Source organism: Camellia sinensis, chromosome 9 (genome assembly GCF_055761805.1).
Source record: "Camellia sinensis isolate YWXY chromosome 9, ASM5576180v1, whole genome shotgun sequence".
NCBI classification, from domain to species: Eukaryota; Viridiplantae; Streptophyta; class Magnoliopsida; order Ericales; family Theaceae; genus Camellia; species Camellia sinensis.
The window spans coordinates 90,110,717-90,182,805 of NC_138969.1; the positions used below are offsets into that span (position 1 = coordinate 90,110,717).

At 38.5% G+C, this 72,089-nt stretch overlaps 4 protein-coding genes across 5 annotated transcripts; 1 reads left to right on the forward strand and 3 right to left on the reverse strand.

Annotated features, from left to right (window-relative positions):
• The first annotated feature begins 15,309 nt into the window (after window positions 1-15,309).
• Window positions 15,310-30,114, forward strand: LOC114297527 (disease resistance protein At4g27190). Its single transcript, XM_028241959.2, has 2 exons — window positions 15,310-15,551; window positions 26,392-30,114. The coding sequence occupies exon 2, from the start codon at window positions 26,397-26,399 to the stop codon at window positions 29,295-29,297; it is 2,901 nt and encodes a 966-aa protein (XP_028097760.2). The 5' UTR covers window positions 15,310-15,551; window positions 26,392-26,396; the 3' UTR covers window positions 29,298-30,114.
• Window positions 30,115-36,534: 6,420 nt separating this feature from the next.
• On the reverse strand, window positions 36,535-44,451 carry LOC114297529 (glycolate oxidase). 2 transcript variants are annotated; one of them, XM_082887264.1, is made up of 12 exons: window positions 44,156-44,451; window positions 41,751-41,926; window positions 41,427-41,551; window positions 40,440-40,486; window positions 40,190-40,267; window positions 39,749-39,873; window positions 39,527-39,593; window positions 38,940-39,002; window positions 38,783-38,852; window positions 38,560-38,660; window positions 37,355-37,459; window positions 36,535-36,979 (listed from the first exon to the last, which is right to left on the reverse strand). In XM_082887264.1, exons 2-12 carry the CDS (start codon window positions 41,888-41,890, stop codon window positions 36,791-36,793), a joined length of 1,110 nt encoding a protein of 369 aa, XP_082743390.1. In that variant the 5' UTR covers window positions 41,891-41,926; window positions 44,156-44,451; the 3' UTR covers window positions 36,535-36,790. The 2 variants fall into 2 exon arrangements, with proteins under 2 accessions (XP_082743390.1, XP_028097762.2); XM_028241961.2 differs by having other exon boundaries at window positions 44,128-44,423.
• An 11,002-nt stretch (window positions 44,452-55,453) lies between these two features.
• Window positions 55,454-57,887, reverse strand: LOC114270970 (protein ALP1-like). Its single transcript, XM_082887265.1, has 4 exons — window positions 57,828-57,887; window positions 56,632-57,193; window positions 56,328-56,559; window positions 55,454-56,245 (listed from the first exon to the last, which is right to left on the reverse strand). Exons 2-4 carry the CDS (start codon window positions 57,184-57,186, stop codon window positions 55,782-55,784), a joined length of 1,251 nt encoding a protein of 416 aa, XP_082743391.1. The 5' UTR covers window positions 57,187-57,193; window positions 57,828-57,887; the 3' UTR covers window positions 55,454-55,781.
• Window positions 57,888-58,119: 232 nt separating this feature from the next.
• On the reverse strand, window positions 58,120-59,221 carry LOC145798680 (L10-interacting MYB domain-containing protein-like). The gene is made up of 2 exons (XM_082887266.1): window positions 58,878-59,221; window positions 58,120-58,784 (listed from the first exon to the last, which is right to left on the reverse strand). Exons 1-2 carry the CDS (start codon window positions 58,911-58,913, stop codon window positions 58,224-58,226), a joined length of 597 nt encoding a protein of 198 aa, XP_082743392.1. The 5' UTR covers window positions 58,914-59,221; the 3' UTR covers window positions 58,120-58,223.
• Window positions 59,222-72,089: the final 12,868 nt, after the last annotated feature.

Below are 72,089 nucleotides of genomic sequence, written 5' to 3' on the forward strand. Positions count from 1 at the left end.
GTAATCGTTTGGTCAAAAGTATTGCGAAAGTTTAAAGTCCTCCAATACAAGGGACTTGTGTTACTTAGGCCCGTAGCCCGATTTAACAAGGACCGTATCCTTTACACATAGTACTGCGAAAGTTTAGAGTCCTCCAGCACAAGGGACTTTCCGAGGTTAGCAATCAAATAAGGCCATTTATTCATGCTTAGCAAATACCACGTCAAAACAAACAAAACAAGATTTATCAAAAGCAGGTGTAACATAGCTTTATTAGAAATACCACTCACCTAGTTCTTCAGGTGTAGACTCAAGCAAATATCAAGGACCTACAATCACATGGCAAGTCACATTCTCAAAGCAAGCTCTATATACATGCAAATGATCTCGGCACTCTTGCCAGATCCAAGTCAAAGACAAAGCAAAACAAGCTGGGAGTTTAAACACTGCTCCCGTTTCTCGGAAACACACTGGGTACTGCTCAGGACTAAGCCGAGGTCCCGTTATACAAAGTCAGGAAAAACCTGGGTTTTCCTTTGAAGAACATGAAGAACATGACCATTGAAAGATGGATGCAAGCTCACAACTTGTTACAAAAATCTGAGTTTTCATGCCAAGAGTTCAGAACATATGGACCTGGGTACCCATACAAGAAAGGCATGCAAGAACAAACACAAAACATGATTTTCGTTCCAAACTTTTCGATCAAGATGAGACCTTTTTCAAGAACACATAGAAAACCGTTTTCTCTTTCCAAAACCAACTTCAAAATGATGCATGACAAGCAAAACAAATCCGATCATGCAATGCAGCTAGGTATTCAGCAAGAACAACCAAAGGAGATCAAGATTCTAACCTCGAAACTCGGATCTAACGGTTTAAGCCTCAAGGATCAAGCTTGGAAGACAACTCTCACTCAAGAACTCTTCTCCCTCCTCTCTAGAGCTTCTCTCTCTAAAACAAAGATTTGAGACAAGAAATGATTTGTTTCAAGGTCTGCCGGCTGCCTTAACAAACAGCTCGGACACGTGGCATTACCGGGTTGGCTCAGCTCCAAAAAGGTGATTGATGGACAAGACAAGTCTCTGACAAAGCTTATGCAGCAAGCTCTGGTAAGACACATCGGCAACAAGATGACATCGGCTCAAATCAAGAATCCGGCAACTGGATAGAAAAACATCGGCTAGGGAGGACGACACTTGACTAAGCTGTGCCACACCTTGGCCGGGGTGTGCCACATCTCGGCCTAGGCCATACCTGCCTGCGGACAAGGTTCTAGTGAAAAACATCTCGGCAAAGAATGCCCGAGGTGAAGATGGGGTTGAACAAGATCTCAAAACAAGTCTAAGTACAAGGTTCAAAGGCGGACTAAGCTCAAGGTGACCTCGGCTACGCACACACACTAAGCAAAGAACAAAATCATGCAAGCAACTTAAGCAAATCAAGGCAAGATAAGACCTTCAAATTAACATAACAAGCAAGACCATGCAAGAATGTATGCGAGTATGGTAAGAGTAAGGTGAGGGTTGTTACAAAAAGTGTAAGCAAGAATGGCTAAGAAAGCATGTAAAAATGAACTCAAAAGAGGGGAAAAATGGCTCACCCTTGTAGACCAATCTTTGACAACCTCTTGGCACAAGAAATGGTGCTCCTCGGCTCTGGAAAGCAGCTCCAAGTGGCTAGAATGGAGGTGGTGGTGTGGTGCTAGGTGGTGGTGTAGAAATGGTGTAGGAACTTAAGGGTTTTGAAGGTTAGGATGTAGAGAGGGAGAGATGCAACATATGAGGCTCAAAGAAAAAATTTCTAACCCCCCCAAAACCAGCTGGGAGTGCTGGTTATATAGACAAAAAGGGTGGAAAAGAGGGGGAAAAATGGGGGGGAAAGCAATTCAAGTTTCCCCCTAAAAGGTCAAACCCTCGGACATAAGGCCTAGAGGAAAACAAAATTCACTTCTAGGACACACTTGGGGAGGGGGTTATGGCCGGCTAGCTAAAAAGGGCAAAAAATTCATTTCACCAGCTAGGTGGCGGCCTGCTAGATTTTCTGGCCGGCCTGCTACTTTCAGGACAAAAAAAATGGGCTGCTAGAAAGAAAAGTGGCCGGTGGGTGATTGGGAAGTCCAATGGTGGCCGTTCAAGTATCCAAATTGAAGCCCCGGAAGTTATCTTTCCAATGGCGTAAACCTTGCATTAAACTTCCTCCTGTAAAAAAAGTTATGCCCTTTTTGGTGAAGCCGCGCAGATTTCGGTCCAACCGGAGTGATGCCCTACTTTAATCAACTATATCTCCCCCGTCCGGAATTGAATTTAGGAGATTCTTGAGTGAAAAATGAAGCCCCGGAAGTATTATTTCCAATGGTGGTGGCCTCATAGCTTGATTCCAAGTATGCAAATGAATAGGCCCGATTCGGCGAGGGCTGTTCGACTCTTTCTTAACGGTTCATGCCCATTTTCTCCCCCAACTGGATTTCTTCCCTCTTCTCCTCTTTTCTTCGACTTCAAACCCCTAAGTAAGGTGTTTTGAAATATTTTTCAAAGATTCATCTCTCTTTCATTTATTTTCACTTTGTCCTTGCTTGGTTTACCGAAAAGCGCAACATTTGACAAAATGCGAGCCTCGGAACATCGTAAAAACTTTATTTCAAAAACGTTTTGAAAGAGAGGGTTTTAAGGTCTAAAATCTTTTGATCAAGATTGTTTTGGTCCAAAAAGGGGTATGAAGTTGAGCTTTGACTCTCTCTTTGCCGAAGAAACTGAACCTTTCCCCTGCACACATTTCTCCATCATGTAAACCATCAGTCGCGTCCAAGTCTTAAAGACAGTCAAAAATGGGGTGTCTACACAAGGAATAGGTCTATGACGATCCTCATAAGAAAACTATCTCAGGGATATCACATCCGCCAAAAAAGATGCCGATCTCTTACTTAGAGCAAAGAACGGGTCTATGATGATCCTCATAAGAAAACTATCCCAGGGATAGTACATTGGCCAAAAAAGATATCGATCTCTTGTTTAGAGCAAGGAACGAGTCTATGATGATCCTCGTAAGAAAACTATCATATGGATAGTACACCGGCCAAAAAAGATGCCGATCACTTGCTTAGAGTAAACAATGGATCTATGACGATCCTCATGAGAAAACTATCCTAGGGATAGAACATCGGTAAAAAGAGATGCCAATCTCTTGCTTAAAGCAAGGAACGAGTCTATGACGATTCTCATAAGAAAATTATCCCAAGGATAGTACATCGGCAAAAAAAATGTCGATCTCCTGCATAGAGCAAGGAACGGATCTATGACGATCCTAACCAGAAAATTATCCCAAGGATAGTATATTGGCTAGAAGTGATGCTAATTGCTTGCTTCTCGTATTTGCTTATTGTAAGAAATGAATCTATAATGCTCCATGCACACTACTCAAAGGATGATACATCAGCGGCCAATACTGTCTATCTCTTGCTTGGGATAATAACAAGAAAAATAGAAGAACAACTTCAAGAACATTCAAATTTATAACCAACTAAAAAATCCACAGAACATTCAAATTTATAATCAACTAAAAATCCACAAAATAACAACGTAATTCAACCAACACATACCAAAGAAATAAGAACACAACCATTCAACCAAAGTCAGTCTATTTGATTTACAAATCGAATTTTGAAGAATTGTCTACAAATAAAAAATAGAAAAAAATAAACCAACAAAAAATTATGTTTTCATTGTGGATGGGGAATCTTAGCCTCAGCCTCTTCGGCAGCCCTGTTTTGCACTTCAGTATCTCCAGCCCCTTCGGTAGCTTCATTCTGTATCACAGCAACATCAAGGCAAGGATAAGTGATGTTCCTCCTCAGCTCGGCGTCCACTGGGACATTAGCAGCATCAAGTGCAAATGTCTAGCCATCCTCGAACAGCATGTTCTCAAGCTTGGCAAACTACGCTTCATAAACGATAGTGGCTTCATTACATCTCTCATCCTTAGCCGCCTTGACTATATCGGATAAGCTTGCCTTTGAAGCAGCAAGAGCGGTGTCAAGCTATTCCTTCTCCACTTTTAAGGAGCTGATCTACTTAGTTGAAGACTTCAGCATATAGTCCACTTCTTGGAGTTTCTTCTCAGCTTCAGCCATTTTACCATTGGCAGCTGCCAGCCGATGCTCTAACTCATTGATCCTCTCACCCTACCAATCATTTGCAAATTTCATCTTTTTCGAAGCCCTGATTATTTTGTTATGAGGAGCCATAGCCTCATACGTTGAGAACAGACCCTTTAAATCGAAAGCAAGACGTTTAAAAATAAATAAATAAATAAATAAAATAAAAAAGCAAAAAAAGAAAAAGAAAAAACGGAGCAGATATTTACCACTAAGGAAAAGTGTAAGGCCTACGAGAAGATGGCGATATCTGACTATTCGGCTAGCCGAGCAGCATCTACTAGAAGAATGGCACTGCAGATAATCGTAGAAGCCACTTTAGCATTCCCCATAACTATATCAGCATTGGTCAGTTACTGATCCTTCAGGGACGGCATAAGAGTGATAGGCGAAGCAACAACCACCGACTCTAAGGCCGAAGTTGGAGATGATGCAGCGGCAACGGCAACAGTAGAAGGATCAGCTCGGCTCTTCTTTCATACTTATGCAGATTAGTCGGCTGGCCGCTTATCCGATCTTTGGTTAGGAGGCTGAGAAGGGGTGTTTTCAGTAAAAACCACAACATGAGAGGAAGGTGAATCCTCTACCACCACGATCGGCGACTGTTGAAGCCAATCATGGATAATAAAGTCAGAAGTGGTTCGAGAAGCAGAGGCTGCCCCTGCAGCCCTCTCTCGCTTTCTGGCGACAGCTATCTCCAAAAAAAATTTCGCCGATATTGTGTCTGAAACGGTGGCCTCCGAACTGGACGATTCCTCTTGTGGTTCTTTTTCGGGTGCGACCTCCTCAATATCCCCTCGTAAATGAGGGATAATATAGAAGTCAAAACCTCCGTCGGCACCAAGGTTTATCCTATCCATTGTAATCACAGTTCTGTAATAGGGAACGTATGAAAGTAACACGTTGGCAGCCCGACCTTGTCCTTACTACTCTAGAGGCCCTTTATACGACCAAGCCTCTTGAAGAAGAGGGAGGTTCACTTGATCTTCCCACTCGCTAGGGTAAGTAAAGACTTTAGGGGTTGTATGTAAAGATAAACAAACGTTAGAAAACCGAAGGTAAAGCAGGAGACCTCATAAACGAAGTAAAAGACGAAGTACGACCTGGTCAGCCAGTGACCTTGGGGATAGGTCGGATCCAATCAACTCCAAGGGGAAATTCCCAGTTCCCCTCTAGTACTACAAATATGCTATTCACTCCTTTACTAGAATTAGAAAGTATCTGGATGAGTTGATGCTTCGCCGATCTAGGTTTGAAATAAAATTTTGACCTCTCTTTAGAAGTATGAACAAAATTATAGCAATACCTAATTTCTGGAAGTCCTAGATTGGTCCCTAAGATACCATTCAAGGCTACCACTCCCATAACTATCTTAAAAAAGTTGGGTGAAAGCTGGGAAGGAGATGCCCCATAAAAATGAAGCACCTCTCTGAGAAGGAGATGAAGGGGGAATCTAACGCGCCCCTTGACTATGTTTATAAAGGGAAGAGGAATTCGTTCCTCAGATCCCTCTGATACACTATCGTCAGAGGTAGGGAGACGGACAATAACATCCTCAGGAATATTGTCCAGAGTCCTAAACTCTGCAATACTCTTCTAGGATTCAAAGAAGTGTCTCAGTCGATTCATTTCAACAACAATGAAAGGGAAAAATCAAAAAGAAATTTGAAATTACAAGAAAGAGATGAAAGGAAGAACTTACAATGGCTAGAGACTGAAAACTTCAAGCGAAGGATAGGGAAATGTGTATAGGATAGTGGGAATGTGATGCGCTAGAAGGTGAAAAGTAAGGGACAACTTATCAATTAATATGTTAGAAGCAAAATGATGCATTGAAAGTAGAAATGACAAGTGTCATCATTTAATATAAGATTACTCGAAAGACACGTGTTACAAATAAAGGCACCAATCCAGGCCCCAACTGAGGTCGGCTAAGATGTTTTCGGCAAATTGCCACAGAAATTGTTGAAGGGCGGCAGTTGTGAAGGGGTAAAACCATTAACCTAAAGCCCATAGAAGGGATTATCTGGCCCAAAACATTTGGCCTAGCTGAACCATCCAAAGTTAGGGAAAAGTCCAAATCTTTGTTAAATCTATTAGATGAAGAAATAGTATCACGTGACCAAAAATCTGAATAAGATTGCCTTTCAGAAGAAAGTGCGCAGAACGAAGGAGAGCCTTTGGATCTGTTTGTAATCAATGGAGAGGATTATAGTTGTCAGAAATAGGGGAGTAGGCTCAGTACATTCAAACGATACAATCGTCTAATAACCAAGATCCGACGGTCGAAGCACTTGCATGTTGGCCATAAGCATCTGAACTAATCCAAGCCATCCATAGTGAGATAATCCGATGGTAATATATGAAAACCACTCAACCACTTGCCCAACCAGAGTCTAGTAATAAGTGGAGCCTTTGGATCAAGGAAATCATCTAACGGCCAAGATACAAGATGTGAAGCCCCAAAAATCGGGAACATCAGAGAATATATTAACAAATAAATACATGGTTTATCTAAGATTACAAAATAGGAAGCGTCACCAATGAGTCCTTTGGTTAATAACCAAGTAAGATCTCAGGAAGGTCAAAAGAGTCAATATAGCCTCCCTTCAAAGTCCAACCACCTTACATAGCAAAGCTACTCTTTTGACAGATCTTAACAAGATATTAACACAAGGTCTATATAAGTTGACGATAAAAAAAAAGAATATGTAATATAAAAGATATGCATAGATATATAATAATTACAAAATCATGTCTTAAATACAACATAGGATCTATCATTTACAATCTCAAAACACGTTTACAAACTAGTTTCTAATCCTTCTAGGGTAGCCGTACATCCTCAAATGCTTCAGCTTTGTCTTTGATTGGTCTAATAGTCTTTAACAACTAGCATGAAATGCCATGAGCTTTGAATGCCTAGTAAACGCACACACACCCCATTCCTTTTTCCCAATCCAATACACCATCGCAATTATAACAAGCCAGTAATGAAGCATGATAATCATTCAATAATAAAGGATTACATGGTTAGATGTTAGTAATCTAGAAATCCCCCAAAGAGACTTTGTCCTCCCAACCACAAGAATCGGGCGTAGATTATTTAGTATACTCCCTCTTTTGCTGCTTTGTTGCAAAACATACCTCGGATGCCTACCAACGGTTATATACCGCGTAGCGCCAACCGCAGGGCCTCAAAAGAGATGATAATAACGAGCTTACCCAAATCCCTCCTTACACCAAAATATCTAGGGTTCGAATACAATCACTCCATTCAAGGGTTCTGAAAACCACTTGCGTAAGACTTTACTTTCAAGGGGAACACGTCTTGCTAATCAATTCAATTTGAACATAACTTTATCTCATAACAGTACTCATGTGATTGAAACCCCATTAGCCACCTCATTCAGTTTTTTGAGATTAACATTTTAAGTTAGTTAGTACAAGTAAATAACAAAGGAATAAATTTGCATAGATGTAAGCATCATCGAAGGACTAAAATAAAAGGTATACACCCATGACATATGTAATATCATACCAAGACATGATCATTTAAGCATATTCATGAACACAAGAGCATAAAATACGAATGCCAAACAGAATTTCCAGATTCAGTACTACTTAAAGATTCGTTGACCGTTACGAAAATTGGAATTTCTTACAAACCACTTACTCTTTTTCAATGAAACCAATTTTCCCTAAAAGCTAACTTCTTAAGGAAGATTTGGACATAAAACCGAAGTCTAGGAGATTTTTCTACATGTTTATATAATTTTTGAAAGTTGGCTGCAAAACAAGGTTTCTCATGCACAATACGCAAAATAAGAAGATTTGTGAGAAAGACGACAACTAAGGGAAATTTTCCACTTATTTTGTGATGAAAACATACTAAATAACCTATCAATAACTTAGATTTTATAGTGGTGCTGTGCCTTTAAAAAAATGTAAGATATGGGAAGAAAAATGTAGTTTTGCATCTATTAAGAGGAAATATGAATAGAAGGTTTAAAGCCCAATTTGTCAACTTTGAACACATGAACACCATTACAAAACTTCTGAAAATATAGTTTCAAGACTCTAATAACATGTATTTGAACAAGAAAAATAAAAGAGTGAGTTGTGTTGTGGCTTATTAGAGGCTTGATTGAATTGCTAGCAACTTTCTCTTTCCCTCCTATCCTCCACCAAGCTCACTCTCTTGCTCTCCCTTCTCTTTTAGCTGTGTGGTGTGGTGTGTGTGTTGTTGTTGTGTGTAAAATGCTAAGGGAGAGGTGGTTTATACAATAAAATTGGTGCAAAAGGTTTAAAATGCCCATTGGTTAGAATTGGATTGGATATTTTGGATTTAGTTTGAATTCAATGGAATAGTGGATGATTAGAGGCCTTAATTAAGTACCTAAGCATGATCTTGTTAGGGTTTTATCTTAATCAAACCAACCTAGTTACAAGTACAATGTATATATACATTTAGAAATATAAGTTTGTAACCAAAGTCAAAGAATTTCCTTAAATTATGCAAGTTTGTCTCAAAAGTACACTCATTGCATCTATATAGGTATAGGCCGGCCACATGATGGTGATTTGAGGGACTTATTTTATTATTTTTTGTTTACAAATGTTGAAAATTGTAAAATATAGTGTATAAAAATAGATTTTAGGGTACAAGTATGTATATATATAATGGTACTTGGTTGGGGTCAATTTGTGATTTAATAAAAATGTGAGGGCTTTGGGTTTAATTTATGAATTGAAACATTTATTTTAGTGTAGAATTAAATTACATTAGGGTTGGAGAGTCTAATTCGGTTTGGATTTCTTATTTCGAATAAAAAGGCAATCAACCGGCGAACGTGATGAAAACCGAAAAAGTCTTGGGTCTCTATTGAAATAGTTCAAAAGTAAGGGTCGAAATAAAATTACAAAGGTTAGGGGCCTTATAGTTAAATAATTAATATTAGAGTGTAGAAATGATTACTAAGCTATCGGAGCCGATTAGGGTTCGTACAGGTTCATTCGCGATATGCCTTCGATTCTAGGGTTAAATTTACGAATAAACGAAGAAGTAAGAGCTTTATTATAATAACTCAAAATTTCGGAACTTAATAGGGTTTACAAAAGTTAGGGGTCTCACACAAGACCTTGGAACTATAAAAAGCGGAATCAGAGAAGGTAAAATGGGCGAACAAAACTTAAATAAGTCTTCTCCTTCAGTAAAATAGAATATGCTTTAATATTGTTCTGACTTAACCATTGGAGAGTCCTCTCGACCAAATCTGGTCGGGAGTGATCATTGACGGCTTTGTGTCTTTTGCAGAGTATAGGAATGAGTAACTCATCTCGCTTTTCCTATGGAGAATAATTTAGCCTTCCACATATCATAATATATATTATTCTTTTGTAACACGTATCATAATATAAAATATCATTACATTAATCAAAGTTAACTTCATTGTAATTTTATGTTAGACATCATATTTTTAGAAGTGATTTACATACACGTGTCGCATTCAATTTGATATTGATTAATTAAAATAATGGAACTCAATATTTTTTCTTTTTGTTAAGTTTTTAGAAGATAAATTGACAAATGTCAAATGATAAATAGTGTGGAGTATTATTTTAAAAAATAATGATTCATTGAAAATGATTGTATATATTTAAGGCACTTATTGATGTTTCTAGAATAATTTTTAACTAAATTTTTTGAATTTATAGTATAACTAATAATGCACCTTCATGAATTCTGCCAGAAAAGATATGCAAAAATAATTTTGCTGTAATAAAAAATCTGCGGTTATTATGATGTGTCACAGAATTAATCAAAATCTCGTTGCGAAATGAAATTATTTTTGTGTCTGATTCCCTATGAGGACATTGTTTATGATTTGAATTTATAATTTTTTTATATGTCATTGTAACTAACTCTTACGATCTTACTTATATAAGCATAAATCCTACCTTTGAGTCAACCCATTCGTAATAAAATACTTAAATATCGTCATATAAAAATATTATAATAAATCATTGTCACACTCCACTTTTTATTACCCGAATAACATTACCATAAATCCATTTCCATTAAGAACAAGCGAAACTATACATACATTACCTCCATAAACAAATAAAAGTCCTCTCAATCGTATATATATGGAATGCAATAGAAATTACATTTAAATAAAATACCCATAAGCTTACATCTTTACATTAAAAGTAAGGGTTTAACCCTTTTATAACAATGGCATTCCGCCAACAAGTATAGGCCCATTCCGCCAACTTGTAGTTTGGTGCCGTGATGGCCAGTAATCCGTAATTACCGAAGGCCAACTTACAAAACCACACACAGTCAGAGTATAAAATATGGGGCTTACAAGTGCGGAAGCAATATGTACTGAATCTAAATAGTCCACGAGAGCCGTGCATAAGTCCAATGAAATGACATACATCTTGATAAAGTTTTACAACTTAGATACAATAAGAAAATGAGATACAAAATACATCTTGACCAAAAGGCTTCTCAAGCCGACATATACAAATACACATGAGATCTAAGCTAAGAAGCATAATCTTCAAGATGGTACAAATTGCTAATCTAAAACATGCCGGCAAGGCACCCAAAAACACATCGGCATCACGCCTAGGCCTCATTGCCTTCTTGTTCATCACCTACATATATATAGAGAGGGTGAGCTTGGATACTCAGTGAATGATATCAGAAATAAAGGTTTTGCATGATTGACATCCAAGATCTCTTCCAAAACAATGTATAGTATACTTTACAATCAAGGGAAAAATCAAGTTCATTGCCGGTCTTTCAAGTTCCTGGAATGTTAATAACATCTACATATTACAAGGGGCGATGACATATCAAGACAAGAGTGCAGTTGCATTATAGTCCCCTGCAACTAAGGACTTTCAAGACAAGAATGCAGTTGCATTATAGTCCCCTGCAACTAAGGACTTTCAAGACAAGAGTGCAGTTGCATTATAGTCCCCTGCAACTAAGGACTTTCAAGAAATGTCATCAAAACAAGATAGTGTTTGATATTCAAATAGGGATAATCATTCATGCTAAATCAATTACTTTTATCAAAACAAGGCAAAGCTTTATCAAAATGTTATAACATAACTTTATTAAAAATACCACTCACTTAGTTCTTCGAACGTCGGGGTCGAGACAAGCCCAAGTCCTACAAGCGCATGGCAAAGCCTATTGAATGCACTTTCAAACAAGTTTCATATGTATACCAATGATTTCGGAAAACATGCTGGATACCAATCAGGTCGAGGCCGAGGTTCCACACCTCCTCGTCGAGGTGTGTTCCCGAGGGCCACATTCAAGAAAAGAGGTCGGGGAAATCTGGGTTTCCCCTTGCTGATGAACATGAAGAGTATGAGCATGAAAACAATGAAAAAATATGAATGTTCAATGACAACCTGTTATCGCAAAATCTGGGATTTTCATGCTACGAGTTCGAAAACATGGACCTGGGTACCCATACTTGGAGTTCCTGTGGGAACAAACACATAAACATGATGCTCAATGCAATCCATCGGATCAAAACAAGACTTTTCTTCAAAAACACATGAGCACTATTTTCTCTTCCTAAAATCAACTTTAAGTCGATGCATGGCTTACAAATCATTTTCAATCATGCAATGCAATAACACAGACATATAGAACAACAAGAGTGGATTGAGAATCTAACCTTAGAACACGGATCTAACGATTTGATCTCAAGGAATCAAGCTCGAAGATTTACTTTCTCACTCTAAAACTTCTTCTTCCTCCCAGAGCGTCTCTCTCTCTAAAAGGCAAGGTTATGATACCAAATGATAGGTTCCCTTACACGGTTCTGGGGTTAACCCTCTGCGGGGACACGTGGCGGCGACTGGTTGGGTTGTCTCTGAAAAGGTGGCTGACAGACCAGACAGAGCATGGCGAAAGGGTGTTCAACAAGTAAAGCGGTATGGGCTCTCTGACGAGGCAATGACATCGGCTAACAACAAGGCGTATCTAACAAGCTACACGGAATGGCACTCCGGCAAAGGGTGACATCGGCTAACAGAAGGGCTTCGGCAACTAAGGTGACAATGACCTCGGCTAGAAAGGACAACACTTGACTAAGCTGTGCCACATCTTGGCCTAGATGTGCCACACCTCGGTCTAGGTCATACCACTCCAGGACGAGATCACTTGGGCACAAGGGTAACATCTCGGCCAATGCGTCAAAGCAAGGATGGAGGTCAACAAAGGGGTTCCAAGATACTTCTAGGCTGAGGATGACCTCGGCTTGGAATGGTCTAGGCGTAACGTAACCTAGGCTTGGCATAACATCGGCTAATCATAACTTAGGCAAATCACAAGGGAATCAAAACAAGACATGGATCTTACTCACTTAAAGCAGAACGAGTCACAAACATACTCATGCAAGCTTAACAAGCCATAATCATACAAATGCTCATGAACATGATTAAGACGTAAAAATGTGGGTTCCTACAATATAATTAGTGTGACAGTTTACTATTTAAAATATACTTATATATGTACATTTTCTCCAAAAATATCCATTTGAATACTACAAGGTGTGTTTGTTTTCATTTCCATTGTCCAGTTTAGTTCCAAAAATATTTCTTCACAATACAACATTGGTTATTTAAACCTCCACGTTAATATAAAATAATATCGTCTTCACATATGTTTTGAAAGCACGTTCACAGATACAAGTCATAACCCAATCCCACAATTCACCCACTGCACACACTTATGCAACAACACATTTACTATTTTCCCTGGCCATAGGCCCAAGGGTAAGGAACACCCATAACAGAAATACCGAGAAAGATATATTTCTAAATGTAATTAGCTGAACATAACACATACTTCCATTTTCACCGGCTTACAGCATGGATGGAAAATGATACAACCTACATAACACGTAATGCCTTATCGTCCTCACCTCGGAGGGGAACGATCCCAAGGTCACACTTTATCTGGCGCAAATCGAAAGGAAGAGGAACCTATCATAAGGCGCTACGCTTCACCAGCTCACTACAGAGAGAAACGGACCTCCTTTCACACTTTACCAAGCACAAACTTGAAAGGACGAGAAACCTCTGTCAACACGCCACGCTTTATCAGCCTGACCTGGAGAGAAACGAACCCCCAAACAAAACACAATAGTAGCACAATATGCTAAATTACATAATACTGTACAAGTGTAATACATACACATTATCTACTCAATAATAACAATGCCATCCTCTACCGATAACTAACGACAAAACCTCTAAACAGATAAATAGATACACAACTCATACAATATAAATCCATAACTAATTCTACATTTTCAAATCAACCATTTCTCATTTTATTTCATAAAAGAGTTACACATGCCATTTTATTTCTAAAATCAAATCCATTATTTTAAAACATTAACTACGTTCACCTTGGCCAAACCTTCATTTTTTCCCCCCTTAAACCAATCCAATTCATAAAATACAACTACAATACAAACTTAATAAAAAACCACTACTAAACCCACTTCAGTTTCACTCCATAAACCTAAATCACTATTCTAATTCTTAAACACATAACTTGATTATTACACATCTTCACCCCTTTAGAATTAATTAAGCCTATAATGATAAATTAGGGTTTTTCCCCACTCTCAACATGAACATACTCAGCTACCTCTTAATTAACCGAAACACTTGCAACTCATCCAATTCCAACTCCCAAGACCCAAACCCCAAACCCCTATCATGATTTTTGTAAAATTTCTTAACAAACTTGTTTTTAAATGCTATAAAATCTACCGCATGTATATCTATAACGAGGTATTAAAAAGGAGCAAGGAAATCCCTAGCTCTTGAAGCAAAAAGAAGATAACCCAAAAATCATCGACAACGAAACAACGATCTGCTCAGATTAAATAGAAGCCCTCGCTGAGCTCTACGTTTCACTCTAAAGCATTAAGGTGGTGAACTCAATGGATTATGGTATATAGGAGGGTTTTAAGCAAGAACTAGAGAGAGAGAGAAATGAAATTAGGTTTAGAAATGTTTTAGTGAGAGAGAGGAGATGGAAAAGTAAACAAAAACCCTTATCCCCAATTTGATATACGCACAGATCACTAGAGAAACCAAAACACCGCTCGAGCATTAGACACGAATAAGTGATACTGCTAGAGTGACCAAAACACTTCCAAAAGTTTTGCAAACTGCAGAAGACCGTTAGAGCGACCAAAACACTTCCAAAAGTTTTGCAAACTGCAGAAGACCGCTTGAGCGCAGGAAAGACCGCTTGAGCGAACCTGAAGAATACAGACATGATTTTCCTTGGAAAGAGAACTACCAACATGTTCACAACACAACCAACAACTCCAAACTCAACAACAAGAAGACAAGAAGGAGTATAGACAACAATAACAACAACGAATATCGGATCCCAGATCCAAGAACATGAAAGGGTCGGGTCTAACCCAAGTCGTTATAATCATCATAATCAAATACTACTTGAAGCATAATTAAAGACCGATGCACCATTTTTGATATAACAAAAAACATAAAAAATTAGTAAAGACTTGTTATGATTAATAACCAAAATAATATACCATGAGTTATAACCAAGTCATAATTTGCATATTATAAAATTTTCCCTTGTTTTTATTTTATTTTTTCAGAAAAAAATATTTTGATACAAGTAGAATTCATGATTTTTGGTAAATTTGATTAACACAAATAAAGATTTGATTTCTAGTCGAGAATACAATTTTTTATTTTTTTATTTTTATAACTTTGAAAGAAATTATTTTTATGAGCCTTTTACATAGGATCACACACACAATGACAAAAAATTTCATTAGCCATTAGTAAATTTATTTGTAATTAACTTTCAATTGTTAAAAGTTTCTATACATGAAGTATAATGACTCAAAATCAGTCTTCCAATTAAAAAATAAATTCCCATGTATCACACAGTCACCTACTAGTTATAACTAAGAAAAAAAAATATAATTTTATATTTTTTGAGTTATAACTAAATATATATATATATATATATATAACCAAATACCACATGAGACATAATAAAAAAATTTATAAATATAACTAAAATAATATCATAATGAAAGAAAAAAATTGGCATAAGCAGAGTACATGTGATACACCCTTTCAAGATAGTAGAATTTCCCCTTATAGTATATAGATATTTGAAAAAAGGGTTGTTGATATGTTACAATTAAAGACAAAAGAAGTCAGATTAGTTTTAAAATTGATGATGCACGTTGACGTGTAGTTGTAGTTTGACGTGTAGTTGTAGAGCATCAAATTTCATCTTCCAATTTTCTCAACTCATCTCTGTTTCAGTCAACCTTCCTCAGAATTGCAGATCCATTTGTCATTCCAAGATTATTAGGTAATTAAGCTTTATAATTCTGTGCCAAATATCTATTTTTCATCTTTCATTCACATGTTTGCTAGTGTCTATATGTGTTTCTATGTATGTGTGAGAGTCAACCATAATTTAAACTCTGTTTGGTTTCCATTAAAACATGCTGAAAGATCCTAAAATAATACATGCTATAAGGCTTTGATGCTTTCTATGGTTCTTGTTTCTTAAAACTGCTGAGTTTAATTCAATGAAACCAAAAACTTGTCTTAGAAAGAATCAACTAATGATAGAGGATTATCGATTCAAACTTCAAATTTTTCTACAATTTTCTTTCTGCACATATTGACTTTGCTAAAGCATAGATAAGAAACCCAAAGATAGATTTCTCTTACCCACTACTTTTGGTAATTGCTAATCTCTTTTACAGTTTACAATGAGCTCTCATGTTAATACTAACTTGTAGTGTTGTTATGGTGTATCATTTTTGTTATATGTTGCTTTCAATAGTGTGAATCATGGTTTTGAAAGTTTGATTACGGGGTGAATTTTTACTTTGTCTTGATTACAAATGACCACAATAATTGACAAATGTTGTCATCATGACTTGTCTTTAAACTATATTGATTTGATATCAACATACTAAGATGGGATGTTCAATCTCATATATGATTTGTGAATTCTGAGGACATTTCATTGTTTCTCTATAAATCATTCAAAAGAATGCCATAAGTTATAACTTTATTTGACTAAATCATTGGTAATGCTTGTTGAACTGTAACGAGCAAGTGTTTAGATGCTTGCGGAGACTTGAATCCAACCGATGCTGAGAGAATGTACTCTGTAGGGTACGGATATTGGACAAGTTAAATTGCTAATTCGATAAAATGGGATTGCCCGGGAACACATGAACATATATTTTTTATTAACAAAACCTTGAAGTTATAAATAGATTCAAAAGTGAAAATTTTCTTTTTTAAAAATCACCAACTCCAAAATGTATTATGAAATGTTCACTTTATCTTAGACTTCCTAATATTAATGTACCCCTTAGAAAACTTGTTAATTTCTGGCTTAATCCTTCACGACTCCATTAATTAGGTTAATATACTAATAGCTATATAGAGAATTCTTTGAAGCTAAGGATGAGATCTTTGGGGCCTATGTTGGTTACTTCTCAATTGCTTTGTGATTTTGTTGACTTGCCTTCACTGTGTAAGCTCAACTCAATATTGATAACATCTAAACACAACTTTTAAAATTTTTGCCTGGAAGTCAAAATGCTCTGTTAAGCCTTCCAATTGAAAAGAAATATTTTAATCACCTCATTGCAAATCAGAATTTCCTTATCTAGAATGTCTTGAATTTGTTTTGCTGTTATTGAGACCATTACTTTTCATCTTCATTAGAAAATAGTCATTACGTCCCTTGGTAGTTAAAGAGATTTGCAGCATTGAATAGAGGACAAATGTTGAATTATTCCCTTTTTTTTTTTCTTGGGTCTAAGGGTGATAGGATACACAACTGGGGTTGAGCGATTTGATTTTAGTCTCTAGTATCACACTAAAGGACTTCACTAAAGAAGCTAGTTGGCACCTTTGATGCTGAATTCTAATAGTTGCTCCAGTAGATAAGTATTACGTGCACTTTAAAGAGAAAGTTACAAAACCAAATTTCTTTTCCATTCACAGATCATAGACGCCTAATGTTAACAACTTACTACATCCGTGTTCTTTGGCCTTCATCACCAAAAAATCCCCCTTTTGCGTCCGTCAAGTCAAGAAAATGAGTTAAGGCGACATAAAAAAAGAGCATTGAAGGCAGAGAGATTTTGTTAGTACTAAGAGAATAGTCTCAAACAGGTCCAATCAGGTAAAGAAGTCAAAATAGGAAAGATAGGTTTAGGGTAACCGCTCAAGTGAAGGAACTTGAGCTGTGAATACAAGCTCACAGAATTTCAGCTTTGACAGACAGATCCTATGACGATGGACTGACTGCTTAAGCGCAGGATACTAATTCACAACATCTCTGCTCAGAAAGATAGATTCTATAAGGTGCAAAACATCATTGATGACTGCTCCATAATTGCTCGAGTGGTGTCACGCAGTTTGTTGAATTTAGGCCGTAGAACAACTTAAAGAATAAAAGCTGATTTGGTAATCTCATGCACAGAACCACATGAAGGAGTGACTATGTTATATATGTGCTAGTTACAATTTGTAATATCAGAATAAGTTCCTATCAATCTGTTATACAAAGTAATTTAAAATTCAAAGTATACAATGGAAGGATAAAGCATCACATTATGCAATATGTCCCCCTTAAGCTGAAGGTTTTCTAGGAATAAGCTTCAGCTTGTCACACAAAAAGGAAAACCGCATAGAGCAGAGGCCTTTGGTCATAATATCTGCTATTTGATCCTTTGAACATATAAACAGCACTTGTAAATCCTTGCAAGCAACTTGGGTCATAATGATCGTAGAAATGTGTTGCTATATGATTAATTGGATTCCTAAATGTTTAAATAAAATTATTCTAGAAGTACCTTCAATTCTTATAATGTAATCTATATAAGTCAATCCTAACATACTGTATTTTAGAGCTTGTGGCATACCATGTTCAATGTACCAGAATGAGCATAGAATCAAACTTCTTTATAAGTATTTTTAGTTAGATTGAATAAGATCTTGAGTTCGGTATTTGCAACAATTCACAATCTAACATATCAAATTGCTAGAGAATAATAAAGAAGTTCCATAGTTATTGAAAAACAACAGAGATTTTCAACCATTTCAAATCTCTCTTATATCATAGTACTTAATGCTAGTCAATTATCTTGATAATACATCGAGGGAGAAAAAAAAAGAAACATAAATGCCAAGGACATCAAATGAATGATGAAGTTTGAAACAATAATTTGAGAGAGTGATAGAGGATTGAGAGAGAGAGAGAAAGAGCCACTGAATTATTCAGTTATTGTATATATTACAAGGAGATTTACACTCTCTTTTATAGAGAGGAAAAGCTACATAGGGTGCCACCAATTAGCACCGAAAGAAGAAAGCAAATGGGAACATTCATTATGACTAACACTAATAATAAACTATCATATTCTAATAGCACTGATATACACTAACCTGTATACAATAATAAACTAACACTATACAATAATAAACTAACACTAACATGATACAATAATAAACTAACATCCCCCCGCAAACTCAAGGAGGGAAAGCATCAACCAAGTTGAGTTTGGAAACAAGATCATGAAAGCGGCCAGGAGGATGAGCTTTAGTGAAGATATCAGCGGGTTGATCGACTGAGGCAATAGGAAGAAGATGAACAGTTCCACAGGTGACATGCTGGTGAATAAAATGACAATCAATCTCAATATGTTTGGTGCGATCATGAAAAACATCATTGTGAGCAATCTGAATGGCACTCTGATTGTCACAGTAGAGAGGGGTAGGAGCAGATGAAGAAACACCCATATCAGCAAGGAGCCAGCGAAGCCAGAGAAGTTCCTGAGTAGTATCAGCAAGAGCTCGGTATTCAGCTTCGGTGCTAGAGCGGGCAGTGAGGGATTGTTTTTTGCTACGCCAAGCAAGAAGAGAATCCCCTAAGAAGAAACAGAATCCCGTGGTGGAGCGTCGATCCGTAGGATCCCCAGCCCAATCAGCATCGGAAAAGGCACGTAGGTCAAGAGAGGAAGAAGCCGAGAAGTGAAGACCATGGAACATAGTGCCTTTGAGGTAGCGAAGGATACGGAGTAGAGCAGTATAGTGGGGAGTGCGAGGAGCCGACATGTACTGACTGACAATGTGAACAGCATAGGCAATGTCAGGACGAGTGACTGTGAGATAGACAAGACTGCCGACGAGCTGGCGATAAAGAGTAGCATCAGAGAGAAGAGTCCCATCGAGAGGAGTGAGACGAATCTGAGGATCAACCGGAGTAGAGGCAGTTTTGCAATCAGTAAGACCAGCTCGAGCCAGAAGATCGGATGCATATTTGGCCTGGGACAAATAGGAACCAGTAGAATCATGAGAGACTTCAAGGCCTAAGAAGTAGTTAAAAGTACCAAGGTCCTTCATCTCAAACTGTTGGTGGAGAAATTGTTTGAGGTGGAGAATACCAGCTTTATCATCACCAGTGATAATCATATCATCCACATACAGAAGAAGAAGAGTAGTACCATGAGAAGTAGTCCGTATAAAAAGAGCAGAGTCATAGGAGCTAGAGGTGAATCCGAAGTCATGAATGGTAGAACTGAACTTAGCAAACCAAGCACGAGGCGCTTGCTTGAGACCATAAAGAGCACGCTGTAGTTTGCAAACCTGATGAGGTTGAAAAGTGGACCCAGGTGGAGGTTGCATGTAGACCTCTTCAAGAAGATGACCATTGAGAAAAGCATTTTTGACATCCATCTGAAAGAGCCCCCAGTGGCGAGCAGTAGCAACAGCAAGTAAACTGCGAACAGAGGTAAGCCGAGCAACAGGAGAGAATGTCTCCTCATAATCAATGCCATATTCTTGGTTGAAACCCTTGGCAACAAGACGAGCTTTGTAGCGTTCAATAGAGCCATCAGAATGTGTTTTGATTTTGTAAACCCATTTGCAGCCAATCGCAGTCTTGCCAGGAGGAAGATCAACAAGATCCCAAGTATGAGCTTTGTCCAAGGCATGGAGTTCATCAGTCATAGCTTGCTGCCAAAGAGGATTAGTACAAGCCTCACGATAGGAGGTAGGTTCATAAGTAGAGAAGGCAGCAGATCCAACAATATAATCACGAAGATGGATAGGAGGTTGAGTTACCCGGCGTGGTCGACCCGTAGGAGGATCGGTGGGAGGAAGAGTCGGTGGAGAAGGAGGTGTGGCAACAAGAGGTAGACCTTCAGGTAGAGCAGGCTGGACAGGATCAGGGGTGAGCAAGGGCGTCTCGATGGAGGAGGAACCTGTATCAAAATCAGCAGAGAAAAGATCGATGGAAGGATTAGTAAACAGTGCAGTAGTGGAAAGTTCGGGTAAGTGAAAGGAGGATAGCGAGGAAAACATTTGGTGTTCCCAGAAAACGACATGGCGGGAGATACGAAGACATTTAGAGAGAGGATCCCAACAGCGAAAGCCTTTATGTTCAATGCCATACCCAAGAAAGCAACAAAGACGAGAGCGAGGTTCAAGCTTGGTGTGTTCATGGGATTGAAGTAGAACAAAACAAGCAGAGCCAAAAACCCGGAGATTGGCGTAAGGAGGGGGAGTGCCATGCAGACGTTCAAAGGGAGTTTTATTATGGATGACAGGGGTAGGAGCACAGTTGATAGTGTAAACAGCAGTGAGGGCAGCTTCTCCCCAAAAGTTTTCAGGACAGGAAGAAGAGAGAAGGAGAGCGCGAGTAGTGTCAAGAATATGCCTATGTTTCTGTTCAGCGCGGCCATTTTGCTGGGACGTGCCAGCACAGGAACGATGAGGCAGTGTACCATGATGCTGAAGAAAGGAAAGGAAATCTGAATCCCGATATTCCATAGCATTGTCAGAGCGAAAAATTTTGATGGTTTTGGAGAATTGGGTGTGAACCATTTGTGCAAATCGATAATAAATGTGTTTAAGTTCAGACCTATTTTTCATGAGAAAAAGCCAAGTAAACCGGGAAAAATCATCAATAAAAACAACAAAATAGCGGGATCCCCCCATAGTAGTAGTAGGGGAGGGCCCCCAAATATCCGAATGTATAAGATCAAAAGGGGCAAGAGAAACAGAAGTACTCTTATTAAATGATAAAGCAGGTTGTTTGGCAAGTTGACAGGGTATACAATCGAAATTATCGGGAATTACATGACCCAACTGTCCACTAGAAACCAAAGACCTTAAACGAGTAACAGAAATATGCCCTAAGCGACAATGCCAAAGATGAAAGGGAGATAATAAGGAAGTAGATGCAGGAGCAGCAATCTGAGGAGAGGCAGGAACATGAAGGTGAATGAGTTCATAGAGACGTCCACGCTTACGGCCGATCCCAATAGTCTGCCCCGTCTGAGGGTCCTGTACCAAACAATCAGTAGCAGAAAAGGTGACAGTTAGACCAAGTTCACATAATTGACCAATGGAAATAAGGTTTAAGGTAAGAGCAGGGATATGATAAACGTGAGGTAGAGATAAAGAAGAGGTGGAAACAGTACCAACATGACGAACAGACATGAGGGAACCATCAGCAGTATGTATTGAGGGAATATGAGGAGATGAAGATACGGAAGAAAAGATAGTAGAACTGGAGGTCATATGATTACAACAGGCAGAGTCAAAATACCAAGAGGAGTTACCTGGGATTACAGACAAAGCAGTAGGAGGAGGTGTACCAGATGAGGAGAGAAGTTGTTTGAGCATGGCCTCTACATCCGTTGGAGAAAAGTGAGGGGTAGATGGAGCAGGTGACTCAGAGAACCCTGCAGAGGGGGCCGTGTCAGTGTGATGAGACTGATTCCCGGAAGCAGCAGCAGCAGTGTGATAAGACTGATTCCCGGAAGCAGAAGTAGCAGTGTGATGAGACTGGTTGCCGGAACGATGAAAACTTCCCCGGGAAGAGCCACCGCGAGAGGAGTGGCTATTGGAGGATGAGCGGGATGGATTGCGAAAACAATCCTATTGCAGATGATCAGGACCAAGTTTGTTGCAGTAGCGGCAGGATCTGACAGGGCAATTGACCAGGAGATGGGTTGAAGGAAGGCCCCGATTCTGACAATAGAGGCAAGCAGTTGTCCGCTGGGTAAATGATGGCCGGGACGGAGGAGTGGCAAGAACAGAGTCCACATGATGAGTTTGAAGAGTACCTAGACGAGTCTCCTCTGATAGCAACTCAGAAATGGCTTGTTCAAGAGTGGGCAAGGGATGGCGATGAAGTAGAGAGGCACGTACGGGCTCAAAAGAGGGGGTAAGAGCCATGAGAAATTGCACCAACCTTTGCTGGTTGCGATGGTTAGTAAATAAAACTGCATCTTCGGGGTCATGCCAGGTTGGTTCTGAAAGAGCAAGCTGATCCCAAACAGAGTATATTTGAGAAAGGAAGTCATTAATGGACTGAGTGGATTCTTGGCGCATGCGGTGAAGTTGGTTCTGAAGTTGATATTGATGGGCAAGACCAGTAGTCTGGTATCGTTCTTTCAAAAAATCCCAGATGTCTTTCGCAGGAGTAGTTACAGAGTCAAGCTGAAAGCGGCCAAATTGAAGACTGATAGAGGTAACAGAGGTATTACGAAACCAGGTAATGATTTGGTAATTCTTACTGTCCCATTCCTCAAGTCGGTCTTCATATGTAGCAGTATGAACAGGAGTTTCAGTAGTGGCACTGTCTTTGACTGGTTTAGTCACATCCCCGGTGACAATTCGCCAAAGCTTCTTGCCTTTAAGAAAGGAAGACATGGCTTGGGCCCGCAGAACATAGTTTGAACCATTCAGAATAACGGAAATGGGATGGGAGGTATCAAGACGATCCATAATACTAGTTAAGTAGGATTAAAGCAACAGGAAGAGACCTGTAGGAGCAAAATTTGGTAAAACAGAGTGTACCAGTGAGTCCGGAAGGTCGAAAATAGCCAGAAAAGGCTGCTGGACAGAGATGATGTCAGTGATGATGTCAGCGGCGCACGTTAGCAGAGTGCAGGGAGGAGCACGTTAGCAGGAAGGCGGCGGCGCACGGTAGCGAACAGGCGCAGGCGCGGCGCACAATAGCCGTTTTGGCGCACACGGGTGCAATGTAGTGAAGCGGCGCACGAAAGGCGCACAATAGCAGGCGCGGCGTACGGGAGTGGCAGGGCTGACGTCAGCCGCGGTTGTGTGGGCGCGTGGAGGCGCGTGGCGGAGGTGAGTAGCAACAGATGGCGCGTGCGGGCGCGTGTGAGAGTGGTGGCGGAGCTGGTGACGCGCAGAAGGTAAAGGCGGCGCGTGTGGGCGCGTGGAGAGTGTTCTGAGAACGGGCTAGGTGCCGTTGGAATCGTGAGAAAATTCCCAGCGATTTGATGTATGCCACTGTGTACGGGACTAAACACCAAAATCGAAAATTGCCAGAAATGTAACACTGGGCTCTGATACCATGAAACAATAATTTGAGAGAGTGATAGAGGATTGAGAGAGAGAGAAAGAGCCACTGAATTATTCAGTTATTGTATATATTACAAGGAGATTTACACTCTCTTTTATAGAGAGGAAAAGCTACATAGGGTGCCACCAATTAGCACCGAAAGAAGAAAGCAAATGGGAACATTCATTATGACTAACACTAATAATAAACTATCATATTCTAATAGCACTGATATACACTAACCTGTATACAATAATAAACTAACACTATACAATAATAAACTAACACTAACATGATACAATAATAAACTAACAAAGTTCAATTAGTCTGCCTTCTATGACCTTCAAGCACTACAACAATAGAAGTTTAGGCTTCATGGACCTTCATGCAAAATGTAAATAACTTAAAAAAACTATGTGATAAATGTCGAGCTTTATGAAAGCTAAGGCAATCCCTGAAGTGGTGTGTTGTATTGTACATAATACATACATATATGATGGCGTGTTCATATTTTATTCATTGTTATATTAACTGAATTGTTTACGTATTTGAAAATACAAAGAAAAATATTTAAATGTCATATATTATTCTTAACTTTTTGTTGGCTTTTTATGAGTGACATGTCCTAAACTTTGCTAAGCATAATTTTTGTTACTAGGAATTAGGGGTGTAAACAATACATAAAGAAACCAATTGGACTGACCAAACCAGCCTAAATTGACTAGTTTTGGTCGGTTTTATGGAGTTCAGTTTGAACCATTTTTTTATTTTTTAAAATTCTATTTTCAATTTGGTACCGGTTTTTTAAAACATGAAAACCGATTTGGACTGAAACCAACTGAATGATGTCATTTTTTGTTTTGTGTAGTGTATATGTATAATAAAAGATGCTACCAAGATCTTTGTTTTTTGTTTTTCTAACACTTGCTAGAATCTTTGTTGGTATTAGTGTATTTTAGGTTTTGTCTCATAACTTCTTGTTTTTCATTTAACAATAGAAGAAAGGGAATTGATTTCTGCAATTAAAAGAGGCAAGATCTTCTGAATAATTTATTCATTTATTTTTTCCAGTAAAGTCTTTAAAGACTTTTGGGATTGGATTTTTATTTTGTTACAGACTTTTGGGCCATTCTATTTGAACCTAAAAATTATTTCAGTATGCCCAATTCAAATTTAAAATTTTAATTCCTATTATACCCTAATGTGAATTTACTAATAAGAACAACACATATTAAACCTTTAAATAAAATATTATTTTTTTCTCATGGTACACCCTAATCAATTATACGTATTCTTCCTATTCAAGTCTCTTCATCTTTTTCCCCAAGTTTCACTTGTTTTCTCTTCTTCTTACTCACTCCAAAACTCCAATCTATCCCACCAAAACTTACCATTGTCATCCACATCATTGTTTTTTATTATATTGTTATTTGCAAATAGAAGAAAATTTGAACAAAATCAAATAATAGATGAAAGTACTAATCAAAATAGTTTTTTGAAGCAGCCCATCAAAGAGGATGTAAGTATTCACATAAATATCAAAGTACAATTATTGATTTATGTGTTTTTTTACATAAAAGTGAATATTCAGCCCCTTTTTTGTCATTATTGTTCGGACTTTCTGAATCGAACAAATTCACTTTGTTCAGTAGTGTATAGCCGAACAAAGTCTGAACAAAGTGAATTTGTTCGGTTCTGGAAGTCCAAACTCCAAACACGGAGTTTCACCCTCTCCTTCTCCTTCGCTGTTCTCTTTCATCGGTGCCACCTTCGCCAATGCCAGGTTCCCTGGTTGTGTTCCCTATATCCACGTGAACAAAAGAAAGATTTTTCAAAAGTAATTTGAATTTTTTAATTTGTTTTATTTGGTTGTACCTCAAAAGGGTAATTTGGGAAAAAAATAGAGTGTTCTGAGAATAAATTGTAATCCTAAATAATTTAATAGGGTGTACTAAAAAATTGGGCTCAATTAAACATTGTTTTGGTGTAAACAGAATTCCCCCAGACTTATAGTAGATTGTTATTTTGTTGAAGACTTAGGGCCAATGTTTTTTTTTTTCTTTTTCTTTTTTCTTTTTTCTTTTTTCATTTTTCATTTTCTTTTTTTATTTTTTAATAAAATTGACCCAATTTGTGAAGGCCCAAACCGATGAAACCAAACTGACCCAATTGCAAACATTTTCTTTGTGGTTTTTAGTTTATTTGGGTCCTGCAAATGAAAAACGAACTATTTCAATCCGATGGTCAGTTTTCATTAATTCTCGACTTAACCAAACCAATTACACCCCTACCGAGAATGTAGTATAAGGTGGTGCATCCATGCCTTATGTGGGCCAAGGTGTGTAGTGTGCCTATCACAAGTGCTTCAAACATTCTCTGAAAAAATAATAAATAAATAAATAAGTAGGATAATTTGTTATTCAATGCAGAAATGAATATGCATATGGGGAAACTAGATGATCATGACTCTGAGAACTCACCTCCAAAGCATATGCCTGTTGCACCTCTTAAATAGATGACTGTAATTCTAGGTTCTATTGTTCACTAGTAGCAACTAAAACTTGGAAAGTAGTCATACCACATCTTTTCAATTTTTCTTAGATTGTTTTCTTCTTCTTTTAATTTTCTTTGTGTGTACATGTGTCTGCCATTTTCTATTCCTATCTTGTTTTCTTGTAGGGTTTGTTCCTCATTGCTTGACTAATACTTAAATTATCATAGTAATATTGTTCCTCATTTCTTTACTAATACTTAATTATCATTTTAACATTCTTCTTTACCTATAACCTCAATGCAGTGACCATGGATATGGTTGGTAATAGCATAGGGGTTGTTCGTTTCTTACGGGTGTCCCTCTCAAGGCAGTTCTACTATTTGTGGAGTTTTGAACAGAATCTTGAGATGTTGCACTGCAAAATGGAAGAACTAATTGCTCAAGAAAATGATATCAACATGGAGATCAATAGAGCATTGGTGCTCCAGAAGAAGGTAAAAATTGAGGTGGAGATATGGCTTAAAAATGTGGAAAAGTTTAAAAATGAAGTGAGTGGTATTGAAACTGAAATCAATGAAAATGCCAGGTGCATGAGAGGGTGTTCCCCCAATTATTATTCACGTTACAAATTGGGCAAACTTCTTGCAAGTAAAACTCCATATGTGACTGAGCTTCAAGTGAAGGGAGCATTTCCAAATGGGGTGTTTGTTGACATGTTGCCAGATAATGGAAGAATACTACCAACAACAAAGTTAACCGGCAGAACAACTGAGAAGATTTTGCATGTGATTTGGAAATGTTTGGTAGATGTCAATATAAGCAAGTTAGGGGTCCATGGGATGGGGGGTGTCGGAAAGACAACCATCATGATGCATATAAATAATCTACTCAATGAAGCTCAGATTTTTGAATGTGTCATTTGGGTGACTGTATCAAAAACTTTCAACTTGGAGAAATTGCAAAAAGACATTGCTAATGCAATAGATTTGGACCTCTCCGATGATGAAAATGTGATTAAGAAATCTGCCATATTGCTTGAACATTTGCAGAGGAGGAGAAAATTCATTCTTATCTTAGATGATTTGTGGTACAGATTTTCTTTAGAAGAGGTGGGCATCCCACAGCCAAATAGAGAGAATGGTTGTAAGTTAGTAGTTATTACTCGACTCATGGAAGTTTGTCGTGGCATGGAGACTCAGAAGGAAATAAAGGTCAAGCTCTTGTCGAAGGAGGAATCATGGGATTTGTTTATTGATAAAGCAGGGGCTGACGTAATTCTTTCTCCTGAATTAGAATCGATTGCAAAGCCAGTATCAGAAAAGTGTGGACGTTTGCCGCTAGCAATCATTACTGTAGGACGTGCAATGAGGAAAATTGACAATTTAAGAATCTGGAAAAACGCATTAGACGAGTTGGAAAGCTCAAGGGGAGAAATAGAAGGAATGGAAGAAGGTGTCTTTGCACGTTTGAAATTTAGTTATGATCAGTTAAAGAGTGACAAAACCAAAGCTTGTTTCTTATATTGTGCATTGTATGCTGAGGATTACAAGATTGATATTGAGGAGCTTATAGAGTATTGGATGGCAGAAGGATTGATTGATGAGGTTGGAAATAGGGAAATTGAAATCAACAAGGGATATGCGGTGCTTAATGAGCTCATAGATGCTTGCTTGCTAGAGAGTGTTGGAACAGGGTGGGTAAAAATGCATGATTTGGTGAGGGATTTGGCAATCAAGATCACGAGGGAGAGTCCTCGGTTCACGATCAAAGCTGGTATGGGATTGAAGACCTTTCCAAGTGAATGGATGCAAAATGTTGACAGGATCTCACTAATGGAGAACAATATTAACGTTCTTCCAAGTCATCCCAATTGCCCGAATTTATCTACCTTGCTTCTGCAAAAGAATCCTCTTTCTAAGTGCATCCCTATTTCATTCTTTTCGGACATGTGTAGCCTTACAGTTCTAGACCTATCCGGTACTCTTATTGAGTCACTACCAGAGTCACTTTCAAACTTACAGTGTCTTCATGCCCTCTTATTACGCTTCAGTGAGTTAAAGGAGCTACCTTCAATATCAATGCTTAAGGAGTTGAGGGTCTTGGATCTGTCATACACCCTTTTGGAAAAATTACCCAGTGATATGGAAGGCTTGGTAAATCTAAGGCGTCTTGATCTCTCTTACACTGAAGAATTAAACATGTTCCCTGGTGGAGTAATCCCCAAGCTGTCTCGTCTTGAAAACCTATCAATGTTCAAAAGCAAGTGGAGATGGTCACAAAAATTACAAGAAATGGGTGAAGGGGCAGATTTTATAGAAATCACAAGCTCCCCACAATTAACCAATGTTGGACTTTCCTTTGTGAACCTTCCTAGCTTCATTTGCTATGTGAGATCTAAGCATTGGAAAGTCCTGAAAAGCTACCACATTGGTGTAGGGATTCTGTCAAGCTTTGCACCTATTTCCAAGGAAACTTTTAGTGTGGAAATTCAAGGTTGTCACATCATTGGCGATAACTGTTTCATTGAGCTCCCCAAAAACACTCAGCAATTGGCCATTCAGGGTTGCCACGATATTGATGTTCTATCAAAACTGTCACTCATTTCCAACTTGAGTGATCTGAAAGAATGTTATGTGTCAAGTTGCAATGGTTTGGAGTTCATCACATTGGCAGATGTGAACCCTTTTCCAAGTCTAGAGAGATTGGTCCTCCGGAAACTGTCCAACTTAAAAGCTATTTGCCTTGGAAATGTGGTAGCTTGTGCCCCAGTAAGGTTGAAAACCTTGCATATTTACAATTGCAATAACCTGAAAATCCTATTCTCGGTCGAGCTTTTGCAACAGCTCCCAAACCTTCAAGAATTCGAAGTATGGAATTCCCATTTGATTGAGGAGATAGTTGGAGAAGAGAGTAGCAGTGGAGTCAATAGCAATACCTCTCCAGCAGTAACACTTCCAAGGCTTCGTCGCTTGTATCTTTCTACTTTACCAGAGTTGAAATGCATCTCTAGAAGGGTGTTTATTTGTGAGTCACTAGAAACTATTGATATATGGGATTGTGGGAACTTAAGGAGGCTTCCATTCTCCATCAACTACCTTCCATCCTCCCTCAACCATATTAAGGCAAACAAAAAGTGGTGGGATGAGTTGGACTGGGATGAACCTAGTTGCAAGCTTCACTTGCAACCTTTTTTCAGGGAAGATCACTGACAGGAAAACCCAAAATAAACATCATTCTTAGGTCATCATGGGTTCAGTTTCATTGATGACACATATTCATTCAAGTACAAGATTTGATAAGGAACTCGTCCAAACTATTCGCTAAGTTTGTCTCTTTATGTGGCACTCGTCTTGACTGTTTGTTTGTTTGTTTGTCTTTATGGGATGAAGCTGAATTCAAACAAGAAATGAATATTTTGTTCTTTGTTGAAGTGGGAAGCTTTGATATCTGTACTGATTCTTAAACCAATACAGGAATCAGTTGAAGTTTGCAAATGTAAAGCACAGGACACCAGTGACGGCATGTTGTGGTGAGCTTTCCCTTTTTACTGATATCAGATTAAAGCACTTTGGATGCAGGGCATTTCTACGCATAATGGCAAAGTATTCTTCTTTGTTAGCACATGAAAAATATGATCAACTTCAATTCAACTCGGGCTTGGACATCTGGAATTATGTTAGCCAACAACAATCACCCATGAATTCAACTTAGTCTTGTGGATCTCTGAAAACATTACAGCTTCACACATTCCAACGGTTGCTAGCTCATTTTGTGTCTGAAAAATACAATGCATTTACAAGCATTGTTCACGCCTTTTTGCTGGCTTGTTTCGCAGCCTCTTCCAGAATTCCATCGGTTGGAGCTCTACGTATTTTTCCCATTTGACAATGGATGATCGCTCTTGTTTAGGTGGCTGGTTTATTTATTGCTTTTCTTTTAAGTTGTTTTCTGGTATTTTGTAGTGGCTCTTAGATGTTTGATGATTTAATGCACTGAGCTTTGATGTACTCAAGCTCCTTTTATCAATGAAGTTCTTTTCTTTTCCCCAAAAAAAAAAACAAACAAACAAAAAAAAAAAAAACAGAAAAATGAAAACTCAAAGATTAGTTTACCTATTTATACAGCCAATCTTGCTATAATTAACAGGGGTGGGAAAACTTCTAGCTTCCAGTTTGAGCATCTCTGTGCCTCAAGAAATGTTGAGATTATTATGCAGCTGCTGTTATATATCAGAAAGGAATAGAAAGAGGAGTGATTTCGTCTACCTGTTGATTCAATTCATGTTTGTTGAGGCACATGTATTTGCTCTCGTTTTGGTGGCCTCGGGACTTCTTCACATACAAAATTTTATATCCCGAATAACTATGTCTGATTTGATTTTTCAAAAACTGGTTTGTAGATTGATTTTTCTTTTCTTTTAGTAAACTTTTTTTTTTTTAATTAATTTTTTTAGATGCACCTAATTAAAATAAAATAAAGTTCATTGAAGACAAGAAAATTCAAACAAAATATTTGTGTTTGGATTTTCTTTTGTTTATTTACTTTAGTAGTATTTAGATTAAGTGCATCTCAACCCAAAAAAAAAAAAAAAACCCCTAAAATATGAGAAAAAAAAAATAACTAAATAAAAAAAAATCCATCTAAAAACAAATTTTAAAAAATAAAATAAAATCATTATTTTCTCTTAAAGATAAAGTCATGTTAGTCCATTGCCCAAATGGAGAACCCACTATGGATAATGGAAGAAGATACGTAAGGTGGCTCTCCCACTCTTCCACTCCCCCAACCCCACTAGCTAGTGGAAGGGGTAAGTGGTGACCAATCAAAGCCTCCCTCATTTGTGTATAAATGAGCTGAGGAGGAAGAGCTAGTGCTATATAGATTGCAGTGTGTAATCTGAGAGAGATTGTAAGCAAAAACACAGAGTGTATGTGTAAGTGAGAGTGCTACAGTGAGTGAGGTGTGAGTAGTGTAAACTCCCTCCGGGAAATTCTATAGTGGATAGCTCTCCGTGGACTTAGGTAATTGCCGAACCACATAAATATTCTTGTGTTATTGTGTGTGATTAATTTCTGGTGTCTCACAGTCCTAACAAGTGATATCAAAGCCAAGTTGGTTGCGTTTCGGAAAAACAGAGTGCATTTCTTCGAAACTGCCAGAAATCAAGTTGCTCAAAATTAGGTGTTGAGCATATCAGGAGCAAGGTATCAAAGAGAGGAGTCCAAAACTGCAAAACAAAGCTCCAGAAGCCTTTCCACGCGCCCGCACGCACCTCTCAAAGAAAGAACATGAATCCCAGTTGCACCACGCGCCTCCACGCCCCGTTGGCACAGTCGGCGCGTCAACCCACTCGCAGCCACGCGCTTCACGCGCAACGAGAGGAAGAAGACGAGCCACGTCACGCCATGTGTCCGCCACGTCACCGCCATGCGTCCGCCACGTCTGTGCCACATGTCCGACATGTCATCCGCCACGTCAATGCCACGTGTTACGTCAGCCACGTGTCAGCCATGTCAGCACATCCTGTTGGCCAGTCAACCTGTCAGAGGAGTGATCCAGTGCTTCGCGGCTAACGTATACCCGTAGATCTGAATTGTCCAAACTGTTTTGGCTTGATCTGAGCCATTCTGTGTCCGTTTTTGACGATCCAATAATGTTTTCCAACTATTTGGAGTATTCCAGACACATTTGTACGGTTAGATTTTTTGATTCGGAGTTTCTGTAAAAACATAGTATACAATGGAAGAATCTACATCAACTTCAGGATCTATGTTCAAGTTGACTCCTTCCAATTATACAATTTGGAAGTCGCGGATGGAAGACATCTTGTATTATAAAGACCTGTTTGACCCTATTTTTGTAAAAGGGGTTAAACCAAAAGCAGTGAAGGATGATGACTGGATAAAAATGAACTGCAAGACTATCGGTTGTATCAGACAATGGATAGACCACGGTGTGTACCATCATGTCGCCGAGGAGACAGATGCCTATTCTCTATGGACAATGGTAGACGACATGTACCGATCAAAGACCGCTCGGAACAAAGCCTTGGTGATGAGAAGGCTTGTCAATTTGAAATTGAAGAATGATATGTCTGTCGCCGAGCACACCAGTGAATACAAAAATCTGGTGAATCAGCTTGCAACCGTCAAGATGCGCTTAGACGTTGAAATGCAAGCCGTTCTACTGCTCAGTTCTTTACCGAATAGCTGGGAGACGTTGGTGGTTTCTCTCAGCAACTCTGCACTAGAAGGGAAGTTGACCATGAACATGGTCACAGACGCCATGTACAATGAAGAGACAAGGCGGAAAGACTTGGGTGGAGATCAATCCCATGACCTCGTCACAGAAAATAAAGGTAGTGGCAGAGACAGAGGAAGAAGCAAAAGTAGAGGACGCAGCAGAGGAAGATTTCAAGACAGAGGGAAATCCAAAGAAGGTACGAGCCGGCCGAAGTTCAAGTGTTACCATTGTGGCCAAGAGGGTCACATAAAGAAATATTGCTATGCCTTGAAGGGAGAACAAAAACAAGGCAATAGACAGCAAAAGGCTGAAGATGGGAATACTGCAGTTACTGTCTCAAAGGATATTACATTATTCTCTGTTGAAGAAGAAGAATGTCTTCATATGTCAGACAACGACACCGAGTGGGTGGTAGATACAGCAGCTTCCTACCACGCCACACCCCGGAAGGAGTTCTTCAGTACATACCAAGATGGAGATTTTGGTACAGTGAAGATGGGCAACTCCAGTTTTTTAAGATTGTGGGAATCGGTGATGTTCGCATCCAAACCAAAGTTGGGTGCACGATGGTGTTGAAAGATGTCAGGCATGTTCTCGATTTACGCCTGAATCTTATCTCGGGGATAGCCTTAGATCGACAAGGCTATGAGAACTACTTCGGTAAAGGCTTGTGGAAGTTAAAAAAGGGATCTCTGGTGGTAGCCAGAGGACAGGCAAGTGGCACGTTGTACAAGACTCATGTGGATGCATTCAGATAGCCTCAACGCAACAGAAGATGAGGTATCACCAAATTTGTGGCACAAAAGGCTGGGTCACATGACTGAGAAAGGGTTGCAGATTCTGGCAAAGAAGTCGCTTATTCCCGTTGCCAAAGATGCGAAATTGAACCCTTGTGACAACTGCTTGTTTGGGAAGCAACATAGAGTCGTTTTCCATTCATCATCCAAAAGACAGTCAGAGTTGTTGAGCAGAGTATACTCTGATGTATGCGGTCCCATAGAAGTGGAATCTTTGAGTGGCAGAAAATACTTCATGACGTTTATTGATGACGCATCACGGAAGGTATGGATTTATGTCCTAAGAACCAAAGCTGAGGTGTTCCAACATTTTCAAATATTTTATGCTATGGTGGAAAGGGAGATCGGAAAGAAACTGAAGTGTCTTCGAACAGATAATGGAGGCGAGTATACGTCAAAGGAGTTTGAAGCCTACTGTGCTACTCGCAACATCCGACACGAGAAGACTGTTCCTGGAACCCCACAACACAATGGTGCAGTTGAAAGAATGAACCGGATCATTGTGGAAAAGGTCAGATGTATGCTCAAAATGGCAAAGCTGCTAAAGCCATTTTGGGGAGAAGATGTTCGTGTTGCATGCTATTTGATCAACAGATCGCCATCAGTTCCACTGAATTTTGAAATTCCAGAGAAAGTATGGTCTAGAAGGGAGATTTCTTACTCTCACTTGAGAGTGTTTAGGTGCAAAGCTTTTGCACATGTATCCAAGGAGCACAGATAGAAGCTGGATGACAAAGCTACTCCATGCATCTTTGTTGGCTATGGAGATGAAGAATTTGGATACAGATTATGGGATCCGAAAAACAAAAAGGTCATTTAAAGCCGAGATGTGGTATTTCAAGAAAGCCTGACCTTAGAAGACTTTGGGCAACCAGCCAAACCCAAAGTTAATGATGTTTTCGAAATTGTTCCCAATCCTGCACCATCATAGCATGTCACTGATGAAGAAGAGCTACCGCAACATGCAGCCAATGATGTAGAATTGTAGGATGAATTGCAAGAAGAAGAAGACCCAGAAGAAGAGGGTGTGGAGTAGGGGGAGCCACAACCCCCTCCGCCAGAGACTGTTGGTCCACAGTTGCGAAGATCAACAAGAGAGTTTAAGCCCTCGTCAAAATACCCTGCTTTTGATTATATTTTGCTTACTGATGAGGGGGAGCCAGAAAGTTTTCAAGAAGCTCAGAATCATAAGGAGAAGAGTAGTTGGCATCAAGCTATGCAAGAAGAGATATAGTTCTTGCAAAAGAATCAGACTTATGATTTGGTAAAACTTCCACAAGGTCGAAAACCATTGCAGAACAAATGGGTGTTCTAGTTGAAGAAAGATGGCAGCGGAAAACTAGTCAAGTATAAGGCTCGATTGGTTGTCAAAGTTTTTGGGCAGAAGAAAGGTATTGATTTTGATGAAATCTTCTCGCCAGTTGTGAAAATGACATCCATTCGACTAGTTTTGGGACAAGCGGCCAGTTTGAATTTGGAACTTGAACAGATGGATGTAAAGACGACATTTCTCCATGGAGATTTGAAGGAAGAAATTTAAATGGAGCAGCCAGAAAGTTTTGAAGAAAAAGGGAAAGAAAACTTAGTCTGTAGATTGGAGAAGAGTCTTTACGGCCTCAAACAAGCACCGAGATAATGGTACGAGAAGTTTGACTCATTCATGGTGGGTCATGAGTACAAGAGAACTGCTGCAGACCGGTGTGTCTATGTTAGGAAATTTCCCGATGGAAACTTCATCATACTCTTGCTCTATGTTGATGACATGCTGATTGTTGGATAGGATGCCATAGCAATCAGATCACTGAAGAAGGAGTTATCACAGTCCTTTGACATGGACCTAGGCCCTGCATAGCAAATGTTGGGCATGCAAATTGTGCGTGATAGGAAAGCCAAGAAATTATGGCTGTCACAGGAGAAGTACGTTGAACGGGTGATTGCGAAGTTCAACATGAAAGATTCCAAGCCAGTCAATACTCTGCTGGCTAATCAATTCAAGCTGAGCAAGAGTTTTTGTCCCTCCTCTACTAAAGAAAGAGAAAAGATGGAGGCTATTCCCTACTCATCCGCCGTAGGGAGTTTGATGTATGCAATGGTGTCTACCCGACCAAATATTGCTCATGCTGTTGGAGTAGTAAGCAGATTCCTTTCCAATCCAGGAAAAGAGCATTGGGAAGCAGTCAAGTGGATTCTGAGGTACCTCAAGGGTACGACAAAAATGTGTTTGTGCTTTCGAGATGCTAAACCAGTCTTGGAAGGTTATACGGATTCAGATATGGCGGGAGATCTTGATGGTAGAAAATCTACATCAGGATTTCTATTCACTTTCGCAGGGGGAGCTGTGTCTTGGTAGGCCAAGGTGCAGAAGTGTGTTGCTTTATCCACAACCGAGGCAGAATATATTGTCGCAGTAGAAGCTGGAAAAGAGATGTTGTGGTTGAAGCGGTTTTTCCAAGAGTTGGGCTTAAAGCAAGAAAAGTTCACGGTACATTGTGATAGCCAAAATGCCATCGACCTAAGCAAGAATTCGATGTACCATCGCACAAAGCACATTGATGTTCGGTATCATGAGATACGCGAAGTGATGGAAAAGCAGTTATTGGAACTGATCAAGATCCATACAAATAAGAATCCAGCTGACATACTTACAAAGGCGGTCTCGAGAGACAAACTCGAAATCTGCAGAGACATTGCTGGGATGGACTTCAAGTGAGAAGTCAGTTATTCATACGGGCGTGGAGGGGGAGAATTGTTAGTCCATTGCCCAAATGGAGAACCCACTATGGATAGTGGAAGAAGATAGGTAAGGTGGCTCTCCCACTCTTCCACTCCACCAACCCCACTAGCTAGTGGAAGGGGTAGGTGGTGGCCAATCAAAGCCTCCCTCATTTGTGTATAAATAAGGTGAGGAGGAAGAGCTAGTGTTATATAGATTGCAGTGTGTAATCTGAGAGAGATTGTGAGCAAAAACACAGAGTGTATGTGTAAGTGAGAGTGCTATAGTGAGTGAGTGAGGTGTGAGTGGTGTAAACTCCCTTCGGGAAATTCTATAGTGGATAGCTCTCCGTGGACGTAGGCAATTACCGAACCACGTAAATATTCTTGTGTTATTGTGTGTGATTGATTTCTGGTGTCTCACAGTCCTAACAAGTCAGAGCTACATTATATTTAGAGCAATTATTTCGTTGGTGGATTAAAAATGCATGTAATGTTTATATTTTCTTCCATGCTACCAAGCTGCAGGGGAGGCAAGAAGAAATAGGCTAGAAAAAATGTTTGGAATGTTTCTACTCTATTTTGCAACTCTAAACAATATAGTATAGAAATCCCATACTTCAGTTTATTTTTCAGATACACAGCAACCAAATCCACATTATGTGATATCAATAACATATATGATGCAATGCACTTACCAATTCACTCCAACTTTTATTGCATCACAAAATAAGATCCATATCCTGAAAAAAAGTTCCCAAAAGAAAATTTAATACCACATATTTATCCTGTTTCAGAAAAAGCATATACGTCAATAGTAGCTTGTAACATTATTCATTTCTTTCCATCATTTCTCAAGCCATGAATTTTAAAATCTTATTGGGGGTGACGAAGAAGCTGTAGACATTTATCCTTTCACCAGATCAGTGTCGCATAGGCGCAAGATTATCTTACAACTTGGGTGCAATACGAAGAGGAGCATCCCATGGGGTCACAATGTGGTTGCGAGTAATCTCCTTGAGTGAGCGGCAACCACTTAATGCCATAGTTAGCTCAAGCTCATCATGAAGTATTTGAAGTACCTTTCTTACCCCAGCCTCGCCATCAGCAGCCAATGCGAACAAGACTGGTCGCCCGATCTGGAATTTGTCATGACAAATGTGAGCAACTTCAAGAATGACCAAGAACCAAGTTTTATGAAAAACCCAGATCTTGCATAATTCTTTAAGGAGATTTCTAGGAGCATGCATATGTTAAATGAGATAGATAACTAAAAATCACCACATGATCCTTTATCCCGTTTCTCTTTTGTCGACATGTCCCAAACCCCCTCCCCCCTCCACCACAGGATGAGTCTCTCTGAATTTAATCGTGTGGTTGAGATGAGATTTGGGACAGAAAAACAGGGGAGCCATGAGATAAGAGGATCCACTCTACTAAATTCATTGCTTTAATCATCAGAAGTCATTCTTTCTTGGATTTGCTATGAAGGGTAAGACATTCTATTCACTTACAAATATTCCAGATGCACCAAGAGCCAATGCTTTGAAGACATCCGTCCCACGTCGGACCCCACCATCCAGAAAAACAGGAACTCGGCCTTGTGCAGCCTTAACCACCTGAAAGTAACCTCCAAGGAGCCACAATGTGTCAGAATTACACAAATGGATTTAACTTGTGAACATGAATAAATGTTTTATTTTATTTTATTTTATTTTTATCCTGCACTGAAATAAGTTAGGGATTGGGAAACTACTCAACAAGGAAAAAGGCTTAAGTATTCAAGAATTTTGTTGAGGTGTGAGAAAGATCTCAAATAAAATGAAACTAGGAGGACCAAATAGACACAGAAGACACACTTCAGGGATTATAGGTGTTTTTAACCCCAAAAAAATTACAAACTTTGTTAAGTTGTACCCCATGTATGTTAAGTTTTATTTAGGGGGTGTTTGGGATGGGCTAGGTTAAAATAGCCAATAAAACAAAATAGCTCATCACATCACTCTCTCTACTTTTTTGCACGTGTTTTCATAAAAAGCCAAATAGCCAACTAAAATAGTCTATTCCCAAATGGATGACTATATACTGTAATTTGGATTGGCACAACAATAATTTATAACAATCACTATGATGCTGAGCTCCTCTGGTTGCAATTTCACATTGATTATACATATATATATTTTAAACCTTTGACCACTTCCACTTGTACAATTATTCTATGAGAGGATTCCTTTCTTTTTATGATTTTTATGTGACTCCCTTCTAAGCTCTAACTCTTGAATTAACTACATATAAGCTTTATAACATGCAAAATAAAACAAAACAAAATATGGAAAAAAAATAATTAAAATTGGCTGTTTGATTTAATTTGACTAAGAAAAACAAAACAAAAGAGAGACTCAAAAACATAGCCAGCCAAATGCTCCTACACTTTTTTGGAATGTTTCTGTTTTCTTTGTTTCCTTTTTTCTCACCCACAAGCAGAGTCTATCTTTTCATCTTGCTTTCTTTGCTGCATGATTTGTTAAAAAATCAGTGAATGAGTATTTTTCTTCCTATAATTGCTGGCTTGGTATACGAATTTTTATTTCCATCCATCTGACATCATTGGGAAAGGAATGACGATGTTTCGTGTATATATTATCCTTCAAAGAAAATTGAAGTAAAGATTGTGCGTCACTCAAAGACTCAACAATGAAATTTACTTAACACCATATACCTCTTCCAAAGCCATAATTGTTGCAGGGACATAATCAAGTTGGCGAGCTCCGTGATTTGACACAATGATGCCTGCTGCTCCAGCTTGTACTGCTAGCCTCGCTGCATGATTTTCAAAAAAAAAAAAATGTGGAATATATGATGAGAATGTTAGGAAGTCAACAAGTTGGAACTCAAGAATGTGAAGAGAACTTTTCAGTTTTAAGTTACACTACATTACTTACCATCCTCAGCAGTTAAGACACCCTTCACTAGGATTGGTAAATGGGTGATCGTCTGAAGCCATTTCACATCCTGTCCAAAATGCCAAAGATAAGCTATTCAAAAAATAGCTAACTTCCAGCTAAGTTCAAAAAATCTCAGTAGAAAAAGTCACCTTACCTTCCAGCTAAGAGACTGGTCAACTTGACTGGCAACGTATGAAGCTAGTCCAGAGTCATTGGTCTGCATGGTCACCAGAAAAATTAATCACGAGTAAACAATCATTGTTGTCAAATCATGAATCGAATCTTGATTCATGAACCGTATTGAATCATGAATCATGACTTGTAAGATTTACTTTATTTAACATAATATATAATTATATATATACATATAAAAATACACAGAGTGTTTAAACTGAAATAAATATCAATATAACTAAATTGTATGTATATATACAAATAAAACTACATATATCAATATAATTAGTTGATTTCTTTTTTCTTCTTTTTATTTTTTATTTTTCTGTGAAAAAAAAGATGCCATTTCATGTATTATGCAAACATGACAGAATTGCGTGAATCATGATGACTCGCAATGAATAATAGGAAATCATAATTGAGTTGTAAGATTCATTCAATTTAAGATTCAAATGCATGAATCAAATAGTTTTGCTTGAAACTCAAATCGAATCATGAATCATTCTAATAACCATGAACACAACATATAAATGAAAACCATTAGTCTAGAATAATTCAATCATTCACCTTATCAACCTTGCCAAGATCTAATCCCTCAAAGTTCTTCAACGACAAATGTGGTGGCAAATTAAATCTGTAGGGGAACCAACACAAAAAATTAGGACATATGAAGCTTCTTGTAGTTCAAAATAAAGGATTCAGTTGAGTAATAATTGCATTAAAAACAGACTTAACCAAATCCTTCAAATTGTTGGTTTTCAAGAAAATAAGGCATTTGTTCCGCTTCACCTATTCTTAATATCAGCTTCTCTACGGCCGAGCCTTGGAGTATCCACAGTAAGGGCAATTGCCTTGAAGCCTGCTCGTTCAGCTCTTCTGACAAGCTGTGTAACAACATTCCTGTCTTTGTACACCTGAAGGATAAGCCGAAAAAATTAATTGACTGGGTAGTATGGGATGAAACATAGTGTTAAAAATAAAAAATGAACAATTTAAGATCATTCATAGTGCTAAGTAATTCGAAATTCTCAAATAATTCACTTGTGATTTTGGAATTAGTGGCAATATTTTACATATTACCATCTAATTTTAGAATGATTTTCTTTTCTTTTTCCATATGTGAATCGAGATAAAATAGTGAACAACTCAACTTTTTCTAACAAAAATCAGGATTTTAATGGATTCTTGTTACTAATATCAGAAACAGTCATGATGAACTCTCATACTCACATAGAGCTGGAAAAAACGAATGCCAGGTCCTGTGGATGCAACCTCTTCAACACTGGTAGTAGCCCACGAGGATAATGTCTGGAAAAACCAACCATGCATAAGTGAACTAAAGAGACATAATATATGGTAATTACAACTGAACTAGCTGGAATGTCAAGACCCAATTGACCCACAAATGAAAGGCAGCATTATGGAACAAACACATTAAGCAAATTCAAGTAAAAGAAATAATGAGGGTGAGAAACTGAACCATTATTGTGCCAGCAGCAGATGCTGCTCTTGCTGTTGCATATTCGCCTGCATCAAAATTAAACATTTGGTTTAAATATAAATTAATGTTTTCCTTTTCATATGAAAAATAATTTTCCAAATAAAAAGTTAGAAGGTAAGTGTCTATGAAAAGGTGACATCAATAAACAATTCATTTTCTAAACGCTTATAAGAAGCATGCATCCACATTTGACATTAAATTTAGACAATTCAAGGGCTAAGATATTATTTTCAAGGTCACTAGCTTTACGGATGACACAAAAGGGACATTTGAATCCTGCAACAGCTACAACTAACCTTGTAGTGCAATTGGTACTAGGTTGCCTCATCAATCTTTATACCATGGGCTCAAACTCCTCAAAATAAAATAAAAAATCCTTCTCTAGTTTTAGGTTTTCTTTTCATTCAGCAAAGATATCAAAACACATTTCGAAGCAATTTTAAGGAAAAGTGAGTTTAGTGGGCACCAGGTTTATCAAATTGGCAATTATGGCACAAATCTCTAACGAGTACAATTATTTATTTGAAATATTTTAAACTCTCAATCAACCATGTTATGTATTGCAATTGATTAATTGTCCAATGTGATAGATCGCATCAGTCCAAACACAGTCAAAAGTTCTAAATGTACTGGAATTATAGAAGATAATGCCACAATTTAGAGGTGCTGTCCTGGAGAAGAACAAATGTGATCATATAGTCTTCACTTCTCACTATATAGAAACAAAAATTTGAAAAAAAAAAAAAAATCCATTTTTCAAGCTGCAAGATGAAGCTTTCCACAGAAACTAAACAGCAGAAGAAACCTTCTTTTCCTTGAATCATTTTGATAAATTCAAATTGTCTATGTTTGTATATATGTACTCATCTAATGTATATAAATACTTATGGATATAAGAAATCTAAACACAGCTCAATCGATCCTCAAGGAAAAAATGCACAAGCTCAAGGAAACAAGGGAATATACCTTCATGGTGAGCCATTTTCTGCATAGCTGCTGGAGCAATCATGATGGGCATTGAAACTTTGAACCCCAACACAGTTGTGGTCATGTCTATGTGGGTTACATCAATAAGTATACGAGGTCGAAACCTATATTTTGAATACAAAAATATATATTTTGAGAAAAACACCAAAATCAAACCTGAAAAAAAGTTCTACCCTTGATCATGGCCTACAATAAAGAAGGAATGGTAGAAATCTGTCTTTGAAGTGGTTTATTCCTCATTTTTTTGAAAAGTAAGTATCAATCCCATGAATCAATATAGAAACAAACAAACAAGGAGCTTACAAAATCCTTGAGAATGCATTTCGGTTCTCTTTGAGAGTCCACTGGTCCTCTGCACCAGATGCATAATAGTCATAAATCATCTTTGGCAATTTCTCCTTTGCAATGGCCTCATACTCCACAACATTGGTTATCTGATCCATCTTTCCTTTGTACTGTTTATGCTACACCAGGAAGTTCTGAAATGAATTTCAGAAATTATGAATAAGGATCAGACTTGGTTCATTTCAAACTGCTCTTACATTCAAACTTTATAAATAATAATGCAAGATCATATCAAAGCGTTCTGAGTATTATATGCAGGAAATGAAAGCAAAGTGCATATTCAGATCAAACTAAGCATGGAACAATAAGGACAAAAGAGGTAAAGAAAGAAACAGTAACAATGTTCCATCCTAAAAAAGTGCTTCGTTATTTGCAGTTCCTAGTGATATATTGGCATTTCTGTAGAGCGTATTATTAAAGCTACCTACAGGAGACTATATTCAGAACAATGAATTATGTCCAACTAGAAATTGAATTGGTTGAAGCTGTTTTTCTACCAGTGTTACTGATGGTTTTTGGAGAATTGTAAAAGAAACTTCAGACTTATGGCTGCCAAAAAGAATTAAAAAAAAAAAAAAAAGGAAGAAAAGAGCTTTCCCTTGTTGCTCTTAGCAAAGAAGCATGGACGCTTCTAAGAAGGCGACGTGTCTGTGTTGGACACATGTAGGACACCAACACTCCACGGACACTCTTAGACATGCGTTATATACTCCTTTTTATGTGTCCACAATTAAAAATAAAATTCTTAGTTTCGGACACACTTTTTTTGTGATGTATTCTTCACTTCTTGGCCATGTCTATCACTAAAATATAAACATGAGACCAATATTTCCTAGATATTTGGTAACATATGATTTTTATAGTATACGAATTTGACATAAATATCTTATACCCTTAAAAAACGTATAATTCTTAAGAATACATAATATAGTATTCTTAATATAAAAAAATGTATAAGCAGATGGCTTAGAAGGATGAGGAAAAAGTGGCAATTATATATGTTTGCTATAATTTGTTTGATTTTAAACAACTATGGTCCAGTAGTCTAAAAATTCATGTAACAGAATTACATACAAGATTTACTTGGCGTAAAGCAATTATTTAACATATATGTCATGCACATATATAACTATATAATATAATATATTCATAGATAATATAATATAATATCAATATAAAGTTATTTGTGGCTTGTCTAAACTATGTCAGTGTTCGTGTCCTACTTTTTTGGAATTTGTCGTGTTGATGTGTCTGTGTCATGTTGTATCCGTGTCTATGCTTCATAGCTCTTAGCGTTTGGTGGATAAATAAACCGTGAGTTTGCAATTGCGTTACTTCACATCAAGGTTTATCTTTGTGAGGGATCTCCATTCAATTCAGAAGTCCATCGAACTTTTGTTTTCTTGACCAAATTTGGAAGGCATAATTTTTTTAATTGTTTTAGTTTTTGGTCAAATATTGCAAAATTTTATCATAGACATATTCAATTCAATTGAATTTCTAGCCAAATTAGTAACAATCATCAAAATGACGAGCTCTTACATAATTCCAAACCTGATTTTCCTGAATTTGACCAAATATTCTGACTTTTCTACTGGACTTTCACTTTTTCTAATTAAGCTGCGTAATCCTAATCCAAATTTTGCTGAATTTGTGTGAATTTTCAGCAAATCATGATTGTCCTTCAATACTAAATTTCAGTTTTATTTCCAATTCAAGATCATGAGTTGTGCAACTTCACTTTAATTCCTAATTCTTGGGATTAGGTCTCAACAATACAACCCACCTCAAACAACCTATGATAATATAGTATGATCGCCGACTATATATATAGTTCACGGCAAGACAAAATTACAAATCAAATCAATTGACTAAAAAACTCTCCCATATAATATGAGCCTTAAATTCTGATTAGAGCATTTCAAAAGGAAATTTAAGTCATGCAATCAAATTTAAGCAAAAACCCAACAAATGAAAAGCGGTGATAAGGTTTTTGCTTAAATTGAAGTTAAAGTGTATGGACTAAATTATTTAAATTAAAATAAAATTTGAATAAAATAGGAATGAAAAAAATGTAATTATTCCAAGCTTTTAATAACTTGAATCAAATAGGATTGCTCATATTCTGACGGATTCAATCTCATATAGGCAAGATAAAACAACAAGAGGAAATTGAAGGGGGGGGGGGGGGGGGGGAAACTCAAACAAGAAGTAACTTTAACAAACACGATCCATCTAAAGAGCAATGAACACACACCAGCGAATCAAACCCACATGTGGATTAATCCAAGAAAATCGGAAAATAAAAAATAAAAAAATGAATAGCATGTAATACATCAAGATTAAGATTAAAGAAAGAGTACTGTATGGCGTAGATGAGCAGCTACTGGCCTCCTCTGCTAAAACAAGAACTGCGTGAAACTATGAAACGGAAGGTTTAAATAGGCGTCGCAAAGAATGTTCGAGAGAGAGAGAAAGAGAGACAGAGAGGACAAAAGGGGTGATTGATGAGTTGTGTAGATGTTATACAAGGAAGGCTTATATGGAGTTACCGTCCACATTTGCATGGAAATGGTTGCCAGGGTTTTTGGTTCACGAGCGAGAGGGAAAGAGACGGCACTTCCATGTTTTATATGTAAAAATTTTGATAAAACTTTTATAATTACATTATACTTTTTTTTGGGTGCAATATTACATTTATTTAAATTTTTACTAATAATCTTACTAACTTCCTACATATCCAAACATCTTTAGAGGTTTAAATGTCATTAATTTTTTTGCCAATGAATCGCATATGGCTTCTTGTATTTTTAGTAACATTATTAGGGTTGGTTTGGGATGTCTTAAAAAAGTGTACTTTTTGACTTATTGGTGGGTTTGGATTGGATTTGGGTTGGGTTTGATGTGATGTGTTAGAGAGGTGATGTGATTTAAATAAGATGATGTGACTTAAATAAGATAGTGACTTTTTGACTTTTTGACTTATTTAGTACATGCCAAACTGGGTAGAATTATTATTATTATTATTTTTTTTAAGAGTAATGTTAGAGATTCAAAAGTTTTATCAAAATATTTTACCAAATGTCCCACATTCATGTGAGACATTTGGTAAAAAATTTAAAACTTTTAGAGTGTCTAACATTTTTTTTTAATATCTCAAAAAATTAAATTATTTAAAAAAACTAACTTTTCAAACTATTTATCAGATTAATTAAAATTTTAAAATCATAGGTTCAAAATGTAATTTTATCCACATCTATGGATGTAAATTTGACCTAATCCGAGCTCAGGCCGGTCCACTGTTTGGTCGAGCGGGCTCTCGCCGAAATTCGGGTCTGACCGGCCCGCGTGGAAAAAATCTAGGCCCACGCCCAAACCCAAGCCCACTCAAAATAGGGTCGCGAGCTTGGGCTCAGGCTGTGACAGGTGGGCCTCTTTTTCTTTTTTTTTTGCGAAAAATAATCGATAGATATTATATATTATTTACGAGGGATAAAAAGTAAAAGAAAAATTGTACTATAATATTTTAGTTATGATCAATAAGATATTTGGTTATATTTCATGTGGTATTTAGTTATGACTTATGTTTTTTTAGTTATGACTAAAAATTATGAACTTATATAATTTTCTTCTTTTGTTATAACATTATTTTAGTTATGATTCATGATAGCTATTTGATTATGTCTCGTGTGGTGTTTAGTTATGATTAAATATCAAGTTATGTCATTTTCTGCTTCAGTTATGACTAATTTTCTTCTTAAGTTATGACATTATTTTAGTTATGATTAATGAGATATTTGGTTATGCTATGTTTTGTAATTATAATTCAAAAAATATGAAATTATGTCATTTTTTAAATTTAATTATAAGGTGCATACAAGTCTTTTTTTGAAAAAAAAAAAAAGAGAAAGAAATGAAATGAATAATTTTATATATATTAAAATGGGAAAAAATTTTTGAGCTTATTGGGCCGGGCTGGGCTTCAAAATAGACTTCCCAGGCTCAGGGTCTTAGTCTGGGCTCAGGCCTGACTAGGCCAGGCCACATCGAGCCGTAGGCCTGTGGGCTAGATTTACACCCCTATTCGCATCTATACATCAGTTAGTTATGTTATCATGAAATTGCATTTTAAACTTACGATTTTATGATCCCTTAGGTATTGCTACATAATAGGGTCATTCAATCATGTAGTGGTAAGTCGCGGACTTACACACAGGGGGGGATTCAAACTCACACTCTTGACACTAGGTACGGTTCGCCCAAGCCTGGAAGGTTTGTCCTACCAACCATATGTGCTATCACTCAGGTGGCTGGCCCAGAGGAGAGTAGAACTTGAGTCCTCAAAACTTATGCCTCAAGACCTTACCAAGTTGCCACAATCCTTATTCAGTTTGATTTTTTAAAATATTTTACCAAAAAAACTCCTCAAAAGAAAGTGGAGTTGATTGAGCCCCCGTTTGGTAAGATGGTTGAGACTAATTTAGCTCACTAAAAGAGAAAATGGCCTAAAAAGTCAATAAGACAAAATATTATATCTAAAGCATAACTAGATCATTTTCTCTCTCACAAAACTACAAAAAAGTCAAAATTTCATCCCAAGCGAAACTTTTTTAGTTAGGCTAAAAGTCAAAAAGTCAAAAAATAAAGCTAAAAAAGTTCTTTCCAAACTAAACCTAACACTACACGTCACCGCATCCCAACATATCAATCCAAAATTTCTACTATCCCCATTCCCTCTTCGTTATTTGATTAAAAGAAATAAGAATAAAATTAAATAGATTGAAACTAATATAAATAGTGTGAAAATATAAAAATAAATAATGAAAAGTATAAATTTTCGCATAAAGAGATGATAATATAATCTTTTCATGTAATATAATTAACAAGTTATTGATAAAAATAGGACTAAGTATCATATGAATTAAAATCTCAAAATAGTTCAATATAATTATATTAAAACTGTCAGACTTAATGTACTTTCTCTAAACTTTAAGGGAGGTCCATATAATTTATCTAAGGGTGCTCAGGTCATAGGTCCATTTTATGGACTTTTAAGGACATTGATATAAGGACAGTCCTTTTTTTGTTTGGATCCATAAGGGCACGCCTTTGAATTTTTTAGATCCATGCATGTTATTTGTTGAAATCAAACCCATTTCTCTCTCTCTCTCTCTCTCAGCTTCATCAAAGCATAAACGACATCCATGGCAGCTACAATCTTCCTCTGAGCGTGCTTAGTATAGGTCACAATATCACGAATAACATTATTAAGGAAGATCTTGAGAATACCGTGAGTCTTCTCGTAGGTGAGCCCACTGATCCTCTTGATTCCATTTCTACGGGCCAAACGTCGAATCATAGGTTTTGTGATGCCTTGGATATTGTCTCAGAGGACCTTTTTGTGACGCTTGGCTCATTCTTTGCCCAAACCCTGGCCACACAACCAGACATTTCTAAAAAGAGAAAGCTAGAGAGAGGAAATTTTAGGAGTTTGAGAACAAGAGATGGTTGTGAACTTGGATGATGGTGATTGTGATGGTGATGGTGGTGGTGGTGGTGGTTCTAGTGTTGCGGAAGATGATCTAGTAGTTGAGAAGGACTCTGAATGATAGTAGTGGAGATTGTGCTATTGTGAGAGGAGAGAAAGAGATGAGGAGAAGTGAGAGAGAAAGAGAAAGTGTTTGTCTATATGTACAAATCCTATACAGGTAATATAGATTGAGTAAAAATTCAACAGATAGAGGAAATAGATTGATATGTTCATGAGAATAGTGATATGTTCATGAGGATGGGTCATGCGTGAGAATAGGTCTTAGCATAAAAACAGGAACTACTGCCTCAAGAATAGGACTTAGTTGTAGTTTGTTTTCAATAAATGGTTGTAACTACTCCCACAATTTGTGCCGCATCTTTTTCATTATTATTTCAATTGTTATTTTCTGTAGTTGGTGTTCTCATTTGGCTTATAAATAGCCTGGGAACTATTGAAATAAAGGCAGTAAAATATAATCCCAAACTTCTTCCCTTTCCTAAGTCTCTGTTCTTCTTTTGTCTTAGCCATTCTCTAACTATTCTTATACAAATTACTTATTATTTGGTATCAAAGCTAGGTTACACGAACATTAGGGCCAAAAGCAATACTGAGTTTTGCAACAAAGTCAGCAAAATCCTAGCTTGTCACGAGTCTAACTTTGGCCAAATCCATGGTACTCTCCAAACTGTTTTGACAGAACTCCAATCCCTATGAGTCTTGTAAAACCACATTCCCATCGATAACCCTTTTGCTCAAGCCGAAACCTCTCATAATCAACCTCTTTCCAACACTAATAACCAATCACTAACCCATGGTACCAATAACACCCTTGACCAAAACCATACACATCTGAAACTCTCATTCCTGAATTTAGTGGAGATGACCTGACGGGTTGGATCTACAAGGCCGAACAGTACTTTGATTTAAAAAATATTGCTCCTGACCAACAAGTTCAGCTTGCGTTCTTTCACCTCAAGGGCATAACTCTACAATGGCTTTGATGGTTGACCAAGTTCAGGGATCCCTTGACTTGGAACGAGCTAACCAAAGCCCTATTGCTCCGTTTCAGCCCAACAACTATGAGGATCCCTCGGAAGCTTTGACCCACCTCAAACAAACTTCAATAGTTGCTATCTATCAAGAAGCCTTCAAGATGCTCTCACATCAGGTTGATGGGCTACCCGAAAACTACTTAATTGGGTGTTTCATTACATGACTTCATGACGACATATGTCTGGACGTCAAACTCAAACAACCACGCACCTTGATCGACACCATTGGAGCGACACGACTAATTGAAGAGCACAACTCTTATAGAAAAAAAGGGAGCAGTTTCTTCCGTCCCTAGGTGGCAGCCTTCACACCATGATCTGCTCTGAACAACGCAGTCGGAGTTCTAGGACCTCTACCCGCACCGAAGGTGAGTCAAACCTCGACCAATGCTCCAATTCCATTCCAATGAATTACCAGTCAAGAGGCATGAGAACGTCATAAGAAAAGGCTATGCTACTATTGCGACGAGAAGTTCACTCCAGGTCACCGTTGTCAAAGACCTCAGTTGTTTATGATTGAAAAGTCGCCATTGATTGAACCCACCATTACCATGGACTTTCCTGAAGACCTCGATATAATCAAGTCCCTTCCTGAAATCTCATTCATTGCGATAGCAGGAACGACACATCCTCAAACTTTTCGAGTGGTGAGAAATTTAAAAAATAAAGCGGTGACTATCCTCATTAATGGGGGGAGTACCCACAACTCCATCGATCAAGCCATAGTCACAAAACTTGGGCTACCTGTAACACGTGATCAAAAGTTGCAAGTAATGGTGGCCAATCGGGACAAAATCGATTGTGATGGACGATGTCGTAGACTTACACTCCTTGCCCAAAACTTTTCAATTCAAGCAGATTTTTATGTTTTACCAGCAATGGCTTGTCAAATGGTTTTGGGGGTTTAGGGGTTGGCCACCCTTGGACCGATTGAAAGTAACTACAGTAAGCTCACCATTTCTTTCTAGCAATGAGATAAAATCTTGTATGTTTCAAGGCCTTAAGCAATTTACATCCACCGCCTTGAGTGATAAGGAACTTCTCAACCTCAACAGAATGGCCTTGTTTTTTCAAATCATTCCAAGCCACGACCCAACTTCAGTCAATGACCACCCCGTCGACCTCATCCTTACTGAATTTGAGCATGTTTTGCCATCCCTAACACCTTGCCACCAGTACGAACCCATGATCGCCACAGCTCGTTGCAACCAAATCAGGAACCTGTGAATGTCTGACCCTACCGGTACCTTTATTATCAAAAAATAAAAATTGGAAAGAATTTCTTGACTTAAGTTTGATCTGCCCTAGTACCAGTCCATTTTCTTCGCTAGTATTGCTCATCAAAAGTGGTTGGCGGTTTTGTGTTGATTATCAAGCCCTCAACAATATTACTATCAAAGACAAATACTCGATCCCTATCATAGATGAACTCCTCGAAGAATTGCATGGATCTTGGTATTTTTCAAAACTCAATCTTCGTGAGAGGCTGATGTTCATAAAACTACTTTTCGGACACATGATGGACATTACAAATTTATTGTGATGCCTTTCCGACTTACAAATGTCCCCTCCACCTTCTAGAGTTTGATGAATGACTTGTTATGACCCTACTTAAGGAAGTTCGTTCTAGTTTTTTTGGCGACATTTTGATGTCCAACAAAACTTGGTTCGACCATCTCAGCCATCTCCGTGCAGTCCTTCAAGTTTTACCTAGCAATCAATTATTTGCTAAGCAATCTAAATGCTGTTTTGACTTTTCACAGGTGGCATACTTGGGACATCTTATTTCCTTTGTAGGAGTGGCCGTCGATCTAGAAAAGATTAATTCAGTTCTCAAGTGCCCTACCCTCACTTCGACTAGAGGGGTTCGCAACTTTCTTGGCTTAGTTAGATACTACCATAAATTTAACAGTGGTTTTGGGGGAATTGTTGCGCCTCTCACTCAATTATTATCCAAAGATGGGTTCCAATGGACTTCTGAGGCTGCCGCTTCAGTCCTCTAATTACCAAATTTCTCTCAAACCTTCATGATTGAATACGATGCTTGTGGGGTGGGTATCAGAGCTATTTTATCACAACAGGGCTAGCAACTAGCCTACTTTAGTGAAGCTTTTCAACCTTCGGCCTTAGCTTTATCAACATATGAGAAGGAGATGCTAGTAATAGTCAAGGCCATTTGCAAATGGCAATCATATCTCATCGGCAAACCTTTCACTGTTCGCACTGATTAGAGAAGTTTAAAATGTTTGTTAGAGCAACGATGCTGCCCCAAACACGGTGGTTGCCAAAAATTTTCGGGTTGTAACAACCCTCATACTGTTTACTGATTAGGGACTGATTGATTATCGATAATCACCGATTACTGCTAAACGGAATTGATGATGACTGATAACTGACTGATAATTGAACTGATTAAAGTACTAAACTGACTGACTGAAATTGGAAACCGAATTGATTGAGTATATGTTAGTTAAATTGCATTTTATCTGTTGACAGTATGATTATCTGTTCATGTTCATATGTTTAAACTGCTAATTGAAGGCCTTACCGGCGGCCGAATCCGAAACCGATTAGTGTTCTATGACCCTCATAATTTATGTGATTTTATAGTACAATTATCTGAAAATTGATTAAGTATGATTAAATTAGATTAAAATAAGCTAATTAAAGAGTTTGGTTTATTTACCATATTGCCACCCTTAGTGGCACATTACCTAGTGATGCTAGAGCCTTGCATACTTGACTCAAAACATTTCCATCAGCCATTTCTCTTGAGCCTAGCCGACCATGGGAGGGAGAGAGTGAGAGAACTTGTCTTCCATCTTGGGTTTGCTTGCTAATTGAAGAATTGTTGAAGTGTTGATTGCTACTTTGAACTCCTAGACCTTGAACACAAGACTAAGGTAGGATATTCATCTTCTTGTTGTTGTCTTAGAATCCATTCTTGCACAATTCATGCTTTAATTGTAGAGTTAAGCCATGTTTTGGTGCATACATGTTGGATTGAAGCTCATCTCTTGCATGCATGTTAGTATTGTTGTATTTTGAGGTTGATTACATGGACATTAGTACATGCATGCCCATATTGTTGTTATGGACCATGTTTTCATCTGGTTTTGGAAAGAAATGAGCTCATTTGAGCAAGCTTTGGAGCTTCAATTTGGTTTAAAACTCATTCATGCATGTTTGAATGTTGTTCTTGAAAATGGGTTTGAATATGGTTTTAATTGACTCACCTTTGGGGCTTGAATTCATAAATTGAGCTTTGAAACTTGTTATACATTGAATTTAGTTATGTTTTCCAGAATTTGGGCCCAAGAGGTCGAGTTTGGAGTGGTTGAATGCTTGGTTTGAGCTTGGGAGGCAAATCTGGAAATTCCAGATTTGGCTTCCTCGCTCGAGCGAAGGGTTCCCCGCTCGAGCGAGCACCTTTGTCCAGGGCTCCGCTCCAGCGACCATCGAGCGACCATCGCGCGTAAAATCTCAGCATCCAGTACTTTTACTGTTTTGCAGACCGCTCGAGCGAAGGATTCCTCGCTCGAGCGAAGCCTTTGATTTTGGACTTACGCTCGAGCGGAGAAAGTCTCGCTCGAGCGAAGCCCCTATTTTCAGCAAAGTTTGCGAAATGTTTTCTAAGTGTATCTTTGCATCCTCATCCCATCCTAGGCATTCTTAGGCCTAGTTTAAGACATTTAGATGAGGATATCGTTGTAGAACACACCAAGGCAAATTAGGGATTAAGTTATGATATTTCCCAACTGTGTAGCTTAGTGTGTGTTCAATCTGTTAACTGTGTAGGGTTGGCAACTGGGGAGACACGCTCTAGCATACTGTAGCCCAGAACTCTGTGAGTAACGATTGTGTAAAGATATGTTCACAAATGATTATCTTCTGAACAACTGAACTGTACTGTTTTCTGAACTGATTACTGTTAACTGAATGAATGTATGTCCTTTATTTCTGAACTGTACTGTGGCATCCTTAGCACCTACTGTTTACTGTTACTGTTACTGTTACAGAGATCTCTGTCGGTTCCCTCGTGGAACCACTACTGTTTACTGACTGATGGCCATCATTACTGTTCGGTCTTCCAAGACCTACTGTTACTGTTATGCTAATGGATGTACCACATATGACTGTTTACTGTACTGAACGACTGAAATACTGATTGAATTGAACTGTTTTCATTACTGTAAGGACATTCATTCTAAACCCCTTTACGCTTTATGTTATTCACTGGGCTTTAGCTCACTGTTTATATATATATGTAGGTGCTCAGCCACCAGATCGGAGCTAGGAGCGTGGGTTAGACTCCAGTTTTGTCAAGCCAGCCTATGTGCCTCACTGCGAGGTTCCGAGCCTACCTGTTAAGGCTTAGGGGTCTTTTACAATTCCCCCTTCTGTACTGTTTTACTGTTCTGTATAGACCGAGTGTTACTGTACTGTTATCTAGGGTCGAGTCCCTAGTCTGAATGATTGTAAATATTGTGTATACTGTTCTGTACTGTTTATGTATAAATGTATGAAAGCCTTTTTGCATACAGACTGTCACAGCTCAATGGACACTATTTATTTACTGTATTGGCTTCCGCCAGGCCCTGTACTCTGTTTTACTGCATTACTGTTCTGCAGGCCTTCGGTAATCTCGGATTACTGGCCGGTTACGGTGCTAAACCCATAGGGCCGGGTTTGGGTCGTGACACGGGTATGATTATATTATTGAGTACAAGAAACGGAAAGAGAATTACGGTGCTGATGCCCTCTCATGGGTTGGAGAGCTTGAATTCCTTACCGTGTCCTTACCCATCACGGACTGGAGATCACATCCTGAAAGAGGTAGCAACCAATTCATTCTATAGTCAATTGTTGGGCTCACTACCATCACATCTTTAGCCACAGTATTCCTTATGTGATAGGGTGCTTTTCAAAAGTGGGTGCATCTATTTGAGTCCCTCTTCGCAACTACCTCATGCCATTCTATGCACACAACACTCTTTGCTGATTGGTAGACACTTTGGCTATCATAAAACATTGAACCGCAGCAACGCAAGTTTTATTTGGCCTCACATGCGCATTGCAACCAAGGACTTCATAACAAATTATGATGCATGTCAACATTGTAAATCTGATTGTTCGCATCCTGATGATTTACTATAGCCACTGCCCCTACCCGATAAAGTATGGACTAATATTTCCATGGATTTTGTGAAAGGTTTGCCACTGTCAAATGAAAAAAATGTCATCATAGTGGAGGTTGATCGTTTAACCAAGTGTAAACACCCCATTTTTTACGGCCCTTAAGACTTTGGGCCCACTGATTGATCACTCAATAATGAATGTGTACGCTTGTCAAATGCTTGACTTCCTTAATAGGAAACCTCAGTTTTGAACCTACAAACCTTGTACCTTGTTTTAGATCAAAATAGTGGTTTTTCAGGCCTGTGCATCCAGGGACCTGCAGACCTACTCGTGTGGCATGCCGTCCACTAATGTGGCCTGTTGTCCACTATTAGTGGCCTGCCGACAATTAGTGTAAAAAACTAGATATTTTCTGATAGCTATCTCCACAGATGCATGCACCATTCCAGCTGTGTTTGTATAGATATTTTAGAGGATCTTTCATATATTTTTATATATAAATGACCCTCTCTTTTGTTAGAGAGGTTAGAAAAAATTTTGAATTTAGAAAATTTTAGATAGCAAAATTTTGGAAAATTGGTCTCTCTACAATTCTCTCTTTCTCTTGCAACTTACATAACCTTGCCTTAGGCAATCTAAACCAAACCTAGAGAGTTCCTTGCTGAGGTGATTTGAGCTTGAATTTTAACTCTTGAGGCACTTGAGAGTGTGAAATAGTGGTCTGGAAATTTAAGGGATCATTCCTCTTCAAGAGGTGTACCTTCTAATTCTTTTGTACTATCTTCTTCTTATCTTTTCTTACTGTTTTTGAGCTGTTTATTACCTATATTTTTGGGTTGAAACTTGTGGTTTAAGACCATTAAAGGTAGAGGGGTTGACAACCCTTCTTTGAACCTTGTTTCTAAGGCCTTTGCCCTTGTGTTTCCCATCTTCTCATCAATTTTTTTGAGCTTTTTACCACTAATTTTCAGAGGCTAAAATCATGTTTTGAAGTCCCAAAAGTGGAGGGGTTAGCCTCCCCTCTTTGTGCTTGTGTGCTAGTTTTAATCCCTCAATATTTTAGCTAGTTGTTGTAGTTGTTTTTGTCTTAATTCCAGCATTGTTTTGAATTGTTTTTATGAGTTAACTTCATTCATGCTTTGTATAGTATGCTTGTAGTGTAATGGTCCTCATAGGCTTAGTGGTTTAGGCTTGGTGGTTTAGGCCTTAGCCACCAACCTATTTGAGTTGATAGCATTTGTTTCTTGCTTTCCATACTTGTGTTCACCTCTAAGCATCTTTGCAACCTCCCTATTTCTTGGTTTTTCTTTTTCTTTGAGAGTGGTTTCAAACCGATTGTTTGTTTAAGCTTGAGATTAAGGACGTTGTGCTAAATGGTTTAATCTCTTCGGAGGTTCATTACCAACGGCATGACATCTCTCTCATGCCTAAAACAACCCTTTGTTTGACACTTCTCTCCATTAGTAGACTTAATGCTCATTTTGGACTAAAATGACTAATGAATGTAAAGATAATTAAAAGAGGTGTTAAAATTGGAATAAAATGGACCAAGATAATAAAATGATTTGGTGTTCAATTGGACGTTAATTGAACACATGGAGACTTGGCTCATTTCATACTTGTTAGTGATGAAATGGTTCAAGTTTCCAAGGTCAACCACTTCCCTTGATCAATCCATGATAGGGAGGAGATTTTGTTGGTCTTTGCTTACCATTTATTGAAATTGTGTCCATTGATTCATAAGTCATCACGCAATGAAATTGCATCGATTGGTGGCTTGCGAATCAAGCTTACCCCTCCTTTGACCTGTTTGCTGATAAGGAGAGACAAGGTGGACAAACATCCCCTGAGAATACTTTGGTTTGTGCTCTATTTGTTCTCTATTACTGCAGGAAAGAACCAACATTAGTGGTCGGCAGGCCACTTTTACTGGGGCCGTTTGGTGTAGCTGTTAAAACAGATTATAGATTATAGCTTAACAGATTATAGCTTATGACTTTAATCAGAAGCTGTTAATCTGTTTGGTGTAGCTGTTGGATTATAGATTTAAGTTGCTGAGTAGTGTTTGTTAAATAAGCTGTGAAGTAGCTTTTTGCTGTGTAAATGTCTTTTTTACCCTTGTTAGTTGTAAATTGAATTTTTCTAGACTTTTTGCTATTAATTACATATTAAGAGATCATTCCAACACCAAATTAACATAACCCTATCATTTTTAAATAATAATACAATGAAATAAATATTACACAAAAATAAATTTATTATATTTTAATAATTATTTCCTTGAGAAATTGACATTAAAATCTCATATCTTCTTGAATCCATCTCATAATCATCATTACGAACTGGATGCCCATGTCGGTCTTCTCCTACCACTGTTTCCTCGTCAACAGGGACATACTCAATATGTTTATCATAAGAGTCAAATGGAATATCCCTTAACTTAGTTCGTCTAATGAAGTTGTGGATCGCCATAGTAGCACAAACAAGTTGTCGTTGACAAACAAAATTATAATTGCATGGAATATCTTTCACAAAAGGCCATCTTGCTTTCCAAACACCAAATGATCTTTCTATTATGCTCCTGAGTGATGAATGTGTTTTGTTGAATTTTTCATGTGCAGTTTGAGGAGGCCGATGGTCAAATTGAGCTAAATGATATCTCTCCCCTTTGTACGGTGCAAGATAACCCTTTGTGTTTGGATAGCCAGAATCAACCAAATAATACTCATCTACAAAGTAAAATATGAACTCATTACAAATATAACTAATATAGAATAAATGAATAAATCTTAATTTGTGTTACATACATACCTCCTTCTGGATATGGAAAATTATTGTTTGGATTCCTAATTGTATCCCAAAAAATTCGCGTGTCATGTGCACTTCCCTCCCAACCAGGCAAGCAAAATGTGAAACACATGTCAAAGTCACACACTGCCAATATGTTTTGTGTAGCATATCCCTTCCTACCTATGAAACGGGGTAAGTATTCTGCTTCCACATGAGCTTTGATATGTGTTCCATCAATTGCCCCAATGCAATTCTACATACAAAAAATATCAGAAAATATTTTTTTTAAGAGAGAGAGAGACAGAGAGAGAGTATTTGTAGTTACCTTAAAATGAGGGTAATATTTTCGGCTATTCTTTATGTACGGATGAACCCCATTTCTCTGCCAAGGCTTCACCCAATCCACGGACATTTTCACACACGCTTTTAAAACAGAGTGGAAGTATTTTGAAATAGTTTCACCCGATAATTGAAATCTTTCTTGAGCATTTCTATTGTTTGCATGTTGACCAACAATAAATACAAAAATAGCAACTTGTTGTTGAACCCCAACTTTTTTCCCACTTTGTAGTTCATAGTTAGTCTCTAATAAATTACACAATTGATAAAAAACATCCCTGTCCATTCTAAAATTTTCATATATTCTTGTAGCATTACCATGTTGCAATTCTAACATCCATTGATGTCCTGTGAGAGCAGATGTCCTACATGGTTGTTTATTTAGGTAATTTTCTGCATAAATTGTTCCTGCCACTGCTGCTGCCATTAAGTAGGGATTCCCATACGGGTGATTTGGTTGTTGTGAAGATCCAGCGACATTGTCATCATTATCATAATCACCATCATTATCATAATCACCATCATCATTGAAATTGTCCATCTTTATACTGTATAGAAATTAAGGTAAAAAATCAACACCTATTCCTATTGTATAAGGGTAAATGTTGTGAATACAATATAAAAGTAGGAGTTTCTACCAAACCTAAGTAGTTTCAAAACTTATTTATCATGCAAGTTGTTATGATTTATTTTTAAAAAATGACTTTAGGTAAGAAAATGTATTTTCAATTCAAGACATCACCTAAAGTCCTGTTTTCAAAGTACTTTAGGTAAGAAAATAACTTAGGATGCTAATTATAATAATTAGAATAATATAATATGAACTCTTCCATGATTACATGAACTCTTCCAGAATAATTTTATGCATAATATAATATGAATAATTTTATGCATAATATAATATGATTACATGAACTCTTCCAGAATAATTTTATGCATATGATAAATAATTTTATGCATAATATAATATGCTAATTATAAATAACTTAGGATGCTATTTATGTATAATATAATATGAACTCTTCCAGAATAATTTTGCCAGATCCCCATACATCATTCTCACTGACCCATGCATAAATATAGCCTACCTAGATCATAATAATCATATGCATAAATTAATTTAACACACAAAATAATAGAATATAGACACAAAATAAAATTAAACAAACATCAGCTGAATACCTGCAAAGATTGAAATGCCTCTTGGTTGTTTAACAATTCGGAATGGCAAACAAGTTCACCACCACACTATATATAGACAGTGTAATTGCAATATTCATCATTTAAATAATATCTTTTTAAAATTGCTTTTCAACTTGCAGGCAAATGGACAAAATCACAACTTGCAAAATCACATGACACACAAGTGGCCAAATACAACTTGCAATAATACTTCCTATTCCATCCGTGAAGGCACAACTTGCAATAATACTTCCTATTCCATCCGTGATAGCACAAATTAAACATAATTCACTGAGGCAAACATAAATATAACATCAAGCCAAATTAATTAAAGATAGTCCTAATAATGTTTTTTAAAATAATAAAAAAAAAACATACACACATTCGCACAATGAACTAATCACGAAAACCAGGAATGCGAGCCTTTTCCAAAGCAATTTCGAGATTAATAAACTTCAAACGCAACACATCATTAGGCAAAGCCATGAAAGACTCACGAAGTGAGGGTTTCATGAACAACCTTGCAGCCCAAATTAAAAGGTCATCGTCTTCACTAACGCCAGAGATTGTGCTAATCTTAGCCAAACACTCAGTTATTGTGTGCGGATTTTGCATAGAAGCATTCTGTGTACCAGTTGAAGATGATGCCTCCACAGCATCGACAATGCGATTAAGTGTCTTACTCAACTCACCGGCAACCGATTGTTTTTTGTTCCCCTTTTGTTTCTTGGATGGACCCTCTTTTTGGCGACGACATTGGTTGCTCAATTCAGATGGATGAATTTCCGTATCAGTATCATCACCAAGTGGGGTGTGAGATCCCTCAGTGTCAAGAAACACTCCAGAGCTTGGAGTGTATGCCCACTCACCAGTTGCAGAAACATCAGAGAATAGTATGTCCATGTCATCGGCCAATGTCAATGGCTTCTCACGAAATTTGGCCGCATCAGGATACCTCTATAACAAAATATGGACAAATATTACAAATATATAAATTATAAAGCTCAAGTACAAGTGACCAAGAAAAAAAAATTAACATAATTCACTAACCTGTAGCTTCAAATTCCACCAATCATCAGATGCCATGATAGCTCCAGTCAAGGGATCTAACCCCAGCCCCGTCTCACCTCTCAATAGATTTTTCCAAAGACCCCACTCCTTTTTAAGGTATCCCAACGATTTTTAAGCTGAATGCGAACATATGACTTTCCAGTAGCAATTTTGAACTTGTTAATAACTGCTTCCCAACCAACCCTATCTAAGTGCGTACCAGGTCTGTGACCTGCTTTCACTTGCTCCACACAAAGTTTGACAAAAATTTCAGTAGATTTTGTGTCCCAATGTGCCTTTAAACCTTGTGAGGGTTGGGAGTTTTGGGAAGCTTTTCCTTTACTCTTTGTAGTTGTTGGAGATTGTGATGGTGGTTGGGAACTCATTTTCTATTGAAATCATGATTCACCAAAGACAACTCTTTCAGAAATTTGATTTACTTTAAAGGGCCAGTTGAAATAGTCAAAATTAGTCCTTATGTAAAATCAGGATGATATTACCTATTCTATATATTTAATATGCTATATAAAATCAAAATTAGTTCTCTTGTTCATAATTTAATATGCTATATATTTAGTATTTATTTTCTGTTAGTAATCTTTTATATCTAAGATATGAGAAAAGAATATAGTTCGAACTACCTTCTCTACTCATGATCATCATTTATTTTCCAATGATTATATTGCTGTTGTATGTCACATGTAGTATTGAGTGCTCATATCTAATTCATGATGCTCTAGTAAATCTAACATTAGACACAAAACCCAATTTGACATTCTTATTAAAAGAACCAATGCATGTTTGACACACATGATTATTATTCATATTTATGATATGTGTTGTATTAAACATGAGAGATGTTCTAGTTAGGCATTAAATTCTGAAATTTATGAAACCAAAACACATCCACTCTGAAATTTATGAAACCAAAACACATCCACTCAAGTCATTTATGAAACCAAAACACATATTTATGATATGTGTTGCATTAAATTCTGAAATTCTGAAATTTATGAACCAATGCATATTTATGAAACAGCTCTCAGAAATTTAAAACAAACAGACAGATCTAAGACAAGGACAATTAAACAAATAGCCCCAAAAAATTGATGAATTAGCCAAATTGGGTGCGCACATATGCAGTTGTGTGTTTTTTTTTATCAAAGAAAATTTAGTTTAAGGCATCCAGGCCTCTAGATGTGGAGCTTGTATGATTTATTTGGAGGATATTTGCTTTCACAAGGATGAGTGAGTTGTTTTAGAGCAAATGAGAGTGTCCTCAAATTTGTGGTACGCATAATTAGAAATAAATGAGAAGCTAAATCAAAACTACATTAAGAATGTATTATCAAAAAAATAAAAAAATCATCAACAAAATATGCATTAAGAAAATGTGGATATTCACAGGGGAACAGATTTTTGTTACCAATGTACTCAGATTTTTGTTATCAATTTTTTTCCTTCAATGTTGTTGTTCCTTTATGTACACATTGGGTGAATTTTCGGAGAAAGATATAGTTAAAAATTAAAAAATAAAAAATAAAAAATTTTAAGCTGCTGCTCAATTCGTTCTATCCCTTCACAATTGTCACCCAAAACAGAGGAAGAAAATGCAAATATGGTCTCTGGTTCTCAAAAAGTAGAAGAAACAAAAAAAACTTGTCTAAACAAAGTGGTTGGGAATCCTGGTAATGGAAAAAAAAAATCCTACAATTTCAATTTCTTGCCTATTCTAACAAATATTTTCTCGTATACCAAACAGATAAAGCTATAATCAACATCATAGGCTCCACCACCAGCCACCGGCAGAAAATACACATAATCAATAATTCTGTGATTAGTTTGTTATATATAATCAACATTAATTTGTTTGTTATATATCAAACATAACCAAAACAAAATACTAATGGCTTCCAAGTACATCTGGCTCAGTAAGCTGTGATGCTGAAAGATACACACACACACATACATACATATATATATATATATATATATAAACATGCATGCCGCCGAGCAAGAAAAAGAAAAATCAAATATGAAGGAAACGAACCAGAGTCGGAAACGAATCAGAGCCGCACGTCGCCGGAAGCAAACCAACGCCGGAAACAAACCAGAGCTTCACGCCTCCAGAACTGAACCAGATCACAACTTGTTGCTGTGTTGCTGCTGATCTCTTGCCAAAGACAAGATTAGGGCAAAAAAAAGAACATATATAGGTGGTATAAGGGTAAATCTTTCAAAACACATAGGACATTTAAGTCAAATGCCTTCCGCGATTTACCAGCGAGAATCTGAAGCTGGTTGAACCAGCTTTTGAATTTCAGCTTTTTTCTCCTTGCCAATAATCTGTAGAAGTTGAAGCTGAAGCAGATACCAGGCAACCAAACAGCTTAAATTAGCTTTTTTTAAGCTAAAAGCCAAAAGTTGGGCAAAAAAAGCTTCACCAAACGGCCCCACTGGGCGGCAGGCCACTACTTCTGGGTTGTCTGCCATTTTTTCCACCCAAGCAGTGCCCTTTTTTCAGTAGAGCAGAGCAGAGACTGAGGTGGAAAAACAGTACAATTTTCTAACTGTGCAACAGAGTCATTCCAGTAGCAAAACGGAGAACTTTTTCGGGTGGAAATCCGCGTGCATGCATGGGTCAACCCTCATTCCTCAAGGCTCATAATAGTTAATTAATTAGCTAATTAATTGTGGATTATAATTAGTTAGTTAGTTTTTGTATTAAACTAAGTAGAATAGCTAGTTAATTTGGTGTTGTACTTATTTAATTAGCTAAAGTAGTTAGTTAATTCGTTGTTGTAATAATTAGTTAAGTAGCTTAGTTAATTTATTTCATTTGATTTGTAATGGATTAGTTAATTCATAGTAATTAGTTAGGGCATTTATTCGGACCCTCTGGTGCGAGGGACAAACTTGTAATAATGTGTATGTCTTCCAACCCCACGTCTTTCTCCCTTTTATTTATCCGCGTATGATGGATAGTGTAGCACATCACATATCGTTTAGCGTTCTCCATGATTTACATCCACTTGTCTTGCATGTATCGAGGCTCGGTTCATCATTCTAGCAAGCATTGTCGTTTAAATACTTCTTTAAAAACGTGATTAAGCTGCATGCTATTAAGTTGATTCACATATCATAACTAGTAGCCGAGCCTATTTAGTTGCATTTCGTATGTGTTGCATTAGTCGTGTTGCATTAGTTAGGAACATGCATGTTTTCTAATTATTTTTGTTTCTTTTGACTTGCCTTGGAGTACGAGGTGAGCATTTTTGTGCTTTAGCATATCGCATGAGTGTGATTGTTGCCATGTTTAGCATGCTTGCCATGAGGCCAAGTGCTTAATTGATATACTTGCTTGAATACCTGTGGATGAAGGCTAATTACTTGAATTGGAATAATTTGAGTAATGTGTATATGAGATCGCTTTTTCAAGTGGTACATATTCAAACAATTTTCAAAAAACAAACACGAGATCAAAATGTTTCAATTTTTATAAATTAGTCTATACTTGTGTGCGCATCACATAGTAATTTAGCCTAATAATCACAACAATGGCATATAATGTAAATAAGAATCACATCATAATTAGTAGAGACCAATCTTTGATCGGGCGAGTGGGGTGCTCAAATCATGAACTTCCCCTCTCGTACCTAAGTTCCTAAGCCGAGACAATCTTGGTGATGACGGACACGTGGCCTTTGGCACGAGTCATGGGTTTCTTAAATTTCCCAAAAACATTTAGGTGGCGACCTAAATATTTAGATCAGCACTCCACCATGCCGAGATAGTGGCAGAAGAAGTGGGAAACTTGCTGGAGGCAGGAGCTATCAGAGAAGTGCACTATCCCAAGTAGATCTCCAATACTGTAGTAGTGCCAAAGAAGAACAGAAAATGGCGTGTCTGTGTGGACTATAAAACAGTCAACAAGACATGCCCAAAGGACAGCTTTCCCCTACCACAGATAGACCAACTGGTAGACCTGACGACAGGACACAATCAACTTAGCTTCCTTGCTGTGTACAAAGGTTACCATCAGATCGCTATGTATGAACCAGATCGGCTGAAGAAGTTTAGCAGGAATAACCAAACACTTTGCTCTAGGTTGGCTGGAATAACCAACTTTGAGTACTCTTCAGCCGAGATAAGGATCTAGGCTGAAGAGTAGTTGGCAGGAATAACCAACATTGAGCTCTCTTCAGCCGAGATCAGGATCTAGGTTGAAGAAGTTTGGCAGGAATAACCAAACACTTGGCTCTAGGTTGGCAGGAACAACCAAATTTGAGCTCTCTTCAGCCGAGATCAGGATCTAGGCTGAAGAAGTTGGCCGGAATAACCAACACGTCGCTTTAGGTTGGTAGGAATAACCAACTTTGAGCTCTCTTCAGCCGAGATCAGGATCCAGGCTGAAGAAGTTTGGCAGGAATAACCAAACACTTCACTCTAGATTGGCTGGAATAACCAACTTTGAGTACTCTTCAGCCGAGATAAGGATCTAGGCTGAAGAGTAGTTGGCAGGAATAACCAACATTGAGCTCTCTTCAGTCGAGATCAGGATCTAGGCTGAAGAAGTTTGGCAAGAATAACCAAACACTTGGCTCTAGGTTGGCAGGAATAACCAACTTTGAGCTCTCTTTAGCCGAGATCAGGATCTAGGCTGAAGAGGTTGGCAGGAATAACTAATATTTGTTTCTCCTCAGCCGAGATAAGGATCTAGGCTGAAGAGGTTGGCAGGAATAACCAACATTTGTTTCTCTTCAGCCAAGATAAGGATCTAAGCTGAAGAGTGGTTGGCCGGAATAACCAACATTTGTTTCTCTTCAACCGAGATAAGGACTTAGGCTGAAGAGTGGTTGGCTGGAATAACCAACTTTGAGTACTCTTCAGCCGAGATAGGGATCTAGGCTGAAGAGGTTGGCAGGTATGACCAAACAGATTACAAGGTTAAGATCGAGATAGGTATCTCGGCCAGAAAATGTTATACTTCATGCAAGTCACAGTAGAAAATAAATGCAAGTATGGAATAAACCGAGCAAAAAGAAGATTTCATTTAAGATCCAAAACAAAGTTACAAGAAGAGGGACTTTAGCCCGGTTACAAATTCTTTCCAAGAGAAAAGGAAAAATTACAGAATCAAAGCAAAAAGGTCATCCAGATCCGCATCCAGGTCAACTCGAGCTACACCACTCAATAGCCCGGTTTCAGCAGGTAGCTCGGTCACATTTTCAACCAAGTCTTCCACCGGTGGCTCAACCTGAGCTGATGGAGCAATATGGAGACCGCGATCAGTAGTAACAGCCAGGGTGTCGTCAGGCTCTGGGGATACCTCCTCTTCCTCACCAACTTGAAGAAATTTTTGCTGAATAACATTGGCATACTCCGCCATGTAGCTCAATATAAAATGTGGATGAGGGTTTTGAAAGACCTCGGTCTTTTGGCCATGACCGAGCTTCTCCATAGCCACCTTCCATCCTCATTTGAAGAATATGTCTTTCGCAGCTTCACATTGTTGGATGTAAGTGGCCTCCCATTCCTTATAACCCTGGTCTTTAGCATCTTCCACACTCTTCTTCAGCCCGGCGATCTCTGCATCCTTCTTCTTCTCGAGCTTGGCTAGCTCGCACAGATATTTATCTTTCAACTCGGCCGAAGCCTTCTGCTTATCTGCTTCAGCCGAGTTAACTAGTCCATTGAGTCGGGCTATTTCGGTGTGTAGCTCGGCCATTTTCTGCTTGGACTCTTCTAGCTCGGTCGACTTAGCATTGGACTCTGCCACGGCCTGCCGTGTGGTTTTACGTAGTTCCAACACATGCTTGTGAGCGACATGATTCTTCTACCTGGCTTGCAAAAGGAGATATACCAATTATAGTTAAAACCGTGCAAACAGATATACAAATTAGAAAGACAAGCAAATGGAGAACTTACCAGCACCATCGATTTTGTTGTCGAGCGAATGGCCTTCAGCTTGGTGAGATGGTCGTGGTGCTCCATATCGGCTGGTAGGCATACGCTCTTGGCGAGGTTAAAAGCCAGTGAATGGTCTTTCTCTGTGACCATTGAGTCAGTGTTGGTAATAGCTCGGTTGTTGTATGTGATCTTTGGTACCCATTCTGAAGGGCTAGCCCGGTCAGAACGCACTGGTTCGGGGCTCAGCCGAGTGGATTAAGGAAGCATGATGTCATCTTCATCAATAAGTTATTGTGGCTCAGTTGCAGATGTTCGAGCATGCTTGCTCGGTCAGGATGACGAGGCACGGACCGTTGGAAGGGCCACCACTGCCTCATTTGTTTGGCCGGCTTGTGGTACCTCGGCCTGCGTAGCTGTTTCGGTGATCAAGGCTCGGACAGCGCAGCGCTTTGCCATTTCTTGTTCTTCAGTTAAAGGAACAAGGTTGATTTAGGGAAGAGATGGATCAGATTCTGGGGAAGGTTCCAGGAGGAAGTCCGTTACCCTGGTCTTCCTCCTACTGCTATATCTATATGTCGGTTCAAAATTGAGTAGCTCGGCCCAACCTCTATCACAGTACCGGAGCGCGGCGCGGAGTGCGTCTAGATTGGGGTATTGGTACTGTGACTTTAGATGGTTCAAGTCTGCATAAAGGAAAAAAGGCAACGGTTAGTACAGCGCAAAACTTATAAACAGAGTAAAGAGCACACAAAGCTAAGCCGAGATATTCATATCGGCTACTCCTTTATTCCAGTTGATTCGGTCACCCGGTATCTGGCTTCCTGGTCTTCGAAGTTATCCGAGACCCAGAAAAAGTCATCGTCATTTACATCTTTGTCTGGTGTATTTTTGATTATTTTCTCTCGGCGTCTTCTTATTCTTAAATAGTATACCCAGCCATCTTCATTCTGGCCAAGGGAATATTGGTGAAAAAGCTCAGCTAAACCGAGGTTGAGGCCAAGCCGGCGATTTAGCTCAGCGATGCCGTTTATTATTCTGTATGAATTGGTGCTAAGTTGGGTTGGGCATATTCTAGTTTGCCTAAGGAATTCGCATAGGAGTGGTTGAGCTGGGAATCGGAGGCCGACTTCAACAATGGATAGCACGGTAAAAGGAGCGAAGCCCTATTTTCCTCATGGAGTTGTATCTAGCTTGGCTAGTGAAAGGTGGACGTCATCAGGGATGTTGTAATCCTTGCGGAATTCCGTAATAGCCCCTGGTGAGTTTACTAGGAATCGATATTTTCCCATGTGGACTTAAATAATGTATAAATTAGCTCAGAGTGCTAGCTTGGTGTTGAGATGACGTTTGAGTATCTCGGCTGAGCGTGCAAAGGAGTGCCTGGCCAGCCTAGTCAGAGTCTGCAAAGTGGAAATGAAAAGTGTTAAGCCCAGATCGTTGGACTGTGCTAAGTACAAAGGCAAAATAAGTATAAGCCTAGCTCGGCTACGTAGAATACTATCTGTTCTTAGTTCGGTTGAAGCGAAGAACTTTAGCTCGACAAAATGAAATGGAAGGTTCTTAGACTAATTGAAACTAAAGGTATGGCGTGAAGTTTTAGCTCGGTTATTAACGGAGTTATCTAGTTTGGCTGAGTGTAAACCTAACTACAAACAAGTTCTTAGTTCGGTTGAAGTATTATTTTGGATAAAAAGCGTCATTTTTCAGATTGGTTCTGTATCCAGTGGATTTATTACATGGTTTTTGGAACAAAGTGGTTATTTCCCATTGAAATGAAAACTTGTAGACGTCCTCGAACGCCCCGGGAGGGATGGCTCCCCTGTTCCGTTCGTATTGGGCTCACTACAGTTCAGGACTCTCAAATTGTCACAGTTCTTAATCTGAACCAAAGAGTCCAAATCTGGCAAATCGTTTTGAGAAACAGATTTTTGAAAATAAGTGCCAAACATGGACTGCTTTGCCAGATACAGAGTCGCCACCTAAATATTTTATTTTGGGAAATTTAGGAAACCCTAACTTGGGGCCAAAGGCCACGTGTCCGTCATCACCAAAGTTGCCTCGGCTCGGGAGCTTGGGTACGATTGGGGAAGGTCAGCTATGAGCACCCCCTCTCGCCCGATCCTAAGATCGGCCTCTACTAACCGTGATATCCGTTTTTGAAAACGTTATGTGTTCTTATTCCGGTTATTAGCCTAGAATTACTATGTTATGCGCACAACAAACAAGTATAGACCAAATCACCTAAATTGGAACAAAACATTTCATACTTGTTTTGAAAATGGTTTGCTACTCGTAAGTAGGCTGAAATGCAGATTTTGCCACCCTCAAGTGGGCTTTAGAAAAGATGGTTTTGCCACTATCTAGTGGGCTTAAAACTCACAGTTTTAATGCATTATTCCAATTTAGGTAATTCGACCTCCACCCACAGGCATTCAAGCAGTCATATCACATAAGCAGCTAGCCTCATGGTAATCATGCTGTTATGGCAACACTCACACGCATGCGGTATGTTAAAGCATAAATGCTTACCGAGTACTCCAAGCCAAAACAGAAACTAGTTAGCAATCATATGCATGATCCTAGTTTAAGATGGCTAATGCAACACATGCGAAATGCAACTAGAAATGGGCTCGGTTATTCTAAGCATGGCATGTGAAATGCTACAACTAACACGTATTCAATTTGGAATTGAAACGCAATGCAGTTAGCATGATGTGCCGAGCTTGGTGCATGCAAAACGAATGAATGGATGCAAACATGCTATCATACTGTATGCTAATTGAAACATGCCCTAGACTAACCATTGAAAGCTAGTAAATAAAAGGGAAGAAAGACGTGGGGTTGGAAGACATACACACACTCACGCACACTTATTACACAATTGCCCTCGCTCGGAGGGTCCAAATAAATATTACAGTCCAAATAAATAATACTAAATTAATTATTACAGAACTTCTAATTAATTAACAAATTAAATGCAAAAGGAAGGGGGCCACAGTCCTACCTCGGAATGCGTGAAGGATGCATGCTTGACCCATCTCGCCCAGAAACTCGCTGCCATAGCACTGTTGCCTCTATTAACATTGCCCTGCTCCTCTGGGGATTGCCAAAGTTCAAGAGTATGCTCTCTGGATGTTAGGGAATACCACCGGCTAGGACAAAATTCCACCGGCCGAAGGGGATGATCACCGGCTGCCTTTTGATATATCGGCCACAGATTACTGGCCGGTCGGCACTGTATTTAGCCGACCGGCCAAATCTTCCTGCAGAACCTGCAATTGACAGCAGCAGAGGGCAAGTAGTGTATGGCATGGAATTTTTAGGCAAATGTATGCATGGACACACTCCCTATCATGTAATGGACTCAAGGGAGCATGACCCTCGGGCCATCAATTATGCATTTTGATGCATGATGGCCTAAGAGGCCAAGTTAGCAACTTCGATATCAAATGGAATGCACACACAAAACACATCAAGGGTCCCAACCCTTATCATGTTTGATCAAGAGGCAAGGGATGCATGCACAATGTAATGCAACCTAAGCATGCAAGCAAGGCTAATGCAACATGATTATGCAATGCATCTAATATGCAATAGGCACACAACCTAAACATGTAAGCATACATGGCATACAACAACATGCGATGATGGACTTAAACTAACATGGATAGCTCGCAAGCATGCCAAAATTAGTGGCCATTAGATGAAAATGAGACAATCGAAATGCGTGCACACATGCATGCAAACCGAGGACCGAACCTAAGGCATAAATGCGACTCTACCAAGGCATGGCAAGGGATGCAATATGGCATACAAACATATGATTTTAGCACTGAAACATGATGCTAAACAGCCCCAAAACATGGAAAAATGGCACCCGATGCCTGAGACAAACCCCGAAACTCAAAACTAGGCACATGGAATGACTTATAGCTATACAAAGCATGCATTATTTGATCATGAAGCATGAATACAGATGCAAGACAGTCCCAAAACATGCATATTTCCAGTTTAAAACAAGTCTCAAAAATGAACACAAATAGGGCTAATCTATCATGCAAAAATGGCCCTAAAAGAGAGATTAAACACAAAGGGACAGCAGCTGGCCCCAAATGGAAAAGAGCCCCTCAACAAAGTTTAAGAGGGGCTTAAAAAAAGACACTTTACAGTTTACATCAAGCCACGAAAATAATCACAAATAAGGCCAAACTATCATGCAAGAAAAGGCCTAAAAGAGGGGTAAAGAGACAAGTGGTAGCTGCTGTTCTCAAACAGAGGAGAGCCCTTCAACAATGTTGAAGAGGGGCTCAAAACAAGTTATTTTACAGTTTATGACCAAGTCCAAAACAACTCACAAGTAAGCCTAAAATACTATGCAAAAATAGGCCTAAAAGAGGGATTAAGCACAAAGGGTGAGGAGAAGACCTCAAACAGCAAAAAGTCCTTGATCAAACATGAAGAAGAGCTCAAAATATGACTCTTTCTAGTTTGGGTTGGAGCCCAAAAATGCTAGCAAGTATGGCTTAGATAGCATGAAAAACAAGGCAAGAAAGAGGGAAAATGGGACTCACCCTTGTAGAACCAAGCTTCAACAACTTTTGGGCCAAGTTTGGAAGCTCTTCACCTCTGGAAATCAACCTCAAGTTGCTGGAATAGAGTATGGAGGTCGTAGGCTTGGAGGTGTAGTGTAAAGGGTGCAAGAACCTTAGGATTTGAAGGGTTTTGGGAGAGAGAGATAGGGAGAGAGCTGAGAATTTTTTAGAGAGAGGAAAATTCTTCTTCCTCCAAGTTGTATCTCTCCTTTTCTTCTCTCCTTGTCTCCTTTTCTTTTCAAGAAGCTTGATTGATATAGAAATATATCAATCAGCAGCTCCTCAGAGCTCCCACGTCCAGGCATGGGCTGGTGTATGGCCTGGAATGACAGCTGCCAGCTGTCTGCAGAAATATCTGTTGAAAACCACATTTGGCCGGCCGGCCATCAAAGTGGCCGGCCGGCCATCACATTTGGCCGATTGAAAATCAAGGTGGCCGGTGGGCAGGAGACTTGGTCGACAGGCTCCCTCCTGTCCTCAGGAACACATCCACAAGCTCTTGGTGCAAAACCAGACACAAAGCAGTCGAGTCGAGAGATTCCGAGGCAAGGCGTGCAGCCGAGGCCTCCGGGAACTCAAGACGAACACAAACATGGATGATCACCGAGTGCTCAAGCGGTGACGTCCAAGTCTTGAGGACGGTCAAAAATGGGGTGTCTACAGTTGCCCCTCTTTGACAGAACTCGAAAGTCATAACAATGACGGGAGTGAATGTCAAAGCCTAGAGACGACCCATTTTTGATAAGGCCGAAGACTTAGACAAACATGCAAGACAAGCAAAGATATGCGCCCGAAGGCAGGGGCAAAATGCAACTGATAATGCTACAAGCATTTTCTATGCAAGATGAGAGAGAGCATGTAATGAAATGCACAAGATAGTGCGATGCGCAAGAGAGCGCGAGTGTAAACTGCACAAAATAGTGCAATGCACAAAATAACGCGAATGAAACAATGTGATGCACAAAACAGTGCGATGCGCAAGAAAACGCGAAAGTAAATTGCACAAAACAGTGCGATGCGCAAGAAAGCGCGAGTGATTTGAAATGCACAAGAAAGTGCGATACGCTAAACAGTGCGAGTGATATGCAATGCACAAAATAGTGCGATACGCTAAACAGCGCGAGTGATATGCAATGCACAAAACAGTGCGATACGCTAAACAGCGCGAGTGATATGCAATGCACAAAACAGTGCGATGCGCAAGAGAGCGCGAGTGATAAACTGCACAAAACAGTGCGATGCGCAAGAAAGCACGAGTGATAAACTGCATAAAACAGTGCGATACGCTAAACAGCGCGATTGATCTTGAAATGCACTAAACAGTGCGATACGCTAAACAACACGATTGATATGCAATGCACAAAATAGTGCAAGTGAGATACAACCACAAGATGCACAAGACAGTGCTAGTGAGATACAAAGTGTAAGTGCACAAGACAGTGCGAGTGAATGCATGTTCTATGCAAATGACGTGCATTTTCTATGCAAGAAACAGGCGCATATTCTATGCAATATTGAAAGCATATTCTATGCAGAATCGAAAGCAAGCATATTCTATGCAGAATCGAAAGCAAGCATATTCTATGCATGAATCATAACAATGCGCGGCACGTATGTAACAGAAGTGTATATAAAAGTGCACATTCTATGCAATGGAAGGGCATCAAACATGTACTCTGGTGCCTCCGATTTACCTTTCGGAGGACTTGGCAATACGCTTAGCTCAAAAGGGGCACACCCTGTTTATATTGGCGAGAGATAACATCTGCTGCTACTTTAATTGCCATTCTGACTTGAAGCAGGCTTACACTTGGGGTCGAGATACACTCATACTCCAGAGAAATGGCGAGGTCTGAGAAGGTGCACCTGGAATGCAGTCTCGGAATTTGCCGAAGCTGAAACACACTAAGATGCTCCAATTTTTTTTTTTTTTTTTTTTCTTTTGCTTTGCAGTCTGGAATCCACATAGCTTCAGATAGGTCCTTGTTTTACTGTTCACACTTATCGGGGGTGGACCCCTACAGTTTATGAAAGAAACAATCCTGTTTTGCATAAATGTGTAGAATGTCACAGCACTCTGAGCACAAAACGATTTTTTTGAAAATGAGAAAAGGGTTCTCAACCGGGTATTGAGCCTACAACTAAACATAGCATACTATGACTCAACAAAAGGTACACGACCTAAACACATCGAGTAACACTCGAAAAAGACTCAAAACAAAAGTTGAGGTAAACAAAACAAAAGACACGACATACAGACGTGTTACAAAGATAAGAGACCTCTCAGTTCGCGAGGAGCCAGTTTCTCCGGGTAGTGTTTCCCACCCTTTCTTCATTTGTGATTCTCACATCACTCTGCCACTCAATCTCTGTTTTTCTGAAAAATCCATTTTCTCACTTTTTCCCTTAGCTCACATCTCTCTATTCTTCAATCTCTCATTTTTTTCATCCCTTCCCTGGGTGGTTGATGGATAAGCTGGAAATTGTTGGCTCTTGCCCCTGGTATTCTACCAGATTCTCAATCTTGTTCACAACAGTGAGTTTCTCCCACAGAGGGGCTGCGCTACAATTGGGTGTGTAACAAATCTACAGCTGACATCGGTTGACGATGCTCTTCTGAGGAGTTTGGACACGATCAGATCTGCCCAGATGAGGGAATGGGGTGCTTCGCACTTGGTTTGGTACCTCGTTGCTCGGAGGATGAGAGAGC

Bases quoted from the DNA above. Each gene is read 5' to 3' on its own strand.
- LOC114297527 (XM_028241959.2), top strand. From the start codon at position 26,397: ATGGATATGGTTGGTAATAGCATAGGGGTTGTTCGTTTCTTACGGGTG.
- LOC114270970 (XM_082887265.1), bottom strand. From the start codon at position 57,186: ATGGACAATTTCAATGATGATGGTGATTATGATAATGATGGTGATTAT. The intron at 56,560-56,631 runs GTAACTACAAAT...TTTTGTATGTAG, and splicing joins AATATTACCCTCATTTTAAG to AATTGCATTGGGGCAATTGA. The intron at 56,246-56,327 runs GTATGTATGTAA...TTTACTTTGTAG, and splicing joins TTTTCCATATCCAGAAGGAG to ATGAGTATTATTTGGTTGAT.
- LOC145798680 (XM_082887266.1), bottom strand. From the start codon at position 58,913: ATGGCATCTGATGATTGGTGGAATTTGAAGCTACAG. The intron at 58,785-58,877 runs GTTAGTGAATTA...ATTTTGTTATAG, and splicing joins GGTGGAATTTGAAGCTACAG to AGGTATCCTGATGCGGCCAA.
- LOC114297529 (XM_082887264.1), bottom strand. From the start codon at position 41,890: ATGGATCAGATAACCAATGTTGTGGAGTATGAGGCCATTGCAAAGGAG. The intron at 41,552-41,750 runs GTAAGCTCCTTG...TTCAAAATATAG, and splicing joins AATGCATTCTCAAGGATTTT to GTTTCGACCTCGTATACTTA. The intron at 40,268-40,439 runs GTTCAGTTTCTC...TGGTTTTTCCAG, and splicing joins CTGCTGCTGGCACAATAATG to ACATTATCCTCGTGGGCTAC.